At 47.2% G+C, this 71,784-nt stretch overlaps 1 protein-coding gene across 1 annotated transcript; it reads right to left on the bottom strand.

The window, feature by feature from the left end:
• Positions 1-36,158: 36,158 nt before the first annotated feature.
• Positions 36,159-42,181, bottom strand: BMP4 (bone morphogenetic protein 4). Its single transcript, XM_079970626.1, has 3 exons — positions 41,874-42,181; positions 40,262-40,695; positions 36,159-37,503 (listed from the first exon to the last, which is right to left on the bottom strand). The coding sequence occupies exons 2-3, from the start codon at positions 40,686-40,688 to the stop codon at positions 36,629-36,631; spliced, it is 1,302 nt and encodes a 433-aa protein (XP_079826752.1). The 5' UTR covers positions 40,689-40,695; positions 41,874-42,181; the 3' UTR covers positions 36,159-36,628.
• Between the last annotated feature and the right edge of the window lie 29,603 nt (positions 42,182-71,784).

Genomic DNA, 71,784 nt, shown 5'->3' with positions numbered 1-71,784 from the left:
TCGTGTCCGACTCTTCGTGACCCCCTGGACCAGAGCACGCCAGGCACTCCTGCCTTCCACTGCCTCCCGCAGTTTGGTCAAACTCATGCTGGTAGCTTCAAGAACACTATCCAACCATCTCGTCCTCCATCGTCCCCTTCTCCATGTGCCCTCCATCTTTCCCAACATCAGGGTCTTTTCCAGGGAGTCTTCTCTTTTCATGAGGTGGCCAAAGTCTTGGAGCCTCAGCTTCAGGATCTGTCCTTCCAGTGAGCACTCAGGGCTGATTTCCTTCAGATTGGAGAGGTTTGTTCTTCTTGCAGTCCATGGGACTCTCCAGAGTCTCCTCCAGCACCATAATTCAATAGCATAAATTCTTCGGCGATCAGTCTTCTTTATGGTCCAGCTCTCACTTCCATACATCACTACAGACTGGCAGTGACTCCAGGATTTCGGGCAAGGAGTTCTAGTTCTACGGCATCAGCTACTTCACCACCAAACTACGACTCTCCCGAAAGTGAGTCAGATGTCAAAATGCATGTGGGGGAGCAGGTACAGCCTCCTGGGATTCAGATTAAGGCAAACTTTGTTTTCTTTGGCTACCAGGTGTCTATACGTTGGGGGCAGTTAGAGGGGGAGAGAGAGAGATTCATGCCCCCCCTTACTTCTCAACCGTCTTGAGCACATGTGCTTCTGTCAGGCTGGCCACAATTGGACTTAATCATCCCAGGCGCTTATTAAAGCAATTATCTGAAAACTATGGGAGAAAACAAGCATCTCCATGGCTCATGTCCCAACTTGGTACCTCTGCTTAACCACACCCCAACTTGACCTTGGGTCTCTCCAAGGCAAAGACCTCTAGTGGCCACGAAATGCACTGCAAGGGGTTCTGCTGTCACTGCCTTGGGGGTCCTCAAGTTACATAGGAAGTTGTCTGTCAGCTCAGTCTTCTTCTTTGCCGATCCCTTGTAGCCGAGTCAGATTGTCTTCCATAAACGAGTCCATAAGTGACTGTGGAGGCCAATTCTGGATCCACACGTCCTTCCACAGTGGGGACATTGGTTTCTGGGGGGGAGTTGATCACGGTGTGGATTTGCCAGGCGTGCCTTCCCCTCAACACGTTTCTCCCTTGCGTCCTGAGTTCGAGTGTCTTCAAAGCCCATGACCCCTTTGGCCAAGGCTGTTCTCGAATTGGAGCACTCACAGGCCAGTGTTTCCCAATTGTCAATGTTTATAGTACATTTTTTAAAAAAGATTTGCCTAGACAGAGTCTTTGAAGCTCTTTTGTTGACCACCAGCATTATGCTTTCCATTTTAAAGTTTGGAACAGAGTAGTTGCTTTGAAGACGATCATCGGGCATCCGCACAACATGACCAGTCCAACGAAGTTGATGTTGAAGAATCATTGCTTCAACACTGGTGATCTTTGCTTCTTCCAGTACACTGGCATTAGTTCACCTGCCTTCTCAGGTGATGTGTAAAAATTTTCAGAGACACCGTTGATGGAATCTTTCAAGGAGTTGGAGATGGCATTTATAAGTGGTCCTCGTTTCACAAGCATACATTAAGGATGGTATCAAGCTTTGTAAACAAGCATTCTGGTTTCCTTGCAAATGAAGAGAGATGCTTGATCAAACCAAGCAGCTTCAACCTTCCCAGATTCTTCTGTCTGAACCTTAGCTTGGTGGTAGAGCAACTGCCAGTCCATGCAGGCAGCCTAGAGCTGAAGGGACCAATTGTTTGGCTTGATATAAAATAGCTTCCTGTGTTGCTATGGCCCTCGCAATGTTTCTTTTCAAAGTTTCCCACTTCCCCTAAACCACATGTTTGTAAGTTTACTTACAAACTTTTCAAAGGTCAGGTTCATGTGCTTTTCCATATATCAGTCAGAAAAACTGAACAGGCAGTAAAACTCAGTTTAGTTCCAAAGCAATGAAAGTTCCTAATTGTTGGTATAGAAACTCAAGAGTGGTTTGGGTGAGCTATGCAGGCTGAGCTGGAGCAACTAGCTCCAACCTCTCCAGGTACTGAGCTTCTTAGGTAGACTGGGAGATAACAATAGGCCAGATTACCTAGTTCCTCCCAAGGTGAGGGGAAGTGGACATAGCTAAGCCTGGCAGAACAGCTTACTCTATGGTATTAACCCCTACATTTAAGACTTAAGTATGTTGATGGCGCTGTGGGTTAAACCACAGAGCCTAGGATTTGCTGATCAGAAGGTTGGCGGTTTGAATCCCTGCGACGGGGTGAGCTCCTGTTTCTCGGTCCCAGCTCCTGCCAACCTAGCAGTTCGAAAGCACGTCAAAAGTGCAAGTAGATAAATAGATACCACTCCAGCGGGAAGGTAAACGGCGTTTCCGTGCGCTGCTCTGGTTCGCCAGAAGCGGCTTAGTCATGCTGCCCACATGACCCGGAAGCTGTACGCCGGCTCCCTTGGCCAATAAAGCGAGATGAGCACCACAACCCCAGAGTCGGTCACGACTGGACCTAATGGTCAGGGATCTCTTTACCTTTACCTTTATGTTGATTATATGAGGCTGGTTATCCACAGTTTCGTTGCCTCTGTTTTTACAGATGCATTCCTTTATTATTTGGGTATATATGTTGTATATACATTTCCCTTTTATTTTTAAAAATGCTCTTACTGTGTTTTATGTAAGGATTTTGCATATTAGTGGTATATAAATATAAATATAAATAATATAAATATGGTGATGATGCTTGATGCTTGATGATAGAACCGCATGTTCAAACCATTCCAAACACCTCAGTCAGATGCTAGTTAATTGCCACATTACCCATATTCACAAGCATCCAGAAACCAGCTCAGTAGCACATCTACAGGATGAGGAAACTGGCAGGAGGTTTATTTGAGCTGGGAATCCTTCAACCCTGCTCCCTTTCGACTCTCCTTCAACTCGTAAATCCTTCTGCTACCCAGTTAAGAGTGAAAATGGAAGGGGAGATCCTCAGATATGTTTACATTCTGGCGATTAATTTGATTTAACGGTGCTCAGGCCGGCCCTCCTCTCTCCGCCCCCCAACAAGGTATATAATCGATTTAGCATGCTTTTGCTAATCCTGGCGTGAAGGAGTTGACTTATTTCAGTATTAAATAACAGGTGTTCATTACAATGTAGACACAACGCACAAGAATCCAATGAAAGCAAAGAGGCGCGATGCCTACCGCTGCCTATATAATTTAATATGTATAACAGCGCAGGCTATTTCGGGCTATTTTCATAATATATATTCCTCTACTAACAGGGAGTAATGGAAGTGAGGCAACAGGCACTGGGGTTTGGCTCACAAGAAGAAACTCCTGGCCAATGGCCCATCTACGTAGTCCAACATCCTCTTCGCACAACCAGATGCTTGAGGGGAAAAGACAAGCAGGATTTGAGCACAAAAGCTCTCCCGCCTCCTGTGCTTTGCGTGGCAAGTTCCGGCCACCCCCAGTGGAAATAAAGACACATGACACAATTATTAAGGTTAATGGGCTAAAAAAAGGCCACAACTTTATTGGTTACAGGTGATGAGTGGTATTGGCTTAGGCATTGGTCCTAACCGACTATATCCGACTTCAGCCCGTCCGCTGGAAGTCTGGGAAGGGTTAACCACCAGTAGGGGGAGTCCTGCTGATGCACATCAACTAGGAACTCCCCCGGGGTCACCGATAGGGGGCGTCCCTTATGCCCTCACCTCCCCAGGCTTCGGACAGGGCCACGCCCCCTGGAATCCTTTATCGGACTACCCTTCAATATGCGGGGCAGGTGATGACGCTTCTTCCCCTATTCCAACTACAGAACAAGACCAATGCCTAACCGCCAATACCCAGAAAGTTGTGATGATTTGCTACGAGGTAGGCAGGGACGCAGGTGGCGCTGTGGGTTAAAGCCTCAGCGCCTAGGACTTGCCGATCGAAAGGTCGGCGGTTCGAATCCCTGCGGCGGGGTGCGCTCCCGCTGCTCGGTCCCAGCGCCTGCCAACCTAGCAGTTCGAAAGCACCTCTGGGTGCAAGTAGATAAATAGGGACCGCTTAGCAGCGGGAAGGTAAACGGCGTTTCCGTGTGCGGCTCTGGCTCGCCAGAGCAGCGATGTCACGCTGGCCACGTGACCCGGAAGTGTCTCCGGACAGCGCTGGCCCCTGGCCTCTTAAGTGAGATGGGCGCACAACCCCAGAGTCTGTCAAGACTGGCCCGTACGGGCAGGGGTACCTTTACCTTTACCTTTTAGGCAGAAACCAAGTGGCTGGTGCCAGTTTGCCAAGTGGAAAAATTCCTACCAGGCCCCTGAACGGTGGCCAACCGAGGTCCATAGCAAGGTCAAGGAACGAAACCTTATAGGGCGGGAGGGTGGGACAGCTGGCAGGCGGCAAAGAGGGAGATCCCCGGCCGTGTCCTGGTTTAAATAGGGCAGGCCACACCCCCAGAGCCAGCCAATTGGCTGGCCAGGGGATGACGTGGCCGGGAATCCCCCCAATCACGCGGGGCTGGGGCTGTGACGCCCGCAACTCCACCTCCTTCAAAAGGTGGAAGTGGCTTTCTAGCAACTGATGTTAAGAAATATTACGGTCTCGGACTGTGGAGACAGAGCAGAACCATCGATAGGACTCTCCTCCACTTAGGCAGGAAAAACCAGATGCACAAACATAAGTGGGGGACGACAACACCTGGCTTGCCACTAGCACATGTGGAAAGGATCTGGTGGTCTTGGTGGACCACAAGCTGGACATGAGTCCACAGTGTGATGCGGCAGCAAAAAAAAAGAGGTAATGCTATTCTAGGCTGCATCGACAGAAGCAAAAAGGTAAAAGGTAAAGGAGCCCTGGACGGTTAAGACCAGTCAAGGGCAACTATGGGATTGTGGCGCTCATCTCGCTTTGAGGCTGAGGGAGCTGGCGTTTATCCACAGTCAGCTTTCTGGGTCATGTGGCCAGCAGGACTAAACCGCTTCTGGTGCAACGGAACACCGTGAAGGAAACTAGAGCGCATGGAAACACTGCTTACCTTCCCACTGCAGTGGTACCTATTTATCTACTTGCACTGGCGTGCTTTCGAACTGCTAGGTTGGCAGGAGCTGGGGCAGAGCAACGGGAGCTCACTCCATCATGGGGATTCGAACCGCTGACCTTCCTATTGGCAAGCCCAAGAGGCTCAGTGGTTTAGACCACAGATCAGGGAAAGTAATGTTGGCGAGAAATGATGACCAGCTCCTAGGGGCCAAGACACTTTCAGCCCCCCTCCAGTGGTTTTCTTTTTTGAGGGGGCTGCCCTCCCTCAATGTTTAGAAGGTGTTCGGCTCCACCCGTGGCTCCTCGTGATGCTACGCATTGGGGCCCCTCAATCAGCTGAGAAGATGGCGCCTCTGGCAAAACAGCATGTACTAGGGTAAAATGTGGTTATGAATGCATGTGACAGCAGCATTTCAGAATGCATTATATTAGGGGAAGTCACTTCACAAAATTGAATATACCAGGCAAAATCGTCTACAGAATACAGTGGTACCTCGGGTTAAGAACTTAATTCGTTCTGGCGGTCTATTCTTAACCTGAAACTGTTCTTAACCTGAAGCACCACTTTAGCTAATGGGGCCTCCTGCTGCCGCTGCCGCGCAATTTCTGTTCTCATCCTGAAGCAAAGCTCTTAAGCTGAGGTACTATTTCTGGGTTAGCGGAGTCTGTAACCTGAAGTGTATGTAACCCGAGGTACCACTGTATTAGGAGAAAATTGCACTTAAAAATGATGAGTCTTCAGGATGATTTTTAAAAATAAAAAATATCTCAAACTGATGTGGAAACCAGAAGATTGGGGAAACGAGAAACCAAAATGGACCTACCGGTATTTTCCTGTCCTCGGATGCCTGCTGCTAAACTTTAAAATTGGGGGCTCTTATTCCCAGTTCCCTTCTATGATGTCCAGTCCGGCTAAGCTTTTTCTGCGTGCTGTTCTCCCTCCCACAAACCGTTTGGCTGCTTTCTCATCTATTACTGGCCATTGCATCTTATTGCCTGAGGACTGAGGCTTGCAGGAGTGTCCCACAAAGTTTGCAAGACAGGAGGGGTGGATGCAGCCCTGAGTGACAACGACCTCAAAATTACAGCTCCTTCTAAAGGCAGGTGCTTTCTCAAGCCTCCCCACCTCTGATGAAATGCCGTGCAAGACCGGAGCTAGCTTGCTCCAGATTTTCCTCGCTGCCGATGAGCGATTTTATTTTTTTTAAAAAAAAGAAGAGGCCAAACTAGCAACTACTGGTTTTGCCTGGGAAGTGCAGGAGTCCCCTCCCTGCTGTGAAATGTGCAAACATTTGCACTTTGCCTAAAAGGAGGAGAGGAATTAATTGTCAGAGCAAAGCATCCCTGTTGCAAAAGGGATGGTCACAGGCAATCTGCAAAATGCAACGTGGGTATTGCAGCAAACTTTTAGAAGGTTTTGGGTTTCTTTCTTTTTTGAAATTTATTATTATTGCCATTATTTGCTGTTGCTTTGCTGTGAAGTAATTTAACTGGCAGGCAAAAACTTTTGTGTGCGAAATGAAAAGTGCATCGCGTAAGATTTCCCCCAGGCCTCAGAACCAGGCAAACTAGATTTGAGATTATCCTAAGCAGGGAAGCCTTCCGAGAAAGGGTTGGGGCATCTCGGGGCTAATGGACCAATAAATGTGACAATTTCCTTGTGGGAATTCACGTCTCTGGGTCAAGGTGTAGGAATACAGTGGTACCTCGGGTTAAGTACTTAATTCGTTCCGGAGGTCCGTGCTTAACCTGAAACTGTTCTTAACCTGAAGCACCACTTTAGCTAATGGGACCTCCTGCTGCCGCCGCGCCGCCGGAGCACGATTTCTGTTCTCATCCTGAAGCAAAGTTCTTAACCTGAAGCACTCTTTCTGGGTTAGTGGAGAGTGTAACCTGAATCGTATGTAACCTGAAGTGTATGTAACCCGAGGTACTACTGTAGTCTTCTCACCCCCAGCAAAATCTTGAGCCAGGGTCTCCACGCTTTGGGAATGGAGAGCATAGGAACCACAACACCCACACACCACAACCTTTTGAAGAAGATAGCTCCATCAGTAGAGTACGAGGTTCTTAATTTCAGGGTTGTGGGTTGGGCAAAAAATTTCTGCATTGCAAGGGGGTCAGATTAGGTGAGCCTTGTGTTCTCTTCCAATTGTGCAGTTTTATGAATTGATTATTCTCCTGGATGCAGCGGAATACAGTGGTACCTTGGTTCTCAAACTTAAGCCGTTCTGGAAACCAAGGTGCGCTTTCCCATAGAAAGTAACGCAAAACAAATTAATCCGTTCCAGACTTTTGAAAACAACCCCTAAAACAGCTAATTTTACTATCTAGCAAGACCATTGATCCATGAAATGAAAGCAATAATCAATGTACTGTACTATAAAATAAGACAGTATTGTAGATGATAATTTTTTAAAAAACAAAAATCTTACCTGCGCTGATGATAGTCATTGTTTAGCTTTTATCCATTTCTGCAGTCACACAGTCAATCAATCAATCAATCAATCAGTAACTGAACTGGGTTCCACACAGACACTAAAACAAATGAACTGAAAAAGCCTCAAAAACAAAAACGCAAAATAAATAGCATAAACAAAAGCGCCAAACTTAATCCGTTCCGGAAGTCCGTTTGACTTCTGAAATGTTCCAAAACCAAGGCGCAGCTTCTGATTGGTGCAGGCGCCCCGGAAACAAAAGCCGACAGCTGCATCGTACATTCGGCTTCCGAAAAACGTTTGAAAACTGGAACACTTACTTCCGGGTTTTTGGCATTTGAGAACCAAGGCGTTTGAGAACCAAGGTACCACTGTAGTTATTTGGCCCCTCATTTTAGGGAAATGAAGGGACACTGGGCTTGGCTGAAGCTCTTTTGTGGGAGCATGCATTCAAATTCAAACACAAACACAAACACAAACAAACACACACACACACACACACACACACACACACACACACACACACACGGCCACAGAACTTAAGCACCTAAAAGCCTTGATGGATCACACCAACAGCCTACCTACTCCAGCATCCTTCCCACTGTGGCCAATCAGAGACTTCTAAGAAGCCCGTGGGCGGGGCAGAAGGATGATGGAGCCTCAATGGCGCCCCCTGGAGGCTTCACTCGGGGCAAAAAACCTGGTTAGTCCCCCCCCCCCCCAGCTACGGCTCTAGCTTCCCCCAAAGAATCATGGGAACTGTAGTTTGTTAAGGCTCCTGACAGATTCCTATGTTTTCCAAGATATGGACAGTTGCAAGATCATGAGGGTAGTCGGTTTGCAAAGATATGTTTTCCTGTTTCTAACATGGTTGGAAACTGTTGCCAGACATCTCCTCTCTGCACCGCTGAGGAAAGGAAACTGCTTGTCCTTTCATGAAGAGAACATGATAGGAGAGTTGTTTTAAAAGAATCATCCATTCGCTATACACTTTTAGGTGCCAGGCAAAAACGTTCCTTTTTAACGAGACCTTTGGTTGATTTGATTGTCATCCTCTGGCCTTATAAAATGTGGTGCAGGGGGTTTTTTTTTGGGTGGGTGTTGTTATTGGGTTTTTAAATGTTTGATTATGCATTTTGCGGTTTTACATTTTGATTTTATTCTATGAACTGCCCCGAGACCTCCGTGTATAGGGCAGTATAATAATAATAATAATAATAATAATAATAATAATAATACTGGGGAACAAGTTTTTTTGTTCATTTTCTGTTGCATGAGATTTTTCAACTGTTCTTATATGTTCTTTCAATGCTGATTTCAAATCTGAAATCAATTTTCGTGTACATGCCATAGTTATCTTTCAATTTCCGACTTTTGCCGATATGTCATATTTACACTGGGGATAAGTGGACACTGACACATTGATCTGCCCTAACCCCATGATAATTATTGGCTTCTTCAAGTAGACAAAAATGCAACAAAATTTTTGTTCCCCAGTGTAATAATAATAATAATAATAGGAGAAAAAGTCAAAAGTGGGGTTCAGTTATGAAGGGTGTGGAGAGTAGGGATATTTCTTTCTCTCTCTCTCTCTCTCTCTCACACACACACACACACGCACACACACGCACACGCACACGCACACCATTGTGGGTCAACTGACGAAGCCTCTGGGCAGTGGGTTCAGGAACTGCCAGAAGGAACTCCTCCCTCAAACAGCCCGTAATTAACTTACGAAATCCACCGCCACAAGACATGGCGATGGCCGCAGGCTTAGATGGCTTGAAAGGGATTAGACCAATGCACAGAGGAGATTTCTGAAATCATGGCGGTTAACCATGACGGCTAAATGGAGCCTCCAGAGACAGGAGCAATATACCTCTGGATTCCAGCTGCTGGGAGAAAAAAACCCCACAGTTTCCAGAGGAAACTCAGTTTCCAGAGGAAGGCTAGCACAGCATCTTAACTTTTAGGTGACTTTCCACTGAGTGTGGCCCAGTCAGCTTATAGAAGATTAGCTGTATAATTGCAGAAGTGGCTTCTTTCCCATTAGAGGGTTTCTTTGAAAATGGTTTTATCATTTCTAGAGTTTGCACCTTTTGTATTTTATCGTATTTTATCCGATGGCCCATCTCTCCAACAGCTCCTGGCTGTGAAGAGGTTTATAAATCTGAAAAACAAAGAACAAATAGTGCTCCTCTCATGCAGCAAAAGCCATTCGTATGTTCTTAAAATTAAAAACGCAGCAACAAAGCCAAACCTTTCAGAAAAGAAAATTCAGCTCCATCGCCAAAGTTTGGATTCAGAAGCATTTCCAGGCTGAAAGGAAACTGGACTTTGTGGGTTTATATTTTATCAAGGAGCCATTGCAGGACCCCAATCAAATTTTTAAAAATTCAAAATTCAAAGTCCTTTGTGCTAGGCACAGACATGCAGTAAAAGAATGAATAACTGTGCAATAAAACGTGGGCAGCAGATATTATCACTTGTTGTTATGCAATGCTATAGATTTCACCAGCCAGAGGGGGGTAAAATCCTCAATCTGTTTGAGTCAATAAATACTCTCTGGCTTCCTCACCCCTTTCTTTTCCAGGCTTGAGTTTGGGTTATGGAATGTGTTGGCCGGAGGGGAGTTCTGCGCTGGGATTTAACCTGTTGTGGTCTTGTATCCACAAAACCTTGACGTGGGTGTCTGAATTCCCATCCCGATGATCAGACACTCTCAGCTGCTGGGTTTTTGCTGCAAAGACCCACTGTGGGATTCTGTTCATTTAACTGGGTCGCATCCAGCACCGTCATTCTACTCGCGGGTCAGACTTGTGCAACAGAGCATCTCCTCCTTCTCCTCTCACTTGCAGCCCCCTGCCCTCAAAATCTGCCCCAGAGGGCTGGGGGTTTGCAAAGAGAGAAGAGGGTTAGGAAAGCCCCATTGCATGCCTGAACAAGGCCAGCCCAACCTTGAGGCGAGGTGACCGCCTCAGGCGGCAGGATCAACAGGAGCAGCAGGTCCTGCCTCCAAGGAATGCATTGCAAACTGCATACCCTCCGACATTTCTCTGATGAAAATAGGGACGTCTTATTCCATACCCCCCAACATTTCTCTGATGAAAATGCCTCCTGCACTTTGGTCAAACTCATGCTGGTAGCTTCGAGAACACTGTCCAACCATCTCGTCCTCTGTCGCCCCCTTCTCCTTGTGCCCTCCATCTTTCCCAACATCAGGGTCTTTTCCAGGGAGTCTTCTCTTCTCATGAGGTGGCCAAAGTCTTGGAGCCTCAGCTTCAGGATCTGTCCTTCCAGTGAGCACTCAGGGCTGATTTCCTTCAGAATGGAGAGGTTTGATCTTCTTGCAGTCCATGGGACTCTCAAGAGTCTCCTCCAGCACCAGAATTCAAAAGCATCAAATCAATTCCCTGATGAAAATAGGGATGTCTTATTCCATACCCTCCAACGTTTCTCTGCTGAATATAAGAAATGTCTTATTCCAGCCTGATAACTTCCCCCTCTTTCCTTTTCCTTCTGTGATGGAAGTCCCCTGTTTGGGTACTTCCCTGGCTTTTTTGTGGCCCACGTAGGACCAGTCTGGATAGTTGGCCTTGGTGAAGATTTGACGTTTTCTCCCCCAAAACAGTTTTTGATCTGAGCTTCCACTTAAATGAGGCTGCATTTTAAGTTGTATTTTAATCCTGTTTTTAAGTTGTATTTTAATCAATTGTTTTTATACCTGATGTTAGCCGCCCTGAGCCCGGTCTTGGCCGGGGAGGGCAGGGTTTATTATTATTATTATTATTATTATTATTATTATTATTATTATTATTCCCTCCAACATTTCTCTGATGAAAATAGAGACATCTTATTCCATACCCTCCAACATTTCTCTGATGAAAATAAGAAACGTCTTATTCCATACCCTCCAACATTTCTCTGATGGAAATTGGGACATCCTATTCCATTAAACTAAATTAAACTACGTACATTTTAATTAGACTTTGATTAAGTGTGCAATTAATTGTTAATGTTTTGAATTTTACTGTGTTATTTTCTTTCTTCGTGGGTTATGCAAACCTCTATTCTGAAGAATGCTTTTAGAGGGTGGAGGGGTGCCGGGGATTAATTTATGGAACCAAATCTTTGGGTACCACTGGGGTTGACTGCGTGGATAAATTTTTAAACTCAGACCCAGTAACAAACACGTAAACCGAGAACCTCCGAAAGACCTCATGACGACTGAGATGAACACGGGAGATGTGCTCCGTAAGTTGTTATTGTTATTTTTAAAAAGAACGACAACGAAGAGGAAAAACCTCTGGGTTGTTGTTGTCAGTTGTTTTTAAGCCTCGTGAATTTAAAGGCGAACTTCACGACTTTTGAACCCTAGTGTTTACAGTGGAACTTTTTTTAAAAACCTACTCATCTGGAGAAAAAGCAGGATTTTTAGGAAATTTCCACTGTTTGGAAGCCTGTGAATGAATGGAATGAGAAAAATCCAGACTAAAAAAAGGCACACGGCGCATTACATCAGCTTCAGTGACCCTTAAGCAGCGGAGAATCACAATGTACTCTCATGAGGACTGGTGAATTGACCAAAGGGCTGATGAATGGCTCAACAGATAGCTTAGACAGACAGATGAAATAGATCATATTTTCTTTCTTCTTTCTGTTGTTGTCAGTGATGGTGATCTGGGACTTGCATCAAAATGTTTCCGTGTGTTCAATGTTTTGGGCCGTTCGTCTCCACTTTAGGGTCTGGGTATAAAAAACAACAATGTAGAACTAAAAGGCAAGCTACAGTGCCCAGAATTCTTTGTGCTTTAAAGGTACCCTGAATACGTGTGCTAATAATAATAATAATAATAATAATAATAATAATTTATTATTTATACAACCGCCCATCTGGCTGGGCTTCCCCAGCCACTCTGGGTGGCTTCCAAAAAAATATTAAAATACTGTAATACATTTTTAAAGTGTGCATCTGGTTTAGGAAGTGTCCCAGATGGGGGTCTTGGTTTCTCTGTGGGGAAAACTGTGTGCCCCTCCATGCAGAAAAATATGGGGGTAGTTGTTAAGAGTGCCGGACTAAGACCTCGGAGACCCGGGTTCAAATTCTCCCTCAGCCATGAGTGGCCTTCTGCTAGTCACTGCCTCTCAACCTAACCTACCTCTAAGGCCGGATTTAGGTTTGATGAGGACCTAAGCTACTGAAATGGGACGCGGGTGGCGCTGTGGGTTAAACCACAGAGCCTAGGACTTGCCAAACAGAAGGTCGGCGGTTTGAATCCCCACGACGGGGTGAGCTCCCATTGCTCGGTCCCTGCTCCTGCCAACCTAGCAGTTCGAAAGCACAAAGTGCAAGTAGATAAATAGGTACTGCTCTGGCGGGAAGATAAACAGCGTTTCCATGCGCTGCTCTGGTTTGCCAGAAGCGGCTTAGTCCTGCTGGCCACATGACCCGGAAACTGTACGCCGGCTCCCTGGGCCAATAAAGCAAGATGAGCGCCGCAACCCCAGAGTCAGCCATGACTGGACTTAATGGTCAGGGGTCCCTTTACCTTTTAAGCTACTGAAGGTAATGGGGCCCTTTATATGTCCAGCTGTGCTTTGTCAACAACAAACTGTCGCTGTTCTTTGTGTTGAATATATGCTATATGGTCATTTATGGACCTAATAGCTATCTAAAGCCATTTGCACATAACAAAATATGTATTTTATCAAAGTAATATTGTTGAACTGAAATACGATGAAGAAGAAGTATATTGATAGTGAAATACAATTAAGAAGATGCATATTAATAGTGAAATAATTATTAAGCTCTAGCTTAAAATGATTTTTTAATAATGCAAACACATTGGCATTTGGCAGTAACAAAAGTTCCTTTAGAAATGAGCAGACCAGTGATATTTTAGAGAGCAGGCTAGCAGGCGGGGCCCATGACTTACATCATAGGAGCCTACACAGCACCAAACACTGTATGTAGGTTTTATTTTATTTGTTTTTTATCTTACATTTTGCAAATGCACATCCAGTTTTTTCCCCCTTTGAATTTTTTTGGGGCCCCCAAGAGAGTGGGGCCCTCAGCTATAGCTTGTTTAGCTTATACAGTGGTACCTCGGGTTAAGTATTTAATTCATTCCGGAGGTCCTTACTTAACCTGAAACTGTTCTTAACCTGAAGCACCACTTTAGCTAATGGGGCCTTCTGCTGCTGCTGTGCCGCCAGAGCACGATTTCTGTTCTCATCCTGAAGCAAAGTTCTTAACCTGAAGCACTATTTCCGGGTTAGCGGAGTCTGTAACCTGAAGCGTATGTAACCCAAGGTACCACTGTACGTAAATCCTACGTTGCCTACCTCACAGGTTTGTGGGGATTAAACGAGGAGGGGGAAAAGGTGGGATAGAAATGAAAAGGAGAACGAGAAAACTGGGAATTCCCTCTTTCCTTTGCCGCATCCCAACTTCCCTGTTGCGGTTGAGTTTTACTGCTGTTTTTTAACCAGCGATTGTGGAGCCCCGGAGTCAATTCTCCTTTCGGGAGCCCTGGCCGACTGACCAACTGGGGGTGGTTATCAGTGGAAATGTGTGTAATTGCCCCTGTCAAACAGCTGAAAAGACTCTCCCCCTTTGGCTTCTCCCACTTCAAAATGAAATTCTTTCTTTGGCATGGGCTATGCCTGATATGTAGGCATCAAAGGAGAGGCAACAGGTCACTGCCGCCTCAGGTGAAGTATCTACCTTCTGAAGAGAGGGAGGAATGAGATGGAGTGGATGTTCCCGAGACAAAGAGCAAAAGGGCAGGGTGGGAAGAGAGGGAGAGGGAGGAGAGGGAACAGCAAGTCACTGGAGAATAGGGCCGGCCAGGAGGAGTTCAGGAATGCCTTCCTTGCTGGTAGAACCAGTGCCGGATTTAGGTAAAAGGGTAAAGGGACCCCTGACCATTAGGTCCAGTCGTGGCCGACTCTGGGGTTGCGGCGCTCATCTCGCTTTATTGGCCGAGGGAGCCGGCGTGCAGCTTCCGGGTCATGTGGCCAGCATGACTAAGCCGCTTCTGGCGAACCAGAGCTGCGCACTGAAACGCCGTTTACCTTCCCGCCAGAGTGGTACCTATTTATCTACTTGCACTTAATTGTGCTTTCGAACTGCTAGGTTGGCAGGAGCTGGGACCGAGCAACGGGAGCTCACACCGTCGTGGGGATTCGAACCACTGACCTTCTGATCGGCAAGTCCTAGGCTCTGTGGTTTAACCCACTGCGCCACCCGCATCCCTTAGTGCCGGATTTACGTATAAGCTCTCTTGGGGGCCCCCCAAAAAATTAAAGGGAAAATAACACTGGATGTACATTTCCAAAATACAGTGGTACCTCTGGTGGCGAACGGGATCCATTCCGGAGCCCCATCCGCAACATGAGCAGAACGCGTGCGCGGGTCGCAATTCACTGCTTCTGCGCATGCGCGTGATGTCATTTTGCACGTCTGCGCATGCGCAAGTAGAGAAACCCGGAAGTAACCCTTTCCGGTACTTCCGGGTTGCTGCGGGACACAACCTGAAAACGCGGAACCTGAAGCAAACGTAACAAGAGGTATGATTGTATAATATAAAAAACAAATAAAATAAAACCTACATCCAGCAACAGTGTTTAGTGTTGTGTAGGCTCCCATGATGTAAGTCATGGGCCCGGCCTGCTAGCCTGCTCCCTCAAATATCACTGGTTTGCTCCTTTCTATATATAGGGTGCCTACATTCTGCATGGACTGGTCACATGGCAACATGTGCAAATGGCTTGAGATACCTATTAGGTCCTTAAATGACCATAGAGCATATATTCAACACAAAAAACAGTGACAATTTGTTGTTGGCAAAGGGCAGCTGGACATATAAAGGACCCCATGACCTTCAGGAGCTCAGAGCCTCATCAAACCTAAATCCGGCCTTGGGTGGAACTCACAGTCCTTGGGCCAAGGAATCCAGGGAGTGAGGAGGGGTGGTTTTGCCCCACATTTTAGCACCATGCTTCACATAGTGGGCAGTGGGATTACTTAGGGGGTGCTAAGAATCAAGGGTGGCGAAGCTGCTACATGCGCAAATGACTATCAGACTCTGAAAAGCTTGCATCACTGACTCAAGTTCCTGTATTTTGTTGAATTAATTAAACTAAATAGTTTTAATTGGGTTTATGAAACGATGCCCAATTAATTATTTTCTGTTTTGAAGTTTATTGTGTTTATTATCTTCCGTTTCGTCTTGTCGTTCTGCAGCTGTGCCTGGCAAAAAATCCAATCTTACCTGCTGAATTGAAGCTCGGTTAAAGCAAAGCATCTCTTTGGGTTTTCTGCATATCTGATAAGATCCAATTCAGCAGGTAAGATCGGATTTTCACAAGGCGCAGCCGTGGAATGACGAGAAAAGCTCTTGGGCCCATGGGAATTCATCAGTACCCAGTATGATCAAAGTATAGGTCAAGCAAAATTGTGCGTGAGCCCTAAAAATGACACCTGCTGGGAGACAGGAAACCATTCTCTCGATTCGGTCCCAAATGAACAGAACTGAACTTCTTGATCAGCTGTAATTTGGCATGCCTGATATATTTTAGAGCTCATGTACACATTCCTACCCAGCACTGGACTCCAGCAGAGTCATATGAAGCAGGGACATTCTTTTGTTTTCGCTGTTTTCTTAACTGGGCAAATGCAATTCTCAGGACGTCATGGTCAATCCTCCAGACCAAATATCTGGCTGCATAAATAAACAATGTACACTATCCCTTGAAAGATGCTGAAGGAACCACAGAGAGCAGCTTGTGCGACTCCAAGCTCCAGAGAGAGGGAGGTCAGCAACACATCAGAGCTAGCTCGGGTGGTATATCAGAGGCCAACTTACACAAAATCTGCCGCTCAGCATGCTGGCAGTCTACTCAGACGATCTTGCATGATTGCACTGATCTCGAGATGCAATTTTCCAGTTCGCAAAGAAAGGAGCGTGCTTATGGGACCCAGAATAAGATGCTTCTGCAAATAGACCGGGTGCCATAAGACAGCCTTCCCTCCATGGCAACCTCCATATTTTGTTGGACTAGAACGCCGATAATTCCTGGCTGATGGCTAGGCTGGCTGAGACGGGTGGGAGCTACAGTCTAGAAACTTTGGAATGTACCAGGTTGAGAGAAAAGCTTCTCTCATAATACTAGAACTCATGGACATACAATGAAGCTGAAAGTTAGAAGTTCCAGGGCAGATTTTTAAAAAAGACCCTCTTCACGCAGCACACTGTTGAACTATGGAACTCCCTGCCACTGGAGACAATGCTGGCCACCAACCTGGATGGCTGTAAAAGAGGATTTGGCAAAGAGGAGAGAGCCTGCAATGGCTACTAGCCATCGTGGCTACTAGCCATCGTGGCTGTTGCTCTGTCTCCAGTGCCACAACACCAGTTGCAGAAATCGCAGGAAGGGTCTCGTGTTCAGATTCTGCTTGCTGTTTTCCTACGTGCATCCGGCTGGTCACTGTAAGAACAGGATGCTGGACTAGATGGGCCACAGGCCTTCTTTCTAAACCGAATAAAAATAAATAAATTTCCTTACAGGGCAGCTGGGCAGCACAGGAACGTAGGAAACTGCTTTCTACTGACTCAGACCATTTGTCTATTGAGCCCATATTGTCTACATTGACTGGCAGTACCTCTCCAAGGTTTTCAGGCAGGGGACATTCCCAGCCCTACTTGGGATTCCATGTGGGACCTACACAAAACAGGTGACTTACCTCCAAGGTTTTCAGGCAGGGGACATTCCCAGCCCTACTTGGGATTCCATGTGGGACCTACACAAAACAGGTGACTTACCACTGCTATTGCATTTGCCATTAAAGGATAAGATTCCAGTCTGTGTGGTTCTGAAGAAAAGACTAATCTATATAGGAACATGTCACACCATTGGTCCATCTAGCTCAGAGACATCACCTTGCCAACAAAGGTCTGTATAGTTCAAGCTATGGTTTTCCCAGTAGTGATGTATGGAAGTGAGAGCTGGACCATAAAGAAGGCTGATCGCCAAAGAATTGATGCTTTTGAATTATGGTGCTGGAGGAGACTCTTGAGAGTCCCATGGACTGCAAGAAGATCAAACCTCTCCATTCTGAAGGAAATCAGCCCTGAGTGCTCACTGGAAGGACAGATTGTGAAGCTGAGGCTCCAAGACTTTGGCCACCTCATGAGAAGAGAAGACTCCCTGGAAAAGACCCTGATGTTGGGAAAGATGGAGAGCACAAGGAGAAGGGGACGACAGAGGACGAGATGGTAGGACAGTGTTCTCGAAGCTACCAGCATGAGTTTGACCAAACTGCGGGAGGCAGTGGAAGACAGGAGTGCCTGGTGTGCTCTGGTCCAGGGGGTCACGAAGAGTCGGACACGACTAAACGACTAAACAAAAACAACAAAAAAGATATTGAGCATCAGAACAACCTGGCCAGTATAAGGAAATTCTGCACTTGGTATGTTCAGTATCCACCTCTCCATTTTGATTCTCTGGCCCCATATCTGCACAAACTTATTATCCGAAAATACAGACGTGCTTTTACACTTGCAAGACTGGATGTTTTGCCATCTGCAGTACTTGAGGGTCGATTCCAAAAGATCCCGCCTGAGAAACGTCTTTGCCCCTGTGGAGACGGTAGCACTGAAACAGCGGCACACGTCCTCCTGTCTTGTACTCTCTACAAAGACCTGAGGAACGAGATCCTCACCCCACCCGTACTAACCATCCCAGGGCGCACAACCACTGCCACAATGTCCTTTCTTCTACCAGATCAAAATGAGCAGATAACAGCAAAGGTTTCTAGGTTCATAGCAGGGGCAATCAGAATAAGGGCCACTAACTGACTGCTGATTCAGGACTTTAAATTGTGCTTTTATATCAAATTTCCTTTTCTGCGTATACTGTAATCTTTTACTGTTGCTATGGCCATTGGCTAAGGTGAATAAAGTTTTATCTCACAAAGAAAAGGCACTGGACATGACACAGAGGGAAAAATTTTATAGTATGTTCCGAAGCTTTTAAGTTGACCAAACTCTTTGAAAGTGGGGGATCCCATATTCTGCAACTAAACTCTTGTTGTTTTCCTCTGTTTTGGTTTCTTCCGACTGCCCTCTGCCTTGAGTGCACTCTCGCTGCCGTGACGGAGGACCTAAGGGGAATAAATGGAGTGAATAAGAATGAGAAGAAAACACAGTGGAATATTTCAGGTCAGGTTCCAGGGTGCACGCTTCATTCACGCAAAACATTGGCTGGCTTTGTGGATCTCTCTGTTGTCCTTACATGCCTGGGGAGGGTGTGCTCTCACCTAGAATACAATCAGCTTCCCCCTGTGGTTAGCCTTTGCCTCAGTAAATTGACCGGGTCAGCTGTCAACCCCGTACAGTTTTACCAATTGAGGAATTTGCGATAAGCTTCTGAGAAACTCTTCCCACCAGCCCAGAGCGTAGCTTGAGAACTTCTGCTCTTTCTATCCCATCCTGGTTTTAAGAGCACATGTGGCAATCCCATGTTATCCTCGCCATCTCCCTGCCGAGAGAGAGAGAGAGAGAGAGAGAGAGAGAGAGAGAGAGAGAGAGTGGCGTGTCCCAATGTGCTCCATTCCTGAGCAAGGATTTGAACCAGGAGCAAGAATAACATGGTGATAAAAGACACAGAGCGCCAGCCCAGGAGAAGGCAACATTTGCACAAAATATGCAGATGCTAATTTATATGGAAAAGATGGAAACTGAGAGCAGGCCTTCAGAGGGAAAAAGCAAATGCTGGCTTTTGTTCTCAGGGCTTAGCCTTGCTATCAGGGCTTCATTTGCCTCTGGGCAAATCAAGACAGCAGGTGGCCGGAGCCTCCCCAGTACTGTACAGCTGAAGGGAAGGGCTATAGCTCAGTGGAAAAGCCTCTGTTTTGCATGCCTGGATAGCTCAGTTGGTTAGAGCCTGGTGCTGATAACGCCAAGGTTGCAGGTTCTATCCCCGTATAGGACAGCTGCGTATTCCTGCATTTCAGGGGGTTGGGATAGATGACCCCTGAAGTTCCTCCCAACTCTCCAATTCTGTGCCGAAGTTTCCAGCTTCCTTCCCTATCTCCAGTTGGGGCTGAGAATGGCTGCTTGAAATTCTGGAAAGCAACTGCCAGTCAGTGTATACATAGCTGAGCTTGTTGTTGTTTAGTCGTGTCTGCCTCTTCGTGACCCCCTGGACCAGAGCACGCCAGGCACTCCTGTCTTCCACTGCCTCCCGCAGTTTGGTCAGACTCATGTTGGTAGCTGTCTTTCAAAGATAAGATAGCTGCTTATTTCCTTCACATCTGAAAGGAGGGCGTTCCGCAGGGTGGGTGCCACTACCTGGTTCCCTGTAACCTCACTTCTCGCAATGAGAGAACCGCCAGAAGGCCCTCAGGGCTGGACCTCAGTGTCCGGGCTGAATGATGGGGGTGGAGACGCTCCTTCAGGTATACAGGACCGAGGCCGTTTAGGGCTTTAAAGGTCAGCACCAACACTTTGAATTGTGCTTGGAAACGTACTGGGAGCCAATGTAGGTCTTTCAAGACCGGTGTTATGTGGTCTCGGCGGCCGCTCCCAGTCACCAGTCTAGCTGCCGCATTCTGGATTAGTTGTAGTTTCCGGGTCACCTTCAAAGGTAGCCCACGTAGAGCGCATTGCAGTAGTCCAAGCGGGAGATAACTAGAGCATGCACCACTCTGGCGAGACAGTCTGCGGGCAGGTAGGGTCTCATCTTGCATATCAGGTGGAGCTGGTAGACAGCCGCTCTGGACACAGAATTGACCTGCACTTCCATGGACAGCTGTGAGTCCAGAATGACTCCCAGGCTGCACACCTGGTCCTTCAGGGGCACAGTTGCCCCATTCAGGACCAGGGAGTCCTCCACACCAGCCCGCCCCCTGTCCCCCCAAAACAGTACTTCTGTCTTGTCAGGATTCAATCCCAGTCTGTTGGCCGCCATCCTAGAGGTGGAGCTGTAAAGTAATTAAAAATTATTGGGAAATGATCTATAATGAATTGAAGAAGATCTTCAAGATAACTTTTGTTTAAAAGCCAGAAGCGTTCCTATTCGGTATTATAGGACAGGAATTGCCAAAAGAACAGAAGAAGTTATTAATGTATGCCGCAACAGTGGCTAGGAATTTACTAGCCCCCAAATGGAGGGACGATAAGATACCAACAAAGGAAAAATGGCAAGTTAGACTTACGGAATAGGCAGAAATGGCGCAACTTACAGGAAGACATAGAGACAATGACAATAGAGACTTTTAAAAAGTTTGGGAACCGTTCATGTTATATCTGCAGAAACATTGTAAAAAACTGGACTCACTAGCAGAGTTTGAGTAAACACTGACAACTAAGAAAAGAAGTGCAATTGGAAAGAAAATTTGGTATAAAATGATAAGAATTAAGAGTATTTAGCAAAAAGTTTATTAAAAAAGATAAAAATTCAGCAAAAGTAGCATATATTTAAAGAACCAGAAGGGGAAGTTGAGGGAAGTCACAGGATGGGGGGGCGTTCTATTTAATTTTATTATCTTTTTTCCTTTTATATGATAAATGTGTTGAATATTAAATTGTATAATCCCCCCAAAAATATTTTAAAAAACAAAATAGAGTCCAACCTAGAGAAGGGCCCCAGCTTTGACTCCTTGATACTTAGGGACCTGTTCGTCCAAGAGGACTTGCTCCACTGAGATGTTTTGCTGCAAATATCCCAAATGCAGTGAACGGGGCATCTCAAAGGAGCCGATGGTGTGCCAAGTTGGCGGCTCCAATCCATCTCCAATTTATAAGGCCATCAGAAATGTCCGGTTGGGTCAGACCAAAGGCCCATCCAACACTGTAGCTTGTTCTCACAGTGGCCATTCATCGGTTGTGGATGCTATAGTTGAGTTTCCAGGACTGCGGGGGGCTGGACTAGATGACCCTCAGGGTCCCTTCCTACACAACAACTCTATGATTCTATGAGGGCCACAAACAGGATTTGTGTGCAACTGCAAATCTCCCCACCTCTGGTTCCAGATTTAGGTTTGATGACGCCCTCTGGAAGACGCAAGATCTACCCACCCGGGAAGAATGGCAGATGAAGGTGATGGACTACATGGAACTGGCGGAAATGACTGGCAGAATCCGAGACCAGGGAGAAGAGTCGGTGGAAGAAGATTGGAAGAAATTTAAAGCTTATTTACAGAAAGATTGTAAAATTAAGGAATGTTAGAAGGAGGCTGGAATGAAGTTATGTAGCTTTAGCAGAAATATTATAAAGGACTAAGTAAAAATAGACTGTTAATGGATGAAAGGAGGGAAGGTAAAGTTACATTATATTAAGATAAATTATAGGATAAAAATTGGGAAAGATGGAAAGGATTTGCTGAAATAGCTAACCGAACTAGAATACAAAAAAGGGAGGTGCGAGGAGGTCAAGGAAACAAGCAAATGAAAGATAAGTTATGGGAAGGTTTGTTGTGTTTTTTAATTGTTTCTATTTTTCTGTTTTTTATAATTATTATTTTTTATTTTTTCTATTCTCTTTTTCCCTTATTGTGATGTGTTGTCTAGTTTTTGTTTAACTTGGTGTTTTCTCTTTTTCTTTTCGTAACCTTTAAAACTTTAATAAATATTATTTTTTTTTTTTTTAAAAAAAAGGTTTGATGAGGCCCTAAGACAGTGGTCAGCAAACTTTTTCAGCAGGGGACCAATCCACCATCCCTCAGACCATGTGGTGGGCTGAACTATATTGGGGGGGGGGGGAGGAACGAATTCCTATGTCCCACAAATAACCCAGAGATGCATTTTAAATAACAGGACACATTCTACTCATGTAAAAATACGGACCGTCCATGGACCGGATTTAGAAGGCAATTGGGCTGGATCCGGCCCTCAGGCCTTAGTTTGCCTACCCATGCCCTAAGCTACTGAAAGTAATGGGGCCCTTTATATGTCCAGCTGTCCTTTGTCAACAACAAATTGTCAATGTTTTTTGTGCTGAATATATGCTATATGTTCATTTATGGACCTAATAGGTATCTCAAGCCATTTGCACAAGTTGTCATGCGACCAGTCCATGCAGAATGTAGGCACCCTATATATAGAAAGGAGCAAACCAGTGATATTTTAGGGAGCAGGCTAGCGGACGGGGCCCACGACTTACAACATAGGAGCCGACACAACACAAAACACACTTGCTGTATGTAGGTTTTATTTTATTAGTTTTTAATCTTATATTTTGGAAATGTACATCCAGGTTTTTTTTCCTTTAATTTTTTGGGGGGCCCCCAAGAACGTGGGGCCCTAAGCTATAGCTATTTTTAGCTTATACATAAATCCAGCACTGACTGGGATCCAGAGACACACTGCTACCAAGAGTGGGAGGAAAACACAGCCAATGTGACTAGTAGCCATCGACAGCATTAGGAAAGAGGGAGGGGAAACTGTTATCTGTCCACTTGCTCTGTATACACCCCACTTACTTACGGTACTTGCCTTTTCTCTAAACTAAAAAGACTCAAATGTTGCAACCTTTCGCTCCATCTCCTCAACCATCTCTTTTTCGAGGCGCAACGAAGAAAACTGTTCTACTCTTAAGTGAACTCCCACCATAGATGTGCACACAGCCATGGTTTAAAAACCAAGGCATGGATTTTGGGGGAGAAAACAAGAAACTTTTCGATGTTTGGAAATCACACAGGGAGAGGAGTTAGGAGGACAGGTGGGAACGCTTGCTCCTTGTAGAAGGACTTATTCCCAGCTTTGTGAAATGTGAAGGTTTGGGTAGGAGAGAAGAGCCACCTTTGTTCTGGCAGGGAGTTTTTGCAAGAGAAATGTAAAGGGTGTGTGTGTGTGTGTGTGTGTGTTTTGCTTTCGCCTCTGGCTCTGATCTGTCTCTCCACCTGCACTCTCCAGGGAGATGAGGCTTTTGGCAACCTTTCCACTTCTGATTTTATTGGTTTCAACTAAGCTGCCCTTCTGGAGGCCTGGAGAGATCCAGTGATGAAAAACAACAAACTCAGGAGACAATTTTCCTCCCCCTCCTCCTCCTCCCCCCACAAAACAACAACAACACCCATTCATGCATAGTGTTTCTGTGCAAAATATAGTCAACGATTCCTTGCTTCTTTTTTCTACGTACATGAAAGACAGGAAGAAAATGGATGGGTGAACTTCCTGCAGCTTGGAGGCTCATTGGATCTGCCTTATGAACTTCAGAGGTGTCAAGCTGCGACAGTTTAAAGATCCTCTTCCCATGCAATTCTATAGATTTTTGCTCAGAAGTAAGTCTAAACCACAGAGCCTAGGGCTTGCCGATCAGAAGGTTAGTGGTTGAATCCCCGCCACAGGGTGAGCTCCCGTTGCTCGGTCCCTGCTCCTGCCCACCTAACAGTTCGAAAGCACGTCAAAGTGCAAGTAGATAAATAGGTACCACTCTGGCGGGAAGGTAAATGGCATTTCCGTGTGCTGCTCTGGTTCGCCAGAAGTGGCTTAGTCATGCCGGCCACATGACCCGGAAGCTGTATGCCGGCTCTCTTGGCCAGTAAAGCAAGATGAGCACCGCAACCCCAGACTGGACCTAATGTTCAGGGGTCCCTTTATCTTTAAGTCCCTTTAAGGGCAGTTGGAGGTGGAAGGTACCTGCAAGAAAGTCAGGGTAGAAATGATCATTCAGGGCGGGAGACTGGGAGAAGAGGTAGGTACCCAGGTGAGAGCTGGAGGAATCTGGAAATGATTTATAATGAACTGGGGGGAGGGGGACATGTTTAAAATAACTTTTGTTAAAAAAAAACAGAGGCCTTTTTATTAGGTATAATAGGAGAAGAATTACCGAAGGATAAGAAAGCACTGTTTATGTATGAATGGATAATGAAGGTGATGGACTATGAGGAGATGGCAAGGCTGACCAGAAAGATCAGTCACCGAGGGGATAGCAAATTTAATAGAGAATGGCATAACTTGATAAAGGTAAAGGTAAAGGTACCCCTGCCCGTACGGGCCAGTCTTGACAGACTCTGGGGTTGTGCGCCCATCTCACTTAAGAGGCCAGGGGCCAGCGCTGTCCGGAGACACTTCCGGGTCACGTGGCCAGCGTGACATCGCTGCTCTGGCGAGCCAGGGCCGCACACGGAACGCTGTTTACCTTCCCGCTGGTAAGCGGTCCCTATTTATCTACTTGCACCCGGAGGTGCTTTCGAACTGCTAGGTTGGCAGGCGCTGGGACCGAGCAGCGGGAGCGCACCCCGCCGCAGGGATTCGAACCGCCGACCTTTCGATCGGCAAGCCCTAGGCGCTGAGGCTTTAACCCACAGCGCCACCTGCGTCCCTCATAACTTGATAGAATATATTAAAGAACACTGTAAAAATCTAAAAAAGTTAGCAGGATTGACATAGCACTTGCAATTTAAAACAACGAAGGATAAAAATGAAGTGTAATAATTTGGATCAATGCAACTAGATGCCGTTAAAAAAGGAAGATACCGTATTTTTTGCCCCATAGGGCGCACCTAGTTTTTTTGGGGGGAAATAAAGAAAAAAAATTATTTCCCCCCCAGGCACGGGGCTGGGGCAGGGGAAGCCCCCAGAACAGGCGCGCCCCAAGCTTCTGGGTGCCGACAAGCTCTCCGCTAGCTGTGGGAGAGCTGTGTGACTTCGCGCGGCTCTCCCACGGCTAGCGGAGGGCTGCGCGAAGCCGGAAGCTCAGCACGCCCCAAGCTTCGGGCTTCGTGCAGCGCTCTGCTAGCTGTGGGAGATCTGCGTCTCTCACGGCTTGCGGATAGCTTCCTGAAGCCTGGAGAGCGAGAGGGGTCGGTGCGCACCAACCCCCCTCGCTCTCCAGGCTTCAGCGAAAGCCTGCATTCGCCGCATAGGACGCACACACATTTCCCCTTCATTTTTGGAGGGGGAAAAGTGCGTCCTATAGGGCGAAAAATACGGTACATTTTGGAAGCCAAGCCAAGGGAGAGAGGGAGGGAGGGAGGTCTGGGGGTTCAGGGAACCCCATAATGGTTTAATGTAAATGTGTGTGTGTGTGTGTGTTTCTTTTTGAAACTTTGAACTGGGGGAATCTGCCTTGCTATGTGTGTATAAATGATTTGATATGCAAGATACAAATGGGAAAAAGAGTCTTTTAGGTATTCTTTCTCTATTCTTTTTTCTATACAATTGTGCTTTGTATTTTCTGACAAATGAGTTTGAATTTTAGTGTTTAATGTGTGTGGTTTTAAAAAAACAACACCTTTTGTTTCAGTTGTTTTATACAGAAGTAAGTTCTTCTGAGTTCCACAGGGCTTACTCCCAGGGAAGGGTGCATAGGATTGCAATCATAGACAGCATTCTGTTTCCCAGACTGGTTGGCAAGAAGCTAAAGTGCTGGCTCCTGGCTGTTTCTCCCAGTTTTTCAGATATACAGTGGTACCTCGGGTTACATATGCTTCAGGTTACATACGCTTCAGGTTACAGACTCCGCTAACCCAGAAATAGAGCTTCAGATTAAGAACCTTGCTTCAGGATGAGAACAGAAATCGTGCAGCAGCGGTACAGCAGCAGCAGGAGGCCCCATTAGCTAAAGTGGTGCTTCAGGTTAAGAACAGTTTCAGGTTAAGAACAGACCTCCGGAACGAATTAAGTACTTAACCCGAGGTACCACAGTCAATGGCCTTCATTCCTTGCAGTCACGCTCATTCTTCTAAAGCAGCAATCCTGAAATACACTCAGTTTGGAACATGCCCCACATATTGGGACTTTCGTCTGAGTCCAGCTGCTGCGGCCACTGCTTCGCCCAATTCTAACCATTTTGCCTGTTGAGTTGGGGTGAGTTTTTTTCCAGGCTGCTCCTAGTTGGCCACTGTGAGAACAGGATGCTGGACTATATGGGCCATCGGCCTGATCCAGTGGGCTCTACTTATGCTCTTGTAAATTGGAATGATTGGAGCTGTTAACTTGGAATGCCCATTCACTTCAGTTGGGATTTGTGCAGCAGAAGGTCTCAGTGGAACAGGTCCTCTTGGACGAACAGATCCCAAAGTATCAAGGAATCAAAGAATTTTGATATTGTTCTTTAGTCGTTCAGTCGTGTCCGACCCTTCGTGACCCCCTGGACCAGAGCACACCAGGCACTCCTGTCTTCCACTGCCTCCTGCAGTTTGGTCAAACTCATGCTGGTAGCTTCAAGAACACTGTCCCACCATCTCATCCTCTGTCGTCCCCTTCTCCTTGCACTCTCCATCTTTCCCAACATCAGGGTCTTTTCCAGGGAGTCTTCTCTTCTCATGAGGTGGCCAAAGTCTTGGAGCCTCAGCTTCAGGATCTGTCCTTCCAGTGAGCACTCAGGGCTGATTTCCTTCGGAATGGAGAGGTTTGATCTTCTTGCAGTTCATGGGACTCTCAAGAGTCTCCTCCAGCACCAGAATTCATTATAGTTCCCAGCCCAAAGACTGTACCTGGTGAATGTTAAGTGGTGCCACAGGGGGAATTGCACGAGCAACTTGGAAAACACTGGGGTCCTGACGTATCAGTAGGCAGGGATGAAACATCACCCCTCATTTTTCAGCAGGGCAAATGAGGTCATCTCCCAGGGGTGTGGGGTTACTTGCCAATCCTCTGCATGCCACATAAACAAGCTTCCCTCAGGGATGGGAGACATCCTGGGATCTCCAAGCATGTCACCTGACACTCTCCTGAAGCAAGGCATGGTGTAAATGTGTTTTATCGTCATTCCTGTCTCGAGAGACAATGGAGTGCAGCTCTGGGGGTTAAGTTAAACTGCTGTGTTAGCAGCACTGAAGTGACACTCTGCCCCCGGGGCACAAGCCTGGGCAATGTGTCTGGGGGTCCTGGGTTGCCCAGATGACAAGATGTGGTCCAAAGGAAAGCAGAACAAGACGCCATCCTACAAGATGCCACCCAACTGTCTTAGGGACTCCGCTCTGAATTTCTGGGTTTATTCCTTAGCCTTTTCTTCCCCTGAAAATATCCCACAATGCAGCTCTCAGAGCTCAGGCGATGCTGGATTTTGGCATCAGTCTTGGCCCTTGTGGAAAGATAACTGCCTAAATAGCAAAAATGTTTGACATTTCCCGATGTTACACCATTAAGTTGGATTTGTGGCACTGCAGAGAGGTTGTTTTGCACTTGTTGGTGCAGGACTTTGGTTTTTGGATATTGAGTGAAAGGCCAAGCTTTTCGTAAGCTTCTGCGAAGATATTTAGGATGGTTTGGAGGTCATCCTCTGAGTGTGCACACACTACGTTGTCATCAGCGTATTGAAGCTCTATGATGGAAATTACAGTAACCTTACTCTTTGCTTTCAGCCTACTCAGATTAAAGAGCTTTACACCTGTTATTTCGACTCCAGCTTCCCTTTGACAAAGTGTAGGATCATGGCGATGAAAATAATAGTGTTGGGGCGATAACGCATTCATGTTTAAAACCTGATCGCACTGTGAATGGTTCACTTTGAGAGCCATTGTTATCCATGGTTGTTGCTGCCAGACTATCACGGAGGAGCTGAAGGACGTTTACAAATTTATCTGGGCAGCCGATTTTCAGAAGGACAGTCCACAGGGCATTACAATTTAGGCCTTGGTAAATCAGCTCCTTCTCCAATACCATGAGAACCGGAAGCTTCCTATTATTTTAAAAGAAAGAGGCAGAACATCTCCTCTGGGTGCAGAAAAACTCAGGTTCAGCCCTGCCATCTCCAGGTAGGGGATTCAGCTGAACCCTCAACCTCACCACCCAGCTCCTTTTACCTCTCCATGCTCCAACACCCCAGGCACTTTTCTCCCAGTTTTTTCAGTGCCAGAGTCAGCTGAGCGGAAAAGGGCCTGGGGGCGACAGACCACGCAGATGCTCTCACCTGTGCGGTCCTTTTGGCATTCAAATTAAACCTCTCCCACTGGGATTACTTCTTGCCTTGAGGCCTGCCTCTTCTCCATTCCTTAAATCCCTGGATTGTCCCTGAAGCATAACCAAGGAGGTGCTCATCTTTCAAAAAATGGGCAGGGAAGGAATACAGCATGGATAGGCAAACTAAGGCCCCAGGGGCCGGATCCGGCCCAATTGCCTTGTAAATCCAGCCCATGGACGGTCTGGGAATCAGCGTGTTTTTATATGAGTAGAATGTGTGCTTTTATTTAAAATGCATCTATGGGTTATTTGTGGGGCATAGGAATTTGTTCATTATTTTTTCAAAATATAGTCTGGCCCCCCACAAAGTCCGAGGGACAGTGGACCGGCCCCCTGCTGACCTCCGGACTACAGGCACAATCTACCACCATTAATAGCTAATGCTTTTCTAGGCTGCATCGACAGAAGTCTAGCGTAAAGTTACCAGATTTTTTTCAATGAATCTGGGGACACTTTTCAACTTCAATGGATTTTGTCAGGGGACTGATTTGTAAATACGGGGACTGTCCCTGGGAAACGGAGACATCTGGTAACCTTAGTCTAGCCTCCAGATCAAGGGAAGTCATCGTCCCATTCTATTCTGTCTTGAACAGACCACACTTGGAATACTGTGTCCAGTTCTGGGTGCCACAATTTAAGGAGGATGGCAAGCTGGAACATGTGCAGAAGAAGGCAACTTGGATGATCAAGGGTCTGGAAGCCAAGCCTTAGAATCATAGAATCATAGAGTTGGAAGAGACCACAAGGGCCATCGAGTCCAACCCCCTGCCAAGCAGGAAACACCATCAGAGCACTCCTGACATATGGTTGCCAAGCCTCTGCTTAAAGACCTCCAAAGAAGGAGACCCCACCACACTCCTTGGCAGCAAATTCCACTGTTGAACAGCTCTTACTGTCAGGAAGTTCTTCCTAATGTTTAGGTGGAATCTTCTTTCTTGTAGTTTGGAGCCATTGCTCCGTATCCGCTTCTCTGGAGCAGCAGAAAACAACCTTTCTCCCTCCTCTATGTGACATCCTTTTATATATTTGAACATGGCTATCATATCACCCCTTAACCTCCTCTTCTCCAGGCTAAACATGCCCAGCTCCCTATGAGCTCCTTATGAGGAATGGTTGAAGGAGTTGGGTATGTTTAGCCTGGAGAAGAGCAGACTGAGGAGCAGTGGCGTAGCGTGGGGGGTGCAGGGGGGGCCGGCCGCACCGGGCGCAACATCTGGGTGTTAGGGAAATCCACGGGTTAGGAGGCGCAAATCCACGGGTTAGGGGCGCAAATCCACGGGTTAGGGGGCGCAAATTACTTGCCTTGCCCTGGGTGCTGATAACCCACGCTATGCCACTGCTGAGGAGACAGACATCTTCAGCTATCTCAAGGGCTGTCACATGGAAGAGGGAACATGCTTGTTTTCTCCTGCTCTGGAGAGTGTAGGACTCAAGCCCATGGCTTCAAGTTGCAAGAAAGGAGATTCCGACTCAACACCAGGTAGAACTTTCTGACAGGAAGAGCTAGGGAGGTAGTAGACGTTCCTTCCTTGGAGGTTTTTAAGCAGAGATCGGACAGCCATCTGCCATGGATGCTTGAGCTGAAATTCCTGTGTGGCAGGGGGTTGGACTAGATGACCCCTGGGGTACCTTCGAACTCTACGATTCTATGAACTCCCGCAAAAGAAAGCCTCCAGAGAAACCCATGACTGGGTACATGACCCCAGTCAAGCTTGCAAAAATCTATCATCTGACCGATAATAAATGTTGGAAATGTAAAGAAACTGAAGGTACATTCTTTCACCTCTGGTGGACGTGCCCAAGGATTAAGACTTTCTGGGAGATGATCTATAATGAAATGAAAAAGGTATTTAAATATACTTTCCTGAAGAAACCAGAGGCCTTTCTCCTGGGCATGGTTGGCCAATTGGTGTCAAAGAAGGATAGAACATTCTTTATGTATGATACAGCAGCAGCAAGAATACTCATCGCAAAGCATTGGAAGACACAAGATCTACCCACTCTGAAAGAATGGCAGATGCAAGTAATGGACTATATGGAATTGGCGGAAATGACTGGCAGAATCCGAGACCAGGGAGAAGAGTTGGTGGAAGAAGATTGGAAGAAATTTAAAATTTATTTATAGAAACACTGTAAAGTTTTTGAATGTTAATGACATTGAAATGAAATGAAGGGGTTCTAGTAACAAGGTATAAGAATATGTAAGAATGGATTGACATTTGTTGAAAATTTGAAGTTATAATATGTGAGGAAAAATAATTAAGGATAAGTTAACAGGATATGAATTTGTTGAACCAATTGTTAAATGGAATACAAAAAAGGGAGGCGTGAGGAAGTCAGGAAAATAAGTCAATCGAAGACAAAAAACTAAAAAAAGAGGGATTTTTGTTTTTCCTTTTTTCTTTTTGTTCTATGTCAAATGTTTCCATTTTTGTATTGTGTATTTTTGTATTTTTGTGTTTTTGTGTTTTTGTATTCTTGCTGTGGTTTTTCTTTTATATATTGTCTTATAACTTTTGTACTATTAAAATGCAATAAAATATTATTTAAAAAAACCACAAAGAAACCCATGACTGCTGCAGTGAATGAGGACCCTATCGCTTATCAAAAAGAGATTAGGGATATCAGAAGATCTCCTGCATCTGGATCAGAACCCTGCTCTCACAGCAGCCCACCAGTTGCCCCTTCTGGGAAGCCCATGAACAGGCTTTTGAGCACCACAGAAAGCCATTCTTCAATCTAAAAGAATTATTATTATTATCTGTTCATTTCTAGCCCATCTTTTTCTCCAAGGAGCTCAATCGATCACACATGGCTCTCCTGCCCCTCATTTAATCCCCAGAACAAGTCTCTTGAGGTAGGTTAGGCTGAGAGGCAGCGATTACCCTACAATCACCAAATGATCTTCACAACCAAGAGGGTATTTGGGCCCTGGTCTCTCAGGTCCGAGACACTGGCATCGTAAAACTAGGGTTTCCATACTTCTGGAATTTCCTGGACATAGCCAGGATCTGGCCATCAGAAGCTGTGTCTGGGCAGAAATTGCTGAAATGTCCACGAAAATCCAGACATATGGCAACCCCATGTTGGTAGTGTATAACTTGGCGGATTTCCTTATAACTAACTCAAAAACTTCCTTTTTTTGGTGAGGTTTTGCAAAGAAGAAGAAGGAGGAGGAGGAGGAGGAGGAGGAGGAGGTGGTGGTGGTTAACAAATTTGGGCAAAAAAACCCAACAACTTTGACACGTTAATGTGTCAACACAAATAGATGTTATTAATATTGCAGTTGTTGTATGAGGGATTATGATGATGATGATAGGAATGGAATTGTAATTAATAAAATTTTGGAACGCAGAAATAAAGAAAACCATCAAACCATCAATTCTAGCACGTAGGGGGCCACATAAATTATATAATTATATATAAATAAATTGAATGATTGGTATTAATAACTGTATTATAAATTGGTATTGTTATAACAAGGCTATTATTGCATTGTAATTGAAAATTAATAAAATTATTATGGGGGGGGGAGGGCTCAGCAACTTTGGCCAACAATTTTTGTCTCTGGATTTTCCCTACAAGGTAGCGATAGTCACCAAATTGGATGGCTTTAGAAGATTAGGCAAATTCACGGAGGAGGAGATGCTTCTGAATACCAGTTGCTGAAAACACAGGAGGGGGCCCTGTGTTCGAATCCTGCTCATGGGTTTCCTCACAGGCATCTGGTTGTGTGAAGGGAATGCTGGACTGGATGGGCCATTGGCCGGATCCAGCAAAGCACTTCTTATGTTCAGCAACATTACCTGCTTCACAGTCCCCCTAGCAACTCAGAGGCATGGCTTCTCAGCCTTGAGCCTTTCAATGGCTGGCCCAACCCAGACAGACGGGTGGGATATAAATAATAAAATCACGACTGCTACTGCTAGTGATAATAATTTTATTATTTGCACCTTGCACCCATCTGACAGGGCTGCCTTGAGATGTCTTTTAAAGGTTATACAGTGGAATCTCGGGTTGCGGACGTAATCCATGACGGAGGCACGTCCACAACCCGCAGCGTTCGCATCCTGAAGCGCCACGTCTGCGCAGGCGCTGGTGTGATTTGGCGCTTCTGCGCATGCGCGAGCGGTGAAACCCGGAAGTAATCCGTTCCGGTACTTCCGGGTTTCCTGCGGTCCGCAACCCGAAAACACGTAACCTTAAGTGTCCATAACATGAGGTATGACTGTATACAGTGGTACCTCGGGTTAAGTACTTAATTCGTTCCAGAGGTCCGTACTTTACCTGAAACTGCTCTTAACCTGAAGCACCACTTTAGCTAATGGGGCCTCCTGCTGCCGCTGCACCGCCGGAGCACAATTTCTGTTCTCATCCTGAAGCAAAGTTCTTAACCTGAAGCACTATTTCTGGGTTAGCGGAGTCTGTAACCTGAAGCGTATGTAACCCGAGGTACCACTGTAGTTACTTTTCTCCTTGACACCTGATGGGAGGGCGTTCCACAGGGAGGGTGCCACCACCGTGAAGGCCCTCTGCCTGGTTCCCTGTAACTTTGCTTCTTGCAATGAAGGAACCAGCAGATGACCCTCAGCATTGGACCTCAGCGTCCGTGTAGAACGACGGCGGTGGAGACTCTCCTTCAGGTCTACTGGGTCGAGGCCGCTTAGGGCTTTAAAGCTCAGCACCAACACTTTGAATTGTGCTCAGAAACATATTATTGTCATTGCTACTGCTGCTGCTGTTCTTATGGCCCCCATTCATTTCAGTGGTGCAGTGCGTGAATCGTGTCCACAGCACTGAGCAAAACAAAGGTCAAGGAGTTCCCACATTTCCTCATTTACCAATCTGTTTTGCAAAAGAAAAAACACAGAACAGACCCCTAAATAGCCATTTAGCTCCCAATCCATATTTAACTCTTCTCAAATCTCTCTCTCTCTTTCCCCACCTCACTTCTTTGAGCATCATAATTGCCAGATATGATCTTCAAAGGCTTTGGGGAAGCTTTGATGTGAGGTGAAGTGGCTTTCCTCATCTCTCTCCTCCTGCTGCAAAATGTTAATAGCTTTGAACCTGGGGGAGCCCGAGGCAAGAGAGGGTTAAGGCAGAAAGGAAAGGTAAAAAATATATAAATAAATTTGAAAAACCCTCCAGGGATGAGCATTCACCTCCCCCAGGTAAACCCAGAGCCTCTTTCAAATGCATCTCTCTCTGTGTGTCTTCCTCTGTTCCACAGTAAGCAAGTCAGGTGTTTTCCTGCCCCCCCCCCAGCGCGCGGGTTTGGGGGCAAATTTGGTGTGGCTAGCCAGCCTGTTTTGTTGCTTCTGTTGCTTGGGGCAGAGGAACAGGCAGGTCCCCAAAAGCCAAACCTCCTTTTTCACAGGGCTGAGCACCCTTGCAAAACTTCAAGGCCTTTTTTGATGACACCCGAAGACTCACCTGAGCAGGTTGGGAAGGGGAGAAGCTCAGCGGAACAGCATCTGCCCAGCAAGCACAATCCCCAACATCTCCAGGTATATAGGAAGCTGTCTTATACTGACCAATATAGCTCAATAGTGCCGACACTGGCTGGCAGCAGCACTCCAGGGGTTCAGGCAGGGGACGATTCCAGAACCTACCTAGAGATGTCACTGGGGACAGAAACTGGGACCTTCTAGGTGCAAAGCAGATCCTCTGCCACTGATAGATCCTCACTTAAAACCCCCCCAAGAGCTGCTGCCACTCAGTGTCGGCACTATTGAGCTATATTGGTCAGGGTCCCTTCCAACTCTACAGTTCTGTAATTCTATGATCTAGATGGGCCAAATGACTCACTATAAGGCAGTTTCCTCTGCTCCTATGTATAATATCAACCTCCTCTTTTGCTAACTAATCACAGCCTGGCTACACAGTTTTGAGGAATGCGGAAATACTCCTCTGAGCATATGCAGAGTATTTCCTGCACCTCTTTACTAATCAATCACAGTCCATGGCCTTCTGCTGGAACAATAAACTCGTTGACTGGACTGAAAACTAATCGGCTGTACAGTTTGTATGACCCCTGTAAGCTCTCCTGAACATGTGCAGAGTTCTCTCTCTCCCCCCCCCAACTAATCACAGCCTGGTTACACAACTCAGGGCCATTTTGAAAGACCCAGGCGAGAAAACGCAGCTGCTGGAAATTGCGCTTGTAATAAAACAGCAAAGGGTGAACAGGATGCCACGAGATCTCTGTGTAGAGAGAGAGAGGAACGTTTTGCCAAATCGCCAACAGGAGGGGGCTAAAAGGAGCATTCTAAAAAAAAAAAAAAAGACAAACAAGTGTGCTAGGCAAAGCCAGCACAAAATAAGCCCCCACCCAGACGCAAAAGTTGGAGACACACAGGATGTAAACAGGAAAGGCAGGCCACCCACAACAAGCTAAAAAAACTGATAGCCTTGGATTTGCTCCCGGGGAGACGCAATCTGCCATCCCTCGAAGCGGTGGCTGGCTTCAAGAGGGAGCGAATAAGCAGAGGCTTTTAAGCAGATGTTGGGCAGCCATCTATCATTGGTGCTTTAGCTGAGATTCCTGCAGTGCAGGGGGTTGGACTAGATGACCCCTGGGGTTCCCTTGCAACTCTATGATTCTATGAAAGGTAGCCAGAGGTGTGAACCTGGGCTCTCCAATCCCAGCGGCGGGGAGGAGGGGAGGTCAGAAAGGGACCCAGCGGGGACGGAAAGACACTCTGCGTGTACTCAGGTGACCCATCTGCCCCCCTGCTAGGGGACTAGGAGTGGCTCAAATCAAAGCTACTCCTGGCTCAATAATTTACTCAGAGGGGTGAGAGTTATGCCAGCGCCTTTGGCTAGTTTAAGGCAGCCTGGGCCGACCATGTGCGGTCAATAAATTGGTTGTTACGTTCCAGGGGTGCCAACTTAAATAAAATATTGAGGGCAGGTAAACCCCATTCCGCATAATCGAGCGCGCACACACCATTTGAATGGCGATGCCCATCAACTTGGGGGCGGGGTGGCCCCCTCAAATATTTTATTGGGGAGCCAAAGGGCCCCCCTAATTTAAAGGATTAATGGTTTTGCGGATCTGGCTAGGGAGCAAGGGAAGGCTGTGACCCCTTAAGGCGCATCAATGGGATGGTTGCTCCATTGAGATGAAAGGGTCTCGCTTCGGAACAGACACGCGGGGTAGACACAAGCGTCTGCCTAGGGTCTACTCTGAGGGCTCTCACACTATGCGCTCTCGGATCTTGAGCATCGTTAGGTGGGGGGGGAGTCACTTCTATTACGTTTTAGCTCTTTGGTGGGAGAGGGGCCTTTGGACAGGAGCGGGTGGGGAGTTTGTCAGACGGCTTGAACCCACAAGAACACTTTGAGGTGTGTCACAAGCGCGCGCAGGCGCAATGGGCAGGCGGGGTGGGGGAGATAAGGCAAACCCCAATCAGAGCATAGCCCACCACCCTCGCCAAAGACTGGATCTTAGGCAGAGACCTAGCTTGCACAGCAATCATTAAGAGCGTGCCAAAATGATGCTAAGACATGCCGAAGAGGTGCGGAGGTCCGATTTATAAGGGTTTGGGTGTGGGTGGGGGAAGATAGGAAATCTAACCTTAGTCCTGCCCCCCGAAATTGCAGCCAGGCAAGCGAGTTAGCAATTAAGACAATGCAAAAAGAAAACGAGAGCGCGGCGGGGAAAACCTTTCGGTCTGGGGAGGGAGAAAGAGAGGAAAGAAAATACCCCCCAACAGAAATAAATGATATATTTTTTAAAAAACAAATAATAATAAATAAATTAAAACTATAAAAGATATTGCGTTTACCTTTAAAATAATGACTCGCTTTATTTTTTATCTTTTAATATGTCGTTATAAATATATTTTGTCAAAATATATGATCATTATTGTCAAAACATTTGCACGTAAAGTCATAAATAAGGTCAAGGTGAACGGATTAAGGGATTTTTTTTTCCATTAATTTTTTTTTTTTTTTTTTTTTTTTTGCTGGCGCGCACGCGCCGCTGGGTTAGCGGCATAGGTGAGAAAGAGAATTTATGGCATAACTTGATGTTCCTTTTCTTTTTCGGGGAAAAAAAAAAAAAGGCACAGAAGGCCAACCCATTCTGGAACCTGGGAGGAGGACACGGAGAAGCAGCTCCTCTTCCCGCCACTTCCATCCCTGGGAAATTTTGGACGGGGCGGGCTGGATGGTTGAGGACAAGGGACCGGAGGGAAAGAACCGGACAGGGAAGAAGTTGATTTATCACTTTTTTAAAAAGGAAAAAAAATTCTCTCTCTCTCTGTTTCTCGCGTTTAACGACACCCACACCCTTCGACCACCATTTCCTGGTAATTCTTGAGGACCACCTTGTCGTACTCGTCCAGGTAGAGCATAGAGATGGCGCTGAGCTCGGTGGGGACGCAGCAGGCTTTGGGGATGCTGCCGTTGACCGAGTTGACCAGCGTCTGCACGATGGCGTGGTTGGTAGAGTTGAGGTGGTCAGCCAAAGGGAAAGGGCAGTCCCCGTGGCAGTAGAAAGCCTGGTAGCCCGGCGGGGCCACGATCCAGTCGTTCCAGCCCACGTCGCTGAAATCCACATAGAGCGCGTGGCGACGGCAGTTCTTCTTGTTCTTGCGCGCGCGCTGGTGCGCGTGCTTGGGGCTGCGCTTGGCCCGGCGCGTCAGCAGCGACTGGCCCCGGCCGTCGTGGCTGAAAGTGACCAGCAGGGGCCGGAGGCGGGCCCAGTCTCCGGCCCCCAGGCGGCCCCCTTGAGGTAAAGAGCGGCTAATCCGGACATGGCTGCCCTGGTGAGTCTGTAGCGCGGGGTGGAGGGGCAAAACCTCCACGGCCAGCCCGTGGTTGGGCTGGCCGCCTGCGGTCCATCGGATAACGGCGGGGCTCACGTCGAAGCTCTCCCAGCGGCTCACGTTGTGGTGCACCAGGCGGGTGTCCAACAGGCGGGTGGCCAGGTCCTCCCCTCGGCGGAGGGGCTTCATCACCTCGTAAATGTTGATCCGGTGGAAGCCCCTCTCCCAGGAGGACGCCTCGTCCTCGCCGACGATCTGCTGTCGGAAGAGCCGCAGCTCCGCCGAGGAGATGGCCTCGCCCGACGGCACGCTGCTCAGGTTGAAGAAGTAGCGCAGGCGGGCCGGCTGGTTGGCGGGCCCCGGGACTTGCTCGAGGTGCTCTGGAGAGGGGAAGGGGACCGGGAGGAGAAAGCAAGAGACAGGACGGTTGGTGGTGGCAGGAGGAAGGAGAGACAGCAACAGACGCGCAGAACAGACGGCGCGGTTTGGGCAAGCCCGGACAAAACCGAGCGCGCGATGGCCGTGGGTTGGGTGGCTGGCTGGGTCAGCGTCACGGGAAGGGCGCGATCCACCTGCTAAAGCACCGGGCTGGAGAGGAATAATACCCCTATCCATCTCCTCCAAAAGAAAACCCCCACCCCCCACTTTTGTCCATTTCACCTGCCTTTTGGGTTATCGCCACCCCCTGGCCGGCCCAGTTTACTCGGGGGGAAAGGCTCTTTTGATTGCCAGGAGGTGTCTGCTGCCTAATAGAAGCGCGCGAGGACTAGAGGAGGAGCTCCATTCTTGGACGCCTTGCGCAAAAGTTGCGCTGCGGGCAACAAGGCATACTTGGGGATAGCATTGATGCGATCCTAAACGCGCTTTGCTAAGAAATGAAGCCAGGCCAGCGGGTGATCGGGCTGCAAGGCTGCGGTTCCTGGCCCACTTATGAGGGTGCAACATTTCCCCCGCCCAGCTTAAATCCTTGGGATTCCCTTCATAGTACAATACAGCTATCATCCTGCATAAGAAAGGGCGTAGGTAACTGCTCTCAGTTTAGGAGAGTCTTTGCTTTGAACTCAGATCCTCTTGCTGGTAAAGGTTCGATCCTCCGCCCCACACACTCTGGCGCCCTCTCCCCACTCTGTTCTCTGCCCTATTGTAGAAGCCTAGTGAGCTGTTTGCTCAGGCACCATTTGTGCGTCCCAGCCCTCCGAGCACGCCCTATCGTTGTTACTTTTCAAAAATTTTTGCCCCACCTTACATGTGCACGGCGCTGGCCATCGAGCCAACAGCACAAACGACCCTGCCCGCGAGGAGGATGCAAGCATGCCTTTAGGATTCAAGAACAGGCCTTCCCATTGTCCCAGGAAGAGTTAAACCCATGCGCCTCTCCCTCCCCCCCCCCGCCTCTCTTTTAAAAAATACATCGGACGCTCTCCATTTAAGAGTAGATTTAGTAACTGTGAAATTCAGCCTCGCTGGATTCCCACTAGTCCGTGTATTGCGGGGTCGGGTGGCTTCTTGCGCTATCCGCCAAATTCGAATCAAGTCGTTGTTCTGTTATTTCCACATCCCCCCTCCGTCACCTCTGCACATAAGCAGAGTGCATTGTGGCCTGTCCTTCCCCTATAAGTTCTTGCACGTGCTCGTGTGATCCATTCTTCACGGCCACGCGCGCCCAGAGCACACTTCTTCTCCAGCTCTATCATCAGCAGACGACTTTAATCCAAAAGGAGCTACTCTTGAGGAAACAGGTTGTGCCTTGCAATACTGTAGATGCCCATTTATCAAATACGGCTTGCGAGTTGTAATTTAATAATAATAATAATAATAATAATAATAATAGTTCTTACTAATATTGCAGAGGAAAAAGTGGGCAGAAGTGTTTTAAAGCTACGTTTCCGATTTAAATTTATTGTTAGGGGAAAAGGAGATGCTCTCTTGGTGCGCGAAGCCCTCCCACCCAAAAAACCCCCCTCCTTTCTAATAACAGGGGTTGCAACCAGTACAGACTCCCGGCTCCAGTAGAAAGAAGCAAACTGGCTAGGAAACATTTGGATCCACTTGCAGTTGCATCTCTCTCTCTCTCTCTCTCTCTCTCTCTCTCTCTCTCACACACACACACACACACACACACTCCACCCCCCCAAACAGACGCAGTTTTACGTTGGTCATTAAAAAAAAGCCATCTCCATCTGTTCCCTCCCTCCGTTTCCCAAAAGGAACAAGCGGGAGTTTTTTGGTTGGTTTTTTGTGTTTAAAGGCGGGGACGAGCGCTTTGATATTTCTCCATAAACTTCTAAGTTTGGTCCGGGAAGAGAGGAGGAGCGAGATGGGGGTGGGAGTAACAGAACCGGAGTGAAATCTGGAGCAGCTGCTGATGGGCGATTCAGAGAGAGAACGCCTTTCAGTCCGTGCGCACGCAGGCCGACGTTCAACCGGAGAAAGGTGATTTAATAATATCAAATAATTTTAGTTGGCAATAGAGGTCTCAATCGTGCAAAAGTAGTCTGCAGACTTCTCTCCTCCCAAGCGACGTACTGTATCCTGCTCTTAAACCAAGCGAGCCCACTTCTCGAGAGGTCAAACCCTTCCCCTAAAACATAATGAGATCGTCTCTCTCGTATAAACGTTTCTCCAGATCCCGGTTTCCGTGTGTGAGCGCAGAAATGCCCACACAACCCCCCCGCTGTCCGTCCTCCTTAGCTGCTTCCTGGGCAAGGGAGGAGAAGGACGGCACCCGCGCTCATCACACGCCGGAGTATCACACTCGGAACCGGTTTCAATCCAAATCCATCGCATCCACAGCCCGATGCGGAGCAGGGGTGAAGGAGGAGGAGAAAACGAACTACCCCTTCCACCCCCCAAAAAAAACCAGGGGACACCTAACCCACCCAGTCCAACCCTGGAATCTTGCAAGCGGTGCTTTTAGCCCGGGTCCGGCCTCGGGCCGCCTGATCCTTTCAGGAGCATTTACTCGCAAGAAAGCCCCAACCGGACACTAGGAGGGGTGCATCAAATTTCGTTCCTCCCCACCTCCCCGCAAAAAAATAAAATAAATCAAATTCTGAAATCCCACCACCACCAATCACCATCATAATAGTCGGAGATCTACTCAGAAGCGCTCCGTGCGCCCCTTTCCAGTTTGTATACCTTCGTGGTGGAAGCTCCTCACGGTGTTGGCGCGGCTGGTGGACTTTTCCGGGTACTGGAGGCTGAGATCCTGCAGCTTTTCCTCCTCTTCCCCGGACTGGAGGCGATAGAGATCCAGCATGTATGAAGGGACGAGCGCCGCCTTGCTGGGCTGCGGCCGCCGCCGGAGCCCGAACATCTGGAGTAGGGTAGCCTCGAACCCGCGCAAGAGTTCATGGCTCGGGAACGGGCGGCGCGAAGTCCCCGAGGCGCCTTCTCCGTCTCCGGCCTCCCCGGCTCGCTGCTGCTGCTGCTGCTGCTGCTGGAGATGGTCCCCGACAACTTTCTTCTTCCCAGTCTCGGCAGGTATCAAGCTGGCACGGTTAGTACCTCCAAGCAGCACTCGGCACAATAAAACGACCATGAGGAGTCGGTTACCAGGCGTCATGGTGTCTCTGTTGGGGGGGAGGGAAGGGTGTAGTTGGGTTGGGGGGGGCAGAGAGCAGAAGGAGGGGAGGGAAGAGGGGGAGAAGGAGGGAGAAAGAGGAGCAAACAAACAAGGTCCGTCAAAAATGACACACTTTAGAAAAAAGTTAAAGAAACGCACACCCCAAGCTCAAAACACAAAGCAAAACACAAACCAGATCCCACCCCCCCCGAAAATGCAGTGCAGAACCTTATTGGGACTTTACGCCCAGCCAATTAAGACTTGGGACTTTACGCCCCCCCCCACCCGCAATTATCAACACCCCCCCAAAAAAATTTCTCCTCTGTTTTATCTGAGCAACGATCTGCGTAAAAATGGGGTCACGAAACCAGCTGTTAATACGCGCGAACCAAGTTCCGAAAACCCATCTCTGCTTTTCGCCCATCAAAACAGGGCTTTGCACTTGTTATTAATGGAAGTAATGTTTTTTTTTTTAAAATGCACTGGGAGAGGCTGGGAGTCGGAGGTCCCGATTCATTGTTGAGCAAGCTTCCAGGAGGTCTCCTTGGAAAGCGCTCTCCATAGCAAGTGTCTGTTGGAGCCTTCCCGGCTGCCGGCCGCTAGCCACGAGGTGCCCGCGGGGTAGCCCCGTTCGTGGGGGTTTGCGGGGAGGGGACGGGGAGATCTGCAGCCCCTCTCCGGCGTAAGGGCCTCGTGGATTGCGAGGGGAAGGGTGGGGGGATAAACGCGGAGGGGGAAGGACGCGCCTTCTCCAGGGTCTCCAGTCGTTCTTATTTACTTCGCATTTGACAAATATCCCCGTGGGGTAAAAACTAGATCTTCATTTTTAAAAAGGAAAAAAAAACACACACTACAGTCCGAGCCGATGGGCGTTTACTTGGAAGTAAGCCCCCAGTAGGGCTTACTCTCAAGTAAGGGCACGGAGAGATTGCACAGAAAATGCTCTCCCCTGAAAACAAACAAACCAAAAAACTGTTTCGAAATGAACCATTTGTTTTTAAAAGGAGCGAATAAAAGGACTCGGAAGTTTGAGAGTCCGGCGCTCGCTCACTCGCTCGCTCACTCTCACACACAACAAGCTCCGTCTCTCTCTCTCCCTCCCTCCCTCTCTTTTTCTTGGTTCTTTTTCATCCTCCCCCTCTTTTAAACCAGAACTCACACAAGGAATGAGAAAGCGCTACTCACTGACAGAAAGCAAGGCATATAGAAACAGTCCATGGTTCTTGACAGCCAAGCGTGGAGCAGGACTCGTGGGAAAGCTCACGCGGGGAATCCGGAGTCAAGCCGCTTTGCGGAGCCGGGGAGAGTCAATCTATCGCTCGCTGCTACTGCTGCTGCTGCTTCGCCTTCTTCCTCTTCGTCTTCTTCTCCGGGCTGCGGGCAGGAGCAATCGCGCGCCACGGCTTGCTGCTCCAGAGCGACTCCTGGAAAACGAATATATTTGAATATAATGAAACTCCCGAGCAGGCTGCCTTCTGCTTTTCTTCCAGCCCCGGAGAGGGTCACGTGGGTCCGAGGAGCCAGCCTGTCAATCAGCGAGCCGCAAACTCCGCCTTCCTCCTCCTCCTCCTCCTCCTCCTCTGTCCTGGGCTCTGCAAAGGGATGTCCCACCTCCTTGGCCTCTGTCAATCTCCCCGTAGCTTTTCCTTTCCTTTCTCTTCTACTTTCCTTCTAAAGAGAGAGTGTGCACAGCTGAGTGTGAACTGCAACTCCCTTTGGCTTGATCCAGATGCGAATCCAAAGCCTTCCCAGTCCAGACTTTACCTTAGGTAGCTTAGCATTGTATGCACTGACTGGCAGCAGCTCTTGGGGGTTCAGACAGGAGTCTTTCTCAGTCCTACCTGGAGACGCCTTTGCATGGAACCCGGGACCTTCTTCATGCAGAGCGAACGCTCTGACTACTGAGCTACAGTCAGTGGCGTAGCGTGGGTTATCAGCACCTGGGGCAAGGCAAGTAATTTGCGCCCCCTAACCCATGGATTTGTGCCCCCTAACCCGTGGATTTGCACCCCCTAACCCGTGGATTTCCCTAACACCCAGATGTTGCGCCCGGTGCGGCCGGCCCCCCCTGCACCCCCCACGCTACGCCACTGGCTACAGTCCCTTTTCTGCATGAGTGCTCCAAGACCACATTCAAAGGCAACTAGGAGGGGGCCCCAAGCCACCCCCATTTTTTTTAATGCGCTGGGGGAGGGGACTTGCAAAGAAGAGATTGTTGTTGTTTAGTCGTGTCCGACTCTTCGTGACCCCATGGACCAGAGCACGCCAGGCCCTCCTGTCTTCCACTGCCTCCCGCAGTTTGGTCAAACTCATGCTGGTAGCTTCGAGAACACTGTCCCACCATCTCATCCTCTGTCGTCCCCTTCTCCTTGTGCCCTCCATCTTTCCCAACATCAGGGTCTTTTCCCTGGAGTCTTCTCTTCTCATGAGGTGGCCAAAGTCTTGGAGCCTCAGCTTCAGGATCTGTCCTTCCAGTGAGCACTCAGGGCTGATTTCCTTCAGAATGGAGAGGTTGGATCTTCTTGCAGTCCATAGGACTCTCAAGAGTCTCCTCCAGCACCAGAATTCAAAAGCATCCATTCTTTGGCGATCAGCCTTTTTTATGGTCCAGCTCTCTTTGTTGTTGTTGTGACTTTAAAGATGAATGGGAACCTTTGACAAAATATTTGAAGAAACAACAATATGAACTGGACTCTTTGGCAGGTTTTGAATAAACACTCACAAAATATTTATTGGTAATATTTGTTGTTGTTGTTTAGTCGTGTCTGACTCTTTGTGACCCCCTGGACCAGAGCACGCCAGGCCCTCCTGTCTTCCACTGCCTCCCGCAGTTTTGTCAAACTCATGCTGGTAGCTTCGAGAACACTATCCAACCATCTCGTCCTCTGTCATCCCCTTCTCCTTGCGCCCTCCATCTTTCCCAACATCAGGGTCTTTTCCAGGGAGTCTTCTCTTCTCATGAGGTGGCAAAGAAGAGATGCCTCAAACCAAAATGACTCATCTTAAGGCAAAGGGGAGGTATGTACAGCAGTGCCTGTCCCTTGATGCTTGCCACCACACCTCTGCAACGCAGGAATCTCAGCTCAAGCATCCATGACAGATGGCCATCCACCCTCTGCTTATAAACCTCCAAGGAAGGAGAGTCCACAACCTCCAGAGCGAGAGATTGGACCAGATGACCCTCAGCATCCCTTCCAACTGTACAATTCTGTGACTGTATGAAATAAAGGTATTGGTACACTCCATCTGGTATGCAAGCTACCTGCCCGCAGACTGTCTCCCCAGAGTTGGGCATGCTCTGGTTATCTCCTGCTTGGACTACTGCAATGCGCTCTACGTGGGGCTACCTTTGAAGGTGACCCAGAAACCACAACTAATCCAGAATGCGGCAGCTAGACTGGTGACTGGGAGTGGCCGCCGAGACCACATAACACCGGTCTTCCCACCATCCCTGACCATTCCCACCATCCCTGACCATTGGTCCTTTAAGCTAGGGATGATGGGAGTTGTAGTCCCAAAACTTCTGGAGGGCTGAGTTTGGGGATGCCTGACCTATTAGGAGGCTGGTAAAGGGACCCCTGACCATTAGGTCCAGTCGTGACCGACTCTGAGGTTGCGGCGCTCATCTCGCTTTATTGGCCGAGGGAGCCGGTGTACAGCTTCCAGGTCATGTGGCCAGCATGACTAAGCCGCTTCTGGCGAACCAGAGCAGCGCATGGAAACGCCGTTTACCTTCCCACTGGAGCGGTACCTATTTATCTACTTGCAAGTTTTGGCATGCTTTCGAACTGCTGGGTTGGCAGGAGCAGGGACCGAGCAACAGAAGCTCACCCCGTCGTGGAGATTCGAACCGCCGACCTTCTGATCGGCAAGTCCTAGGCTGTTTAACCCACAGCGCCATCTACCAGGAGGCTGGTAGTGTCCGACAACTGCATTTTTTTGGGTCAGATCACATGTTTGGGCTCATTGCTTGATGACCACGTCACCCAGTGACAATGTGCATGTGCCAAACGGGTTATCACCACCAATTTCACACTACAGAGAGGGCTTGCTTCACACATGGTGTCAGTTCATCCATCAAAGCCTTGTTAGCACACAAGGGCCTCGGGACTATCTACCAAAAACAGCTGAGGATGTGACCTCTCCACCCACACACAGAAAAGCATGGGGGATATGAGAGAGGTGCGAATATGCCAGAGCCCATTTATTTTGCTCATCCAATTTGCAGATACCAAACTGGGAGGGGTAGCTAATGCTGCAGAAGACACAATCAGAATTCAAAATGACCTCAACAGATTGGAGAACACAGCCCAAACTAACAAAATGTACAGGTGAAACTCGAAAAATTAGAATATCATGGAAAAGTTCATTTATTTCAGTAATTCACAGTGGCGTAGCGTGGGGGGTGCAGGGGGGGCCGGCTGCACCGGGCGCAACATCTGGGGGTTAGGGTTAGGGGGCGCAAATCCACGGGTTAGGGGGCGCAAATTACTTGTCTTGCCCCGGGTGCTGACAACCCACGCTACGCCACTGGTAATTCAACAAAAGATGAAACTAATATATGAGATAGACTCCTGACATGACATTCAAAGCAAGATATGTCAAGCCTTTATTTGTTATAATTGTGATGATCATGGCATAAGTTGAATTATTGAAATAAATTAACTTTTCCATGATATTCTAATTTTTCAAGTTTCACCTGTATTTCAATAGGGAGAAATGTCAGGTTTCGCACTGAGGCTGAAAGAACCAGATGCACAAATATAAGACGGGGGGGGGGGCACACCTGGCTTACTAGTAGTACATGTGAAAAGGATCTAGATGTCTTGGTGGACCACAAGCTGGACACGAGTCCACAGTGTGATGCAGCAGCAAAAAAAGCTAACGCTATTCTAGGCCACATTATCGGAAGTACAGTGGTGCCCCGCAAGACGAATGCCTCGCAAGACGGAAAACTCGCTAGACGAAAGAGTTTTCCGTTTTGGAGGTGCTTCGCAAAACGAATTTCCTATGGGCTTGCTTCGCAAGACGAAAATGTCTTGCGAGTTCCTGCGGGTTTCTTTTCTCCCCCCCCCCTTTTCTAAGCCACTAAGCCGCTTATCCACTTATTCGCTAAGCCGATAAGCCGCTAAAAGCCGCTAAACCGCTAATAGTGCTAATCCGCTAAGCCGTCAATGGGCTTGCTTCGCAAGACGAAAAAACCGCTAGACGAAGAGAATCGTGGAACGGATTCTTTTCGTCTTGTGAGGCACCACTGTATAGGGTCCAGATCAAGGGAAGCAATAGTACTACTCTATTCTGCCTTGGTCAGACCACACCTGGAGTCCTGTATCCAGTTCTGGGAGCCACAATTTAAGATGGATGTTGACAAGCTGGAATGTGTGCAGAGGAGGGCAATTAAGATGATCAAGGGTCTAGAAGCCAAGCCTTATGAGGAACAGTTGAGGGAGTTGTGTATGTTTAGCCTGGAGAAGAGGAGACCAAGAGGAGTGTGGAGTTGCAGTGCTCTTCATCCGTGACATCACGGGCACTAACCAGTAGGTGCCTGTGATACTCGTAGCACCATATTCCAGACAGCACTGTGCTAACTTTCGTAGGAACCGAATTTGGGTGCCACTGAATTATGGTAGTCACCATGGTAATGAGTGTGTAGCTAGAAAGAGAATATTTCACATGCTGCCTCTTAACATATAGAGGCTAAGTAAAGGATACCGTTGAGCAGACTGATTTAGAGAGGATAAGTAAATTACTGGTAGTTGCAAGTACCTACCGTATTTTTTGCCCTATAGGACGCACTTTTTCCCCTCCAAAAATGAAGGGGAAATCGTCCTATGGGGCGAATACAGGCTTTCGCTGAAGCTTGGAGAGCGAGAGGGGTCGGTGCGCACCGACCCCTCTCGCTCTCCAGGCTTCAGGAAGCTATCAGCAAGCTCCCCAGGCTGCGGATAGCAGCCTGCTGTCTGGCTCGCGGGCGCCCTGAAGCAGAGCGCCCCGCATGCCGGGCAGACATCCACAGCCTGGGGAGCCCTGCGGGAGTTCCTGCAGGGCTCCCTAGGCTGCGGATAGCAGCCTGCTGCACGGAGCATGGGGAGTGCTGAAGCAGAGCACCCCGCGCTTCGGGCAGACATCGGGCAGCCCCACAAGCTCGGGGGACAGCGGGGAGGCGGAGCCCCGCCATACCGCTGTTCCCCGACCTGGTTTGGTTTCCCCAACCTGGTTTTGGGGGGGGGGAATAAAGGAAATTCCCCCCCCCCTTTATTTCCCCCCAAGAAAACTAGGTGCGTCCTATGGGACGAAAAATACGGTATATTGTAACGCATGATGAAACTTTGTATTTTCCCACAATCTCTGAATGGTTAAAGAAAGATTTCGGATACTGCTTTCTTGCTGAACAGGATGCTTTCTAAGGCGTAAGTTTTGAAGCCAAGAAAACAGATCTTTGAAAGATTGCAATTACTTGAGTGATAACTACAAAGATAAGATACATCCATATATTTTCCTATCTCTGCTGTAGCAATTTATGATGGGTTGATACTGTGTGGCAATAGATTAGATTCATTGTTGTTCTTCGTGGTTTAGGAACAACGTTGCTACGGTTTTATGTGATCTGGGCTGGGCTTGGGGAGTAAAACCCTGAGGAAATATCTGTACCCCCTGTCTTGTGCAGAGGTCAGCAAGCTTTTTCAGTCATGGGCCAGTCCACCGTCCCTCAGACTATGTAGAGGGCCAGACTATATTTTGAAAAAAATATATGAATGAATTCCTATGCCCCACAAATAACCCAGAGATGCATTTTAAATCAAAGGACACATTCTACTCATGTAAAAACATGCTGATTCCCGGACCGTCCGTGGGCCGGATTTAGAAGGCAATTGGGCCAGATCCGGCCCCCGGGCCTTAGGTTCCCTACCCCTGGTCTTGTAGAATATCTTTGGGAGAAGAAAAGGGTAAGGAGTACAGTGGTACCTCGGGTTAAGAACTTAATTCGTTCCAGAGGTCCGTTCTTAACCTGAAACTGTTCTTAACCTGAAGCACCACTTTAGCTAATGGGGCCTTCTGCTGCCACCACGCCGCCGGAGCACGATTTCTGTTCTTATCCTGAAGCAAAGTTCTTAACCTGAAGCACTATTTCTGGGTTAGCAGAGTCTGTAACCTGAAGCGTATGCAACCCAAGGTACCACTGTAAACCCTACACAAATGTGGAGGGGAATCCCTAGGGATGGCGTCTTGTAAGCCTTCTTCTGGCAACTCTTGCAGCCAAACTGGTGCCAAACGTCTTGCTCTGGTTTCCTTTGGACCACTTCAGTAAGACCGAGTGCGGAGTCTTGCAGGGGTGAACGACGGCGTCGTGACACCCGGGGCGGCAAACCACTATGTACGGCGCATGTGTGGCGTCACTACGTACAGCGTATGCGCCGTACATAGCGATGCCACAATGCGCTGTACATAGTGGTTTGCTGGCGGCGCTCAAGCTCCGTACAGACGGTGCCGTGATCCTCTGCTTGCGGCTGTAGCAGTGATGGAGGGATCCCACCGCCGTCCGTACGGTGCTTGAGCGGCACCAGCAGCAAACCACTACGTACAGCGCATGCGTGCGCCGCCGCACATGCGCTTTACATAGTGGTTTGCTGCCAGCGCCAGGATTCTCTGCTTGCAGCTGCAGCCGTGAACAGAGGATCCTCCACATGCAGCTGCGGTGGTGTGATGCCTGCTCTCGCGGCTGTGAGCCCCTGCGGGGTGCTTTCTTGTCAGCCCGCCAGACATGGCACCCGGGGCACACTGCCCCCCCCCATTGCAACGCCACTGGGGTCTTGTTGTCTGGGCATCCCAGCACCTCCAAACATACTGCCCAGGCTGTATGCGCCCAAGGGAGGTCATGTCCGAGCTGATAATGCAGCAAAAACAACATGGGAATAATCAGTTACGAGTTACCAGTCTCTGCAGCCACAGCAGGCACTGCGATTCTCCAGCAGGGGAGAGGGTGCCTGGAGGATATATATACTGCATGAAATTTCTCATTTCTTTGGACTTGCTGTGGAATGACCACGCAAGTGCCTTCTGCTATCCATAGAGCAGAATAAACTCTTTCTCTGAACCAAACCTCGGTGTCATTTGACTTCCTTCCTCCCATCCAGGAGCAACGCAGCCCCCACCAATTGGTAAAGTCTAATAAGGCTACCTGCGGGGGACGCAGGTGGCGCTGTGGGTTAAAGCCTCAGCGCCTAGGGCTTGCCGATCGAAAGGTCGGCGGTTCAAATCCCTGCGGCGGGGTGCGCTCCCGCTGCTCGGTCCCAGCGCCTGCCAACCTAGCAGTTCGAAAGCACCTCCGGGTGCAAGTAGATAAATAGGGACCGCTTACCAGCGGGAAGGTAAACGGCGTTTCCGTGTGCGGCTCTGGCTCGCCAGATGCAGCTTTGTCACGCTGGCCACGTGACCCGGAAGTGTCTCCGGACAGCGCTGGCCCCTGGCTTCTTAAGTGAGATGGGCGCACAACCCCAGAGTCTGTCAAGACTGGCCCGTATGGGCAGGGGTACCTTTACCTTAATAAGGCTACAACCCCTGCAAGCACACTCCATTTTCTCTCAAGACAGATGGACGCCAACAACAACAAACTTATAAACTTTTTCAAAATGGATTTTTAAACAAAATATTTATTGTGCAGTGTACGTCGGCGGTCTCCCGGAATGAAATATAACCTCTAGATTCCCAGCTTCCATTTTTAAAAAAAAGTTTCTAGAATTTTGCAGAACCTGAGATATGAGGGAAAATGTACCATTCTTCTCGTTTTGTGTGTGTGGAAAAATTAGCCTGGGGGATCATGGGGCAACAAAGCTGCCAGTACCTACTAGCCATGAGGTGTCCACAGCATAAACCTAAAGCCCCCCAACTAAGGATGGACCTGAGATAGGATAGCTCAGTCAGGAGAGCAGGACTTCATCTGTGGCCTAGGACCCACACACGTACGGGACCGCCTCTCCTGGTCTGCCCCATGGAGGACCTTAAGGTCCACAAATGACAACACTTTGGAGGTCCCAAGTCGCAAGGTGGTTAGACAGGTCTCAACTAGGGCCAGGGCCTTTTCAGCACTGGCCCCGACGTGGTGGAACGCTCTGTCACAAGAGACCAGGGCCCTGCAGGACTTGACATCTTTCCGCAGGGCCTGCAAGACAGAGCTGTTCCGCCTGGCCTTTGGTTTGGACTCAGTCTGACCCTTCTGTTTCCCTCCCCTTATGGTTTCGACTTTTAAAATGAGGCTGCATTTTAAATGGCATTTTAACCTGTATTTTAAATTGGTTCTCCCCCCCCCCCCCATTATGTTTTTACTGTAATTTTACTGGTGTTAGCCGCCCTGAGCCCGGCTTTGGCCGGGGAGGGCAGGGTATAAATAAATATTATTATTATTATTATTATTATTATTATTATTATTATTATTATTATTATTTCAGGGCTGTGGTTTGAGCCCCATGTTGGGCAAAACATTCCTGCATCACAGAGGGCTGGGCTAGATGACCCTCGGGGTCCCTTCCAATTCTACCATTATATGAAGCCAACTTCCTTGGGGTGGTTTCTCCCAGCATGTCCTGTTCAACCTAAAACCTACAGGTCAGTGAAGTACGTACAGTCTTTTATATGGGGATAAGAATTAGGGCCGGCGTCTTAGCATTTGGATGAAAGGCAGAAAATATATTTTGTAAATTCAAACTCTTGGATGTTTTCTTTTTTTTAAAAAAAAGTCAGAGGGTCTCCGTTTCTTGCTCTGAGTGACTGAGAGAAAGACAGGCAAATTCCACTTTTGTGGAAGCTTTCTGGAAGCCCTGTCCTCGGTGACATGCCATTTAAAGAAAAAAGCAAAAAAAAAAAAAAAGTTCCTAAGAAAGGAGCACGTTAAACATGGGCGAATAATGAGATTTCATGTTTGATCCAGGCTTTGGGGCTGAATCTGATCATCCCAATTATTTCCTTACGTACGTGTTCCCCTTTTCTCTCTTTTTTCTTCACGGAATGCGTTCCCCTGTAACGCTCATAAAACTTTGCTACCTGCGTAAAGAAACAATCCTTTCTGATCGCTTTATGCTCAGCTGAGAGACCTTTTGCACAATCCCTTTGCTGCATGAATCAAGAATTTTTCTCCTTTCCCCCCTCTACTGCCAGTCTCCCACCCCACCACCACCCTGGTCAAACTCAAATCCGATTAGGAACTTAATCACCCCAAGTGAAGTAATGCAAACATATTGGGTATTTCCATTTCACAGAAACAGGGGTGGTTGTTGTTTTCTTTCTAAAGGCAAGGAAGAGAAAAACATGTTTTTATGGGGGGGGGGGGCAAACAGAAATCTGTCCACAAGGGCTCAGTGTGGGCAAATGACCTTTTAAAATAACAAACAAATCACTTGCCCAATCATAAAGCATTTCAAACCCACAGTTTAAAAGACTTGATTTCATTTTGTAAAAAAGAAAAAGGGGGAAAAAGTTTATTACCGTATTTTTTGCTCTATAAGACGCACCAGACCACAAGACGCACCTAGTTTTTGGAGGAGGAAAACAAGAAAAAATATATATTCTGAATCTCAGAAGCCAGAGGGATCTCTGCGCAGTGAAAGCAGCGATCCCTCTTGCTATTCTGGCTTCTGGGATAGCTGTGCAGCCTGCATTCACTCCATAAGACGCACACACATTTCCCTTACTTTTTAGGAGGGAAAAAGTTAGTCTTATAGAGCAAAAAATACGGTAATTGCCCATTCTGCTTAAGGCACTCAAAGCCTTTGCATTGTTTTGAAATGCAAAAAAGTGAAGCACCACAAACTGTACAGAAACTGTACAGAAAATAAAAGTTATAGAGTGAGATGACAGAACATGTACAGAGAACTTTCTGCATGGAGGGGTATTCAAAAATATGATAGCCCTCTCTCCCCCTCCCCAGTCTATGGACCGAAGTGGTAAGGGGTAGCTCAGTCCATAAAGCATGAGATTCTTAATCTCAGGGTTGTGGTTCGAGCCCCACATTGGGTGAAATACGGTACTTCTGCATGGCAGGAGTTTGGACTAGATGTCCCTCGTAGTCTGTCCTGACTCGACGATTCTACAATCTAGAATTCTGCTACTCATTTATTTATAGAACAAAATTTATATACGAGTGTCGGAAAACCTCTAAGCAGTTTGCGAAAATAGAAACTAAAACGTCGACATTCTCAATAAATTAACAGGTATTTGAAAACGTTCAAAAGATGGAGAAAACCAACAGCAGCTAAGAAGCCATAAAACACACGTAAACCTCTACAGATCTGGCTTGGGCTTGCCTAAAGGAAAGTGTTTTAAGGAGGCTCTGAAAAGGCTCCAGCGAAGGCACCTGCCTGGCGTCAAGTGACAAGGAGTTCCAAAGTCTCATTTCTTACAAGCGGGGAATGTTATGTGGCAGCATTAATGGTGCCCATTTCGCAGATTGGAATTAATATACCATCCCAATCCACCACAATCCCTCCCACTCTGGCTAATGTTCAGGTCTGTTTGTGGACGCTCACGTAGATTTAATGGCATAATTTCTCCACGCACAGAAGAGAGAGATCAGCAGGCTTGAAAGGGAACCTCGAAAATAATGGGGTGTGTCCAAATGCAGCTGCGTGTGGTCTGAACCTGCTCAGTATCCCCGAAATGTTGACTGAGTGTTGTGGGCTAGCTGCCACTCAGCCTGGAACAGAGGCTCAGCCGGCCACAACTGGAAGCCAGGCATTTAATAATCTCAGAAGCATAGAGCTGCCAGGGCCCATCAGGGTCTTCTAGTCCAACCCTCTGCAGTGCAGGAATCTTTTTGTCCTACATGCAACCCTGAGATTAAGAGATAATAATGATGATGATGATGATGATGATGATGATGATGTTATTTATATGCCACCCATCTGACTGGGGTTGCCCCAGCCACTCTGGGTGGCTCCCAACAAAATATTAAAAACACAATACAGAGGGTACCTCAGGTTACAGACGCTTCAGGTTACAGACTCCGCTAACCCAGAAATAATTCAAGCTATGGTTTTCCCAGTAGTGATGTATGGAAGTGAGAGCTGGACCATCAAGAAGGCTGATCGCCAAAGAATTGATGCTTTTGAATTCTGGTGCTGGAGGAGACTCTGGAGAGTCCCATGGACTGCAAGAAGATCAAACCTCTCCATTCTGAAGGAAATCAGCCCTGAGTGCTCACTGGAAGGACAGATCCTGAAGCTGAGGCTCCAAGACTTTTGCCACCTCATGAGAAGAGAAGACTCCCTGGAAAAGACCCTGATGTTGGGAAAGATGGAGGGCACAAGGAGAAGGGGATGACAGAGGACGAGATGGTGGGACAGTGTTCTCGAAGCTACCAGCCTGAGTTTGACCAAACTGCGGGAGGCAGTGGAAGGCAGGAGTGCCTGGCGGGCTCTGGTCCATGGCGTCACGAAGAGTCGGACACGACTAAACGACTAAACAACAACAACCCAGAAATAGTACCTTGGGTTAAGAACTTTGCTTCAGGATGAGAACAGAAATCGTGCAGGGGTGGCACGGCAGCAGCAGGAGGCCCCATTAGCTAAGGTGGTGCTTCAGGTTAAGTACAGTTTCAGGTTAAGAACAGACCTCTGGAACAAATTAAGTTCTTAACCCGAGGTACCACTGTAGCATTTTTAACTTCGTATTGCTGGTCCCGTGCTGTGAACACAAGAACACAAAAAAGAGCCAGCTGGATAAAACCATTGGCACATCTACCTGGCATCCTTCTTTTTTTTTTTTTAAAAAAAGATATTTATTTGTTTTTTAACAGAAAAGAGAAAAAATAAAAAGTAAAAAAAACATCAGAAAAATACAGAACAACAAAAACAATCACAAACATCGATCAAATAATAAAAAAAAGTTAAACATAAAAACTCCAATTTTTAGGTTCGTATTTACATAACTTACTTTCTTGACCTCCTCACACCTCCCTTTTTTGTGTTCCTCTTTGTTCAATCAGATACAGCAAATCCTTACCCTTTTTCAAAACTGGTTTCCAATTATTAGAATCGCCTCTATTATGTCTCCAATCTTTCCTCTTTATGTTTAAACACCTTTAACATATTATTTACTTTGACATAATATAACTTTAATTTTTCGCCATTTTTCTGTTACATTTTAGCATACTTCTTAACACTATCTCCCTTGTGCCATATTATTTTTATATCCAGCATCATTTTAACATTCATAAACTTTGCAGTGTTTCTGCAGATAGGTCTTAAACTTTTTCCAGTCCTCTTCCACTGCCTCTTCTCCCAGGTCTCCTGGCATCCTTTTCTCCCAGTGGCCAACCAGGTGCCCAAATGGGAAGTTCACAAGCAGGATTCAAGAACAAGAGCTACAGCAAGGGGGTATTTCAGAAGTATTGCTGCCTCCAAATGTGGAGGCAGAGAACAGCCATCCCGGCTAGTAGGCATCAATAGCTCTTTCCTTCGTCAATTTGTCCAGTCCTCTTTTAAAGCCATCGGGCTTGGCGACTGTCACCGCTTCCTGTGGGAAGGAACACTCTTCCAGTAGAGATTCGCCCAGCTTTCCCATTTCACATCACATGTGACATCAGAGGCGTTGGGGAAGGTTTGGACACAGCTCCCAACACACAGCCTTAAAATGTGCCCCTGATTTGGCATTGGCAAGGGAAAGTAGGCTTAAGTGCTTCTTCTTCTTCTTCTTCTTCTTCTTCTTCTTCTTCTTCTTCTTCTTCTTCTTCTTCTTCTTCTTCTTCTGTGATCCCTTGTAGTCGAGTAAGATTGTCTTCCATAAACACGGTTTTAACAATGAGTCCGTAAGTGACTGTGGAGGCCAATTCTGGATCCACACGTCCTTCCACAGTTTCCGGGCAGAAGTTTCTCTCTTGTGTCCTGAGTTCGAGCTTTTTCAAAGCCCATGACACCTTTGGTAAAGGCTGTTCTCCAATTGGAGCGCTCGCAGGCAAGTGTTTCCCAATTGTCAGTGTTTATATTACATTTCAAAAAAGATTTGCCTTGAGAGAGTCTTTAAAGGTAAAGGTAAAGGTACCCCTGCCCGTACGGGCCAGTCTTGACAGACTCTGGGGTTGTGCGCCCATCTCACTTAAGAGGCCAGGGGCCAGCGCTGTCCGGAGACACTTCCGGGTCACGTGGCCAGCGTGACATCGCTGCTCTGGCCAGAGCCAGAGCCAGAGCCGCACACGGAACGCCGTTTACCTTCCCGCTGGTAAGCGGTCCCTATTTATCTACTTGCACCCGGAGGTGCTTTCGAACTGCTAGGTTGGCAGGCGCTGGGACCGAGCAGCGGGAGCGCACCCTGCCGCAGGGATTTGAACCGCCGACCTTTCGATCGGCAAGCCCTAGGCGCTGAGGCTTTAACCCACAGCGCCACTTGTGTCCTTTTATTTAAAATGCATCTCTGGGTTATTTGTGGGGCCTGCCTGGTGTTTTTACATGAGTAGAATGGGTCCTTTTATTTAAAATGCATCTCTGGGTGATTTGAGGGGCATCGGAATTTGTTCGTTCTTTTCTTTTTTCAAAATATAGTCCGGCCCCCAACAAGGTCTGAGGGACAGTGGACCGGCCCCCTGCTAAAAAGGTTTGCTGACCCCTGCTCTAACCACTACACCGCAGTGGCTCCTGCCATCAGAACGGTGCCAAAAGGGAATACAGAGGTATCTCGCCTCTCTGCAGGCATTGGATTCCACCCAACTTTGGGGGGAACCGGCGTGTTATGTGGGAAGGCCCAGCAGGGCCAATTGCAGGCTGCAGGATATTGAGGAGGCCCAGCCCCCTCCTTAAAAACTTTTTGGGGGACCTTCGACCCCTTGGGTCCCTCTTCCCACATGGTATACCTGGCTGCAGGAGCGAGGTTCCCATGGAGAAATTATTAAAATTATTGTTATTGTTATTAATATATACCTAGAGGTCTCAGAGCGGTTCACAAAAAAGGTCAAAATATATGAAATTAAAAATAAAAACAATAATCCAGTAGCACCCTCCCCCCGAAAAGAGCCACATTTTAAAGGGTATAGGATGTTGATTAGATCAGCCAAAGGCCTGGTTAAAAAGGAACATTTTTTTTTAAAAAATAATATTTATTAAGGTTTTAAAGGTTACAAAAAGAAAAAGAAAACACACCAAGTTAAACACAAACTTGTAAAAAAACAGAAAAATAGAAACAATTAAAAAAAAAAACCCAAAAAACCCCCACAACAAACCTTCCCATAACTCATCTTTCATTTGCTTGTTTCCTTGACCTCCTCACACCTCCCTTTTTTGTATTCTAGTTCAGTTAGCTATTTCAGCAAATCCTTTCCATCCTTCCCAATTTTTATCCTATAATTTATCTTAATATAATGTAACTTTACCTTTCCTCCTTTCATCCATTAACAGTCTATTTTTACTTAGTCCTTTATAATATTTCTGCTAAAGCCACATAACTTCATTCCAGCCTCCTTCTAACATTCCTTAATTTTACAATGTTTCTGTAAATAAACTTTAAATTCCTTCCAATCTTCTTCCACCGACTCTTCTCCCTTACAAAGGAACATTTTTGCCTGGTGCCTAAAGGTGTATAATGAAGGCACCAGGCGAACTGCCCTGGGGACAGCATTCCACAGACGGGGAGCCACTGCAGAGAAGGCCCCGTTCTCATGTCGCCACTCTCTGGACTTCTAGATGAGGGGGCACAAGAAGGTCCAGGCGATGATCTCTAGGTTCATATGGAAAGAGGTGGTCCTTGAGCTATTGAGCCATTTAAGACTTTATAGGGACGTGCTTTCGAACTGCTAGGTTGGCAGGAGCAGGGACCGAGCAACAGGAGCTCACCCCGTCCCATGGGTTAGGGACGTCCAATTCTCAATGGACTGCTATCTACTCACAGTATAAAAAAGACTGGCAGTGATCTACCCAAAGTTGTTAGGAAGGGGGGTTACACCCTGCGACAGTGGCGTAGCGTGGGTTATCAGCACCCGGGGCAAGGCAAGTAATTTGCGCCCCCTAACCCGTGGATTTGCGCCCCCTAACCCATGGATTTCCCTAACCCCCAGATGTTGCGCCCGGTGCGGCCGGCCCCCCCTGCACCCCCCACGCTACGCCACTGCCCTGCGACATCCCTGGGTTAGAGGGTTAGGCTAAAACTTGGGAGGCCACAGTTTGATTCCTGACTTGGCCACGAAGCTCTCTGGGTATGATTTTGGGGCCAATCCCTGCCTACTTCACAGGGTTATTGTGGGGGTTAAATGAGGAAGGGTGAGACCCTTTGAGCTCTTTGGAGAAGAAGGCAACAAATAAATGAAGAACTCCAGCCTGTTGCTTCACCAGCCTTCCCCAGGTCGGATTCTCTTTCATTTCCCTAGGTTTGCGCAGCTGTTCAGAATCTTTGCCCAAATGTTTGCCTGGGCCCTCTCTCTCGCTCACCATTTCTAAGAGATAATAAGTAGTTTCGGAGGACGAAACGCACATTCCTTGTGTTCTGAAATAGTCGCTGGCAGGGAGAGGGGAAAGTATGTTCTCCTAGGGCACAATCCGCTTGCCCAAAGGCGGATTGGGATTGAACTGCCGGCATTTTCCTGTGACTCCTGTTTGTTCCGGCAGCGCTTGCGCAGGAGATCTTCTCCGCCATGAGGCCATCTGGCAGATGCAGATAAGCAGATTCCTCGTGGATCCAAGGGCTGCTTTTTTCTTTTTTAAGGAATTCCGCAGCGCTGGCAGCTGAGGCTGCTTCTGGCCCAGCAGAGCCCCTCCAACTTAAGCAGCTCCTGTCTTTACTTTCCACTTCCAAACCTACCACTTCGCCTGAGCCAAGCCACACACACCGCTAGAGGAGTTGACATCTGCCTCCATCCTTTAATTGTCTCCTGCGGATCCGCTAGAGCGGAAGGCTAAGCGATTTCGAGGCAGAGTGAAAATCCGTTTCAGAGACTGGTGGCTGATCCATCTGTGTGTCTGTGGCTACACATTTGCGTCCCCTTCAACCTCCCCCCGCCCCCCCAAAATGTTTCTTTTTTAAAAAATATTTTCACTTATTTATACAAGAAGCAAACTGACAAACCCATATCCAAGAGCAGGGGTCAGCAAACTTTTTCAGCAGGGGGCCAGTCCACTGCCCCTCAGACCTTGTGCGGGGCCGGACTATTTTTTTTTTTGGGGGGGGTGGGAATGAACAAATTCCTATGCCCCACAAATAACCCAGAGATGCATTTTAAATAAAAGCACACATTCTACTCATGTAAAAACACCAGGCAGGCCCCACAAAGAACCCAGAGATGCATTTTCAATAAAAGGACACATTCTACTCATGTAAAAACATGCCGATTCCTAGACCGTCCGTGGGCCGGATTCAGAAGGCGATTGGGCCGGATCCAGCCCCCGGGCCTTAGTTTGCCTACCCATATCCAAGAGCATCCAACAGACAAGAAAATAACATTTTTTTTATTGGGCCTATTAAAACACGTGGCAATTTGTGGAACTGATACCTTTGTTTAAAAACTAAAATGAGTTAAACGTTAAATGTAATTAAATAGATATTTGGTGCTTCTTAACTGGGGGGCAGGGGAGAAGGGATGTCAAATATTGTTTGTTTCATTAATGTTTTTAAAGGTGGGGGAAGGTAAAGGTAAAGGGACCCCTGACCATTAAATCCAGTCGTGGCCGACTCTGGGGTTGCAGCGCTCATCTTGCTTTATTGGCCGAGGGAGCCGGCATACAGCTTCCGGGTCATGTGGCCAGCAGGACTAAGCCGCTTCTGGCAAACCAGAGCAGCGCACGGAAATGCTGTTTACCTTCCCGCCAGAGTGGTACCTATTTATCTACTTGCACTTTGACGTGCTTTCGAATTGCTAGGTTGGCAGGAGCAGGGACCGAGCAACGGGAGCTCACCCTGTCGCGGGGATTTGAACTGCCGACCTTCTGATCGGCAAGCCATAGGCTCTGTGGTTTAACCCACAGTGCCACCTGAGTCCCTAAGGGTGGGGGGAAAGGGAATGCAATTGCAGGTCGATCATTACATGGGTCAACAATTATGCTGTGCATGCTATAGGCAGGGCTCTGCGCATTTTGTACAGGTGTGAGAGGGGAGGCGAATGGCTCCCCCTTTCCGAACCCAGGACACAACAGTATTCTCCAGAATGGCCAAAACTGGCCCAGAAACTGAAGTTTGCACAGAAGGCTGCAGCAATGCTGCAGATAGGGGTAAGACACTGTTAGTATATTGCACCTCTGCTCAAAGATTTGCACCGGCTTTGCACCAATTTTGTTAGGAGGACAAATTCTTCAAGGGGTTACAAGGGGTGGAAGAGAAATTCGATTCAGTTCACATTTTAAAGCCCAAATTGGACCTACCATCAAAATTGGAGTGGCAACAAAAATTAAAGGAATACTCAGAGCTGGCTAAGCTATCAGGAAAAATAAGAGTCCATGCAGATCAAGTATTTTTCAATAGATGGAGTTTATTTAAAAGTTACATTTAAGACTGTAACAGCATGAAGTCTGTGGCAGCCTTTGAATAGCTTCTGTAATCCACTGAATAGGTTTAAGAAAGTACAATATCTTTGATAAGTAATTATTAAAAATAGAGATAAATAGTGCTCTAGATAAATACAAACTTAAAGCTAGATGGAACTGGCGGGAAGTCACCTGGAACCGAAAGAAGACTGTCATAAAGTGTAGCACATATTGATTATTAATTTTGGTCGTTTATTTTTTATTGTGGACAATTTTGATTTTGTGTTATTTTTTTAAAGTCCAATAAAGCATTTTTTTAAAAAATAAAAGCTGAAATTGGACATGAACATTCTATGGCCTTTTAAATGGGCTGGGATAGTTATTGGTTTCATTTTGCTTTTGCTTTTTTAATCACGTGTTTTGTGTTTTCATTTAGTATTTTTACGTTGTGATCTTCGGATGAAGGGTGGTGTATAGCTCTAATAAAGAAGCAAGTAAATGAATAAATAGAATTTCCCTTTCCAAAACAATATGGGAACAGAAACATGAGGATCCTTCAAAACTCACACTTATCTGGATTTTGTGATGAAGTGGGGAGAATGATGTTATACTCAGGTCCTTGTTGCAAACTTTCCATGGGGGCATTTGGTTCTCCATTGTGAGAAATGGGCCTTTTGCCCAACCTAGTTGGTTGTTGTTGTTGTTATTATTATTATAATTATAATTATTATTATTATTTTGAAGTTTTATTCGAGTTTGGGATTTTTACATACATTATATTATCTCCTTCCTATTTTACATTTCCCGTACAATTTTTTCCTTCCCCTCCCTCCCCCACCCCCATATCCATTGGAAGGGTTCAAACTATTATCCTCATAGCGTCTTTGGTTTCCACTGAATGTCTTTTGTTCCAGTAGTTTTTATCCATTGAAGATAGGGGTTCCATACTTTCCTTATTGTGGTGGACTTGACCTTCCACATTGTTACCTGTGACATGACTCTGACAATGTCTGACTGAATAAGTTCAAACAAATAGCTATTCCATACCTCTACTGTCCATTTTTCTCTGTCTTTCCAACCTAAAGCTGTCGGTCCCGCTAATAGCTTAGCTTTGAAGGTAAACTGGGCATCTTTCTCTATAGCCGTGTTCCCAAGTATACCCACTGTCATGAAATCAACGTCTATTGAAAGCTTCACTTTAAAAATTTCAATAATAATAATAATTTATTATTTATACCCCGTCCATCTGGCTGGGTTTCCCCAGCCACTTTGGGCAGCTTCCAACAGAACACTAAAATACAATAACCTATTAAACGTTAAAAGCTTCCCTAAACAGGGCTGCCTTCAGATGTCTTCTACAAGTCTGGTAGTTGTTGTTCTCTTTGACATCTGGTGGGAGGGCGTTCCACAGGGCGGGAGCCACCACTGAGAAGGCCCTCTGCCTGGTTCCCTGTAACTTGGCTTCTTGCAGCGAGGGAACCGCCAGAAGGCCCTCGGCGCTGGACTTCAGTGTCCAGGCATAACCTTTAGGATTTTATTCCAGAATTCCTGTACCTCTGGGCATTCCCGGTACATATGTTCTTTATGTTCTTACCTCCATTGATTCCTGGGATGGCTCAGTTGGAAGAACGTGAGGCTCCTAATCTCAGGGTTGTGGGTTTGAGCCTGATCTTCGACAAAAGTTTCCTGCATTACAGGGGGTTGGACTAGATGATGATTTTGGTTCCTTTTAAGTCTGCGATCCGACAATTCTATGATCTGTAAAATAATTTCAGGGAAGGTGAATCAATCCCAGAGCAGGAGCAAACAAATGGTGCCTCTACCTGCTCTCTCCAACAGCCAGCCTTTCCTCTCGCAGTAAAGGTAAAGGTAAAGGTACCCCTGCCCGTACGGGCCAGTCTTGACAGACTCTGGGGTTGTGCGCCCATCTCACTCAAGAGGCCAGGGGCCAGCGCTGTCCGGAGACACTTCCGGGTCACGTGGCCAGCGTGACATCGCTGCTCTGGCCAGAGCCAGAGCCAGAGCCAGAGCCAGAGCCGCACACGGAAACGCCGTTTACCTTCCCGCTGGTAAGCGGTCCCTATTTATCTACTTGCACCCGGAGGTGCTTTCGAACTGCTAGGTTGGCAGGCGCTGGGACCGAGCAGCGGGAGCGCACCCCGCCGCAGGGATTCGAACCGCCGACCTTTCGATCGGCAAGCCCTAGGCGCTGAGGCTTTAACCCACAGCGCCACCTGCGTCCCGCTATACTGCGTCCTCTCACAGTAGCAAACAGCAAACAGGTTCTCCAGGGTCGCTTGGAGCAATGATGAGAACAGGGCCAAAAAGTGGCCAAAAAAGTGAACAGCAGTAAAACCACCAAATCCAGGCAGAGAAGGCTGCAGAGAGGAGAGCAACTCAAAATCATGGAAAAGATCCAGGGGCTGGAATGATTCCAGAGCACACCAGGAATTTAAGTTTGTGAAGTTAAAGTAAATTAAAAGGCCTTGCTGCGTTAAAGGTAAAGGTAAAGGGACCCCTGACCATTAGGTCCAGTCGTGGCTGACTCTGGGGTTGCGGCGCTCATCTAGATTATTGGCCAAGGGAGCCGGCGTACAGTTTCCGGGTCATGTGGCCAGCAGGACTAAGCCGCTTCTGGCGAACCAGAGCAGCGCACGGAAACACCATTTACCTTTCCGCCGGAGCGGTACCTATTTATCTACTTGCACTTTGACGTGCTTTCGAACTGCTAGGTTGGCAGGAGCAGGGACCGAGCAACGTCGCTGGGATTCGAACCGCTGACCTTCTGATTGGCAAGTCCTAGGCTCTGTGGTTTAACCCACAATGCCACCCGCGTCCCTGTGTTAGTGCCGCTTTAAAAAAGAACAGAATGTTTGCAGTTAGGAAAGTGATGGGCAAATGCACTGAATAGTGTGGGATGAAGGAAGAAAGTGTGTCAGGATGAATACTTGTTGTCTTACACACACACACACACACACACACACACACACAACACACACTCACTCACTCCAGAACAAATGTTCAACAAGGACCAGATACAATCTGATCTCCATGCCAGCATTCTGCAAGCGAATCAGGATAAATGCTCAACAAACAGGTTAATAATTGGTGGAGCCCATGATTGACAACCTTATGATTATGATTATTTAATGGTGATGTCCACACCAAGCTGGTTTTCTTTTGTAGGAGGGCATTGAGCAGCCTTAAATTTTGAGTGCCTTGCTGAAGTTCCTGCCTGATTCCGCTCAACTGGATCCTAGATTTTCTTTGAACACTTTTTATTTTATTTCCATTTTTAAAAAAGAGCTGCTGAGATCTCTTTGCAACCAGTTTCCCTACAGTCTTATCAGCAAAAGTAGCCAACCTCCCTTTGCCTGCCCCCCCTTCTCGGCTGAAGCTGGGAATGTTTTCAAAGGGCGGGTGGTGTTGGGGGAGAGAGAGAATGAAAGAAGCCCCAGGCTTGTTCCTGGGTGTTCTCAAGACTTTAAATGCCACTTCTTAAAGAGTTAAAGATCTAGATGGCTGTACTAAGAGGGATGATAAACTAATCACTCATTCGCTGTTGGTGATCTGGCGTGTCATTTACCGAAACATGGAATGCGTTTAACAATGTCAAGCCAGGGGGGGCTGGGAGAACCCTTAGCACCGTTGCCAGAAGATGGATGGATTGTCATGGGCTACTCTGGAGAAAGTCCTCCAGACTCATAATTATCTGTGCAGGAGCGAGAAAAGTATGCATCTTGATTTTGTCACACTCTGCTCTTGCAAGAAGCTGTGCTTCTGAGCTCTTCCAAAGGAACTGGGAGCAAATTTGACTGAGCAGGCAAGACAAGCCCGCAATATCTAGTAGGAAAGTTCCCCCCCCCCGCCCTCCCCACTGCAATCGACAGATCAATATCTTGTCCAGGTAGCTCTTTGAGGAATGAATTTCACCACCACCCCTCGCTGCCCCCATGAAAGTCAAATCAAGTAGCAATGTCATATTAAAACAAACACCCCCCCAAATAATAACTGCTCTGGAGTAGTTTATCTCCGATAAGTGCTACTACAGCTCATGAGTCATTGGGGGGGAAATGTCTAGGAAAATAGCCTCAAGTGACCTCACACGGCATATGATGGAGAACTTTCCCTTCATTTATTTATTTAGTTTTCAGCAGGAAAAGCCAGGCTCCCTTTTGCTAAGGGGAAGAAGCATTCTTAAAATGTTTTGTTGTTTTTTTGCCACGGTGGATCATTCGAAAGCCTCTGCAACGGATCGAAAACCAATTTGAAATCAGATCAAATGTCAGGAGAATCTTCCCCACCCAAGAATTCTGGGAACTGTAGTTTTGTTGCTGAGACTTAGGCTACAGGAGATTATTCTTGCAGGGGCAGGGAATGTGCAGCTCTCTCCAAATGTTGTTGCACAACAGTTCTCAAGCTCCTTGACCATTGACCCTGCTGATCAGAGTCTGATGAAATTTGGGAGTTCAGCAACCACTGGAGAACCAGGCTTCTTCCCTTCGCCCCTGCAGAGCAGAAAACTTTCTTTTTTATTTCTTTTTTCAGAGCACAAAACTTTTCTAAGGTGTCTCGGCTAAGGGCAAGGGAGTGAGAGCAGCTTGAAATCCATGTGTTAGATTCATAGAATCTTAGAATTGCAGAGTCGGAGGGGGTCTCCAAAGGTCATCTAGTCCAACCCTTTGCAATGCAGGAATCATAACGAAAAAATCCCCAGCAGGTGACCATCTAACCTCTGCTTAAAAATCTCCAAGGATCCAAGAGTCCACCACCTTCTGAGGCTGTTCGTCCTACTGTCAAGCAGTATGTTTCCCTCCCCTTATGGTTATGGCTTTTAAAATGAGGCTGCATTTTAAATTGCATTTTAACCTGTATTTTAAATTGTCTTTTTCTTTTTTTCTTATTATGTTTTTACTGAAATATTATTGGTGTTAGCTGCTCTGAGCCCGGCTCTGGCCAGGGAGTGCGGGGTATAAATAAAATTTATTGTTATTATTGTTATTGTTATTGTTATTTTCACATGGTACATTGTTAAACTGTGGAACTCCCTCCCCCTGGAGGCAGTGATGGTCACCAACTTAGATGGCTTTAAAAGAGGAGTAAGACAAATTCACTGACGCGGGTGGCACTGTGGGTTAAACCACAGAGCCTAGGACTTGCTGATCAGAAGGTCAGCGGTTCAACTCCCCGCAACGGGGTGAGCTCCTGTTGCTCGGTCCCAGTTCAAAAGCACGTCCAAGTGCAAGTAGATAAATAGGTACTGCTCTGACAGGAAGGTAAACGGCGTTTCCGTGCGCTGCTCTGGTTCACCAGAAGCGGCTTAGTCATGCTGGCCACATGACCCAGAAGCTGTATGCCGGCTCCCTCGGCCAGTAAAGCGAGATGAGCGCTGCAACCCCAGAGTCGGCCACGACTGGACCTAATGGTCAGGGGTCCCTTTACCTTTACCTTTAAGACAAATTCATGGAGGAGAAGAGATCTATGGATAGCTGCTAGCTATGATGGTTCTGCTTTGCCTCCATGCTCAGAGGCAGTAAAGCTTCTGAATGCCAGTTGCTGGAAGCCAAAGGAAGGGAGAAGGCTCTTTTGGTCTAATCCTGCTTCTGGGTTTCCCCCAGGCATCTGGTTGGCCACTGTGAGAGCAGGATGCTGGACTGGGTGGGCCATTGGCCTGATCCAGACTTGTGGGAAGCAAGTCATAAACAAAACAAAACTAAACAAAACTAAACAAAACAAAACTAAACTAAACTAAACTAAACTAAACTAAACTAAACTAAGCAACTAAACTAAACTAAACTAAAAACTAAACTAAACTAAACTAAAAACTAAACTAAACCAAACCAAAGTAAACTAAACTAAACTAAACTAAAAACTAAACCAAACTAAACTAAACTAAACTAAACTAAACTAAACTAAAAACTAAACTAAACTAAACTAAACTAAACTAAAAACTAAACTAAACTAAACCAAACTAAACTAAAAACTAAACTAAACTAAACTAAACTAAACTAAAAACTAAACTAAACTAAACTAAACTAAAAACTAAACTAAACTAAACTAAACTAAAAAAAACTAAACTAAAAACTAAACTAAACTAAACTAAACTAAAAACTAAACTAAAAACTAAACTAAACTAAACTAAACTAAACTAAAAACTAAACTAAACTAAACACTAAACTAAACTAAACTAAACTAAACTAAACTAAACTAAACTAAACTAAACTAAAAACTAACCTAAACCCAAACCTAAAATAAAATAAGCAGAACCAAAGCCAGGATCCTCATGGATGCCTTTCCTTGGGTGTGAGGAACTGAGTGCCTGACAGCCTCCCTCGTTGGTCCAGTGTATCTCAAGTAGCACATAGTAATATAATCATCATCATAATTTTTTATTTATACCCCGCCCTTCCCGGTTCAGAAAACCGGGCTCAGGGTGGCTAACAACAAATTAAAAACCCTTAATTGTAAAAGCAGCATAAAATACAGTATAGAAACATGAATAACAATAAAATCCAAAGTTCAGGAATCAATTTGGGGAAAATCCATCTAATAAGCATTAGATAGTCACCAGGGCTAGATGGCTGAATTAGTCATAGTTGGGCCAGCGAGGAGGCCAGGGGAGAATTAGCTGTGTAACACTTCCCATCAGTGCAGGGATTTCTGTTTGTGCAATGTGAGACTCCCTGCCTTGCCTTCTCCTGTGCACCCCCTAAATCTGTTCTAGAGCTTCCCTCCAACCCCCTGGAGAAGATTTGGGGAGGGCGTGAAGCACACAAGGCAAGGAAGAGATGGGGCAATTTCCACTGGACAAGCAGAAATCCTTCTGATAGGGCGTATTAGTTGGATCCTGCATTAGTTGGCAGGAGGGCAGAAGAGGTCCCCATCTGCAAACCAGAGGCCTGGCTCCTACAGAACTGCAGTTCTCCTGAACAGGGTGGAACCTCAGAGGCAGAGGCGCAAAAGGACACAGGTCCGAGAAGTTTTCCACTTGCCCCATGCTTTCTAGGCACGGTCTGAGCGGTTTTTTGTTTGTCCCACAGCGCTTCCTTCCAGGAAAACTCACTGTTTACCACTGAACCAGAGCAAATGTCTATCTGCCGATCCAGCAGTAAACAGCAGGTTTTCTTGCAGGGAAGCAGCAGGACAAGCGGAAGTGTTGTTGTTGTTTAGTCGTGTCCGACTCTTTGTGACCCCCTAGACCAGAGCATGCCAGGCACTCCTGTCTTCCAGTGCCTCCTGCGGTTTGGTCAAACTCGTGTTTGTAGCTTCGAGAACACTGTCCAACCATCTTGTCCTCTGTCGTCCCCTTCTCCTTGTGCCCTCCATCTTTCCCCACATCAGGGTCTTTTCCAGGGAGTCTTCTCTTCTCATGAGGTGGCCAAAGTCTTGGAGCCTCAGCTTCACTACTCTCAACAGTCTCCTCCAGCACCATAATTCAAAAGCATCAGTTCTTCAGCGATCAGCCTTCTTTATGGTCCAGCTCTCACTTCCATACATCACTATGGGCAAAACCATGGCTTTAACTATATGGACCTTTGTTGACAAGTGTGGACGAACCCTATTTTTAGCCCTTCTTGGGGCAAGCGTCTCACCTGGAGCTCTCCGTGGTGCTGCTGCAATACCTGGCCTGCCTTGCCTAGGCTGTTGATATTGATATTGCCCTCCAATCCCTGCTTTATCAAGACCATTGTTTAAAACAGATGCTTCCCCCCTTTCAATGTCTTTCCCTTCTTGCCGTAAAACTTCTCCCTTTTCCATTTCTCAGCTGCCACATGTGTGAAAGGAAAAGGATGCGGAGTCCTCAGATATTCTGTAGTGCATCACTCAAACCTCATTCTTTGTTCAATTCCTCCGTTTTCCTCTCAGTTTCCTCCATTCCTGCTTGACTCAAACTTCTGCCTTTGCTTTAAACCACCACTTTCCCCTCTCGGTGTTTCCCCCTTCTGGCTCAGATGCCATGGCCACAGTTTTTATGCAAGCTGCCTTCACTTTTGCCCCCCTCTCCCACCCTGATTTCATGCATATCCAGGATTATGATGAGGCGCTCCAATGGGGACTGCGTGATGACATTCTTACATCTTTATTCTATAGAGTTATATAGAGAAGGACTGTCACTCAGTTGGCAGAGCAGCTGCTTTTCACGTGGAAGGTGAATCCCCGTCATCTCCAGGTAGGGCGGGGAGCTGGGGAACTCTTTCCTGAAAAGCTAGAGAACTGCTGCCAGTCAGTGTAGACAATATTGAGTTGGATGGGCTAATGGTATGACTTGGTCTAAGGAAACTTCTTTGTATGCACGAAACTTCTTTGTATGTAAAATCCACACATGAGGTTTTGGCCGTGGGGATTATTTTGGCTTCAGATGAAATGGACCATAAAGAAGGCTGATCGCCGAAGAATGGATGCTTTTGAATTCTGGTGCTGGAGGAGACTCTTGAGAGTCCCATGGACTGCAAGAAGATCCAACCTCTCCATTCTGAAGGAAATCAGCCCTGAGTGTTCACTGGAAGGACAGATCCTGAAGCTGAGGCTCCAAGACTTTGGCCACCTCAGGAGAAAAGAAGACTCCCTGGAAAAGACCCTGATGTTGGGAAAGATGGAGGGCACAAGGAGAAGGGGACGACAGAGGACGAGATGGTGGGACAGTGTTCTCGAAGCTACTAACATGAGTTTGACCAAACTGCGGGAGGCAGTGGAAGACAGGAGTGCCTGGCGGGCTCTGTAGGCTACATCATTAGCTTCAAAGGTCTCCCAGATGTTTGGCCCCAGAACTTTGGTTCCTCTGCACGCTTGAGATTCATTCACTCATCCTTCTTCCTTGGCAGCATTTTCATGCAGCTGGTGGCTCCTGATTCTGCCACGAGGGGTGGGGGGAAAGTTGCCAAGGCAGGATGCAAAACCATTTTAGTGCACTAAGACGAAAAGGCCAGCTCTCCGTTACAAGGCCAATTTATTTGCCTGACCTTCTGAGTGGGACCTCTGCCAAGCCCACCGCCACCCCCTATCAGGCTCCCCATTCTTGTTGCTGTTGTTCTGTAACAAGGGAGGGGCGGTTAAGGGCTGTTATTGGGACAGCCAACTCTCACCCCCTCCTGGGTCAAAGCATTCCCCCAAAATGCTCAAGGAAACCACAAGTTCTTTCAAACAACAGTGAGGTGTGGAGTGGACGGCTAAGGAGATTTCGTGGAATAGCATCCAGGGGTCTCAAGAGAGGCAGCCGGCTGGGTGCAGAAGGCTCCCATTCAGCGACTCCTCTTAAGACCATCTTTCCACTGCGTCTGGTTCACCCCACACCCCTCCCCCTTTCCCGCCCTCCCCCTTTCCCGCCCTCTCAGGAGGGCGCAGAAGGAGTCAAGCGACGGCTCAGTTTTGAACTTCCACAGGGGAGGCAGGAGGTTAAACCGAGCTGTTAACTGTGTCTTTTCAAAACTGACATTTAATACAGGGCATAAATCACAGGGCAAGCCTGTTACTCCTTCTGGAATGCAATTACATAGGGTCAAATAAAACATGAAAGGGCCCAACAAGTTTTAAAATGTAGCATGTTCGCCAAGCCAGGCAAAGAGGAATGTCAAGAAGTTTAAATATGCTAACATCCCCATGTTGGCCTGGGCGGAAGGGAGGGGGCTGCCGGGGTGGGGGGAGGCGAAAGAGGGATTAGAAGGGAAAAGGTTCCTGCGCTTTAATGATTATGCCGTTAAGGAGAGGCACGGGGAACCTGGTTGAGGGGGTCCCAGGCCCTCTCCGAGCAGCCCTCCCCGCCTTCATTCAAAGCAGGTGTTTTCTCTGTGTTTCATTACTTTAATTGCCAACCACGGGCCTATTTGACATGTGCCTTGGCCACTTAGCATGCACACAGAGGAGGGGGGAGGCCTCTTCTGTGGGGAGGGGGCAGCAGGAGGAAGGGGGGCAGCGCTTTTGCAGCCTCTCAGGTTCTGAGCCCGGCAACCGTTAATCAAGCCTTTGATGCTGAGTCTTGCTCAAAGAGAGAGAGAGAGAGAGGGAGGAGGGTTATGTTTGGATCGGTGGGCAACTGCTTTGGCCTAATTCGGGCCACCTGAATGGCACACTCTGCCTGCTGCCCCCTCCCCAGCTCTCTCTGCCTTGCCCCTTCCATGCTCCCCTTTGCAGTCGTAAAGACGAAGAGGCCAGGAGCCATGTTTGCTCATCGTCGAGAGCAGCCTGGCTGCGGAGAGCCATCCTTTGAGCATCAGGTTGGGGAAGACAGTGTGATGAATATATTCTTTTTTTTTTTTTAATAATAATATTTATTAAAGTTTCAAAAAAGTTACAAGAATAAAAGAAGAAGCAAAAAAAGAAGAAGCAAAAAATACAAAATACAAAAAAGTAGTAAAAACAGTTAAAAACAAATCAACCTTTCCATGTCATGACTTTCACTTACTTGTTTCCCTGACCTCCTCGCACCTCCCTTTTTTGTATACTAGTTCAATTAGTTATTTCAGCAAATCCTTTCCATTTTTGCTTTTATCTTAATAATTTATCTTAATATATTATAACTTTACATTCTCACCTGTTAACAATCCATCTTTAAATACTCATTTATAACATTACTGCTAAAACCACATAACTTCATTCCAACATCCTTCTAACATTCCTTAATTTTACAATATTTCTGTAGATAGTCTTTAAATTTCTTCCAATCTTCTTCTACCGACTCTTCTCCCTGGTCTCGGATTCTGCCAGTCATTTCCGCCAGTTCCATGTACTCCATCACCTTCATCTGCCATTCTTCCCGGGTGGGTAGATCTTGTGTCTTCCAATACTTTGCGATGAGTATTCTTGCTGCTGTTGTGGCATACATAAAGAAAGTTCTATCCTTCTTTAACACCAATTGGCCGACCATGCCCAAGAGAAAGGCCTCTGGTTTCTTCAGGAAGGTATATTTAAATACCTTTTTCATTTCATTATAGATCATCTCCCAGAAAGCCTTAATCCTTGGGCACGTCCACCAAAGGTGAAAGAATGTACCTTCAGTCTCTTTACATTTCCAACATTTATTATCGGGCAAATGATATATTTTTGCGAGCTTGACTGGTGTCATGTACCACCTGTAGATCATTTTCATAATATTCTCTCTTGTGATGGATATATTCACACACAAAGGGGAATTACTTGCAGGGGGGGCCCCTCAAAAATTGCTATGCACCTGAGGGGAGAAGGCGGCTGTTCTTCGGAGTTATGTAGGATCCAAAATGGCCACAAACAGTGATCTTTCGGGTGTTTTGTGCCCTGTGATCTTTTCAACAAGCTGGATTCTACTTAAAAACAAAACAAACAGAATACTTTTTTCCAGCCCCATTTCATTCTTGGGTAGACGAAATCTTGCGCCATTATCCACACTGTTTCAACCTCTAGGCTTGACTACTGCAATGTGCTTTGCTTTGGGGGCCACCCTTGATGGCAAAGGGGAAGGTTCGGCTGGTGCAAAATGCTGTTGCATCCCTCTTGGTGGATGTGAGAGCCATGCACATTTAAACTAATGTTTGTTTCACTCCACTGCTTGCCGCTGTGCTTCCAGGTTTAATTCAAGGTGGCGATTCTCACGTTTATAACTATTTGTAGCCTGAAACAGGGGTCTCCAACAAGGTGCCCAAGGGCACAATGGTACGCATGATACCTCTGAGACCTTCACCACTGCTCACTGTCTGCTTGGTCATGAAGTGGTGAGGGCTTTCCCCCCAGAGGTGTAGCGGAGTTAAAAACTCCAGACAAACAATCTCTCAAAGGACCTGTTGATGGCATTTTACCATTGTACTGTTGAGAGTGTATTAACTTATGGTCTGTGTGTGTGGTTTGGGAGCTGCATGGTCAGGGGAAAAAACAACGCTTTCCAGGGTTGTAAAGACTGCGGAGAGAATAATTGGGTGCACTCTTCCCACCTTGGATCAAATCTATGCTTCCAGGTGCCATAAGAAAGCTGCAGAGATAGCGCAGGATAGTGTGCACCCCGGAAATGATCTCTTCCATCTTCTGCCTTCTGGAAGAAGGTACAGGGTTATAAAGACTGGGACTAGCAGCCTGAGAAACAGTTTTTATCCCAATGCAATTTTGGTTTTAAACGCAGTGTAAGGTAGTCTCTGTGGGAGTATATTGTATTTGATTATGGGGCATCAGAGTTTTTAGGGGGTTAACCAGACTGGGATAGTTGGGATAGTAGGCTTGTTGGTTTTTGAAGGTCTGATGTAGATTTTTTTCAATTTTGTTGTTTTGTATGGGACAATGACAATAACGATTATTGTATCGTATTGTATCATATCGTATTGTATTTTGTCACCCCCCTCAGTGATGACACCCGGGGCAGCCCACACACCCCGCACTCCCTCCGCCACTTGTTTCCCCCTTAGAATGTACCTATAGCTGAATGGAAATGGAAAAGTGATGGTTTCACTCCACTTCCTCTTCGGAAACTATGAACTTTTCCAGGATTAATTCTCCCGCATCTGACTTTTACCCAGATCCCTTGGGAAAGCAAAGTCTGTTTGTGCATGAACTTTCTCACTCTCTGTCTCTTGGGAGGAGAGTCTTATCTGGGGGAACCGGCCAGAGGTGGTGGCACCCACAGCCCTCACTCAAAAACCCTAATGTTTTTCACTGGCCTAAAAGGTCGTGACCCTTGACCCAAAGCAATTTCTTTTCGAAAGCCCAGGAGC

The sequence above is a fragment of the Podarcis cretensis genome (assembly GCF_951804945.1).
Source record: "Podarcis cretensis genome assembly, chromosome: 1".
Classification (NCBI taxonomy): domain Eukaryota; kingdom Metazoa; phylum Chordata; class Lepidosauria; order Squamata; family Lacertidae; genus Podarcis; species Podarcis cretensis.
Note: the sequence above shows the minus strand (reverse complement) of the source record. Positions and strands in the feature narration are given on the sequence as shown.

Coding starts and splice junctions, on each gene's coding strand:
- BMP4 (XM_079970626.1), bottom strand. CDS start 40,688: ATGACGCCTGGTAACCGACTCCTCATGGTCGTTTTATTGTGCCGAGTG. Junction 37,504..40,261: donor GAGGAGCTTCCACCACGAAG/GTATACAAACTG, acceptor TCCCCTCTCCAG/AGCACCTCGAGCAAGTCCCG.